The sequence below is a fragment of the Bufo gargarizans genome, chromosome 11 (assembly GCF_014858855.1).
Source record: "Bufo gargarizans isolate SCDJY-AF-19 chromosome 11, ASM1485885v1, whole genome shotgun sequence".
NCBI classification, from domain to species: domain Eukaryota; kingdom Metazoa; phylum Chordata; class Amphibia; order Anura; family Bufonidae; genus Bufo; species Bufo gargarizans.
In genome coordinates, this window is record NC_058090.1 from 96,787,478 (window position 1) to 96,848,425 (window position 60,948).

At 44.5% G+C, this 60,948-nt stretch overlaps 1 protein-coding gene across 1 annotated transcript; it reads right to left on the reverse strand.

The window, feature by feature from the left end:
• Positions 1 to 18,946: 18,946 nt before the first annotated feature.
• On the reverse strand, positions 18,947 to 44,068 carry LOC122922234. The gene is made up of 5 exons (XM_044272795.1): positions 43,956 to 44,068; positions 36,769 to 37,101; positions 21,224 to 21,472; positions 20,101 to 20,174; positions 18,947 to 19,324 (listed from the first exon to the last, which is right to left on the reverse strand). Exons 1-5 carry the CDS (start codon positions 44,005 to 44,007, stop codon positions 19,280 to 19,282), a joined length of 753 nt encoding a protein of 250 aa, XP_044128730.1. The 5' UTR covers positions 44,008 to 44,068; the 3' UTR covers positions 18,947 to 19,279.
• Between the last annotated feature and the right edge of the window lie 16,880 nt (positions 44,069 to 60,948).

The following is a 60,948-nucleotide window of genomic DNA, read 5'->3' on the forward strand; positions in this document are numbered from 1 at the left end:
TCATACAGTGCCAAGATACAGAGTGCATGTAGAGCTCAGGTAGTGTCAGACAGTATCAAGATAAATAGTGCACGTAGAGCTCAGGTAGTGTCAGACAGTGCCAAGATAAATAGTGCATGTAGATCTCAGGTAGTGTCAGACAGTGCCAAGATACAGAGTGCATGTAGAGCTCAGGTAGTGTCAGACATTGCCAAGATACAGAGTGCTTGTAGAGCTCAGGTAGTGTCAGACAGTGCCAAGATACAGAGTGCATGTAGAGCTCAGGTAGTGTCAGACAGTGCCAAGATACAGAGTGCATGTAGAGCTCAGAGTGTCAGACAGTGCCAAGAGAAAGAGTGCATGTAGAGCTCAGGTAGTGTCAGACAGTGCCAAGATAAATAATGAATATAGGGCTCAGGTAGTGTCAGACAGTGCCAAGATAAATAATGAATATAGGGCTCAGGTAGTGTCAGACAGTGCCAAGATAAAGAATGAATATAGGGCTCAGGTATTGTCAGACAGTGCCAAGATAACGAGTGAATATAGGGCTCAGGTAGCGTCAGACAGTGCCAAGATACAGAGTGCATGTAGAGCTCAGGTAGTGTCAGACAGTGCCAAGATACAGAATGCACGTAGAGCTCAGGTATTGTCAGACAGTGCCAAGATAAAGAGTGAATATAGGGCTCAGGTAGCGTCAGACAGTGCCAAGATACAGAGTGCATGTAGAGCTCAGGTAGTGTCAGACAGTGCCAAGATACAGAATGCACGTAGAGCTCATGTAGTGTCATACAGTGCCAAGATACATAGTGCATGTAGAGCTCAGGTAGTGTCAGATAGTGCCAAGATAGATAGTGCATGTAGAGCTCAGGTAGTGTCAGACAGTGCCAAGATAAATAGTGCATGTAGAGCTCAGGTAGTGTCAGACAGGGCCAAGATAAAGAGTGCATGTAGAGCTCAGGTAGTGTCAGACAGTGCCAAGATAAAGAATGCATGTAGAGCTCAGAGAGTGTCAGACAGTGCAAAGATAAATAATGAATATAGGGCTCAGGTAGTGTCAGACAGTGCCAAGATAAAGAATGAATATAGGGCTCAGGTAGTGTCAGACAGTGCTAAGATAAAGAGTGAATATAGGGCTCAGGTAGCGTCAGACAGTGCCAAGATACAGAGTGCATGTAGAGCTTAGGTAGTGTCAGACAGTGCCAAGATACAGAGTACATGTAGAGCTTAGGTAGTGTCAAACAGTGCCAAGATACAGAGTGCATGTAGAGCTTAGGTAGTGTCAGACAGTGCCAAGATACAGAGTGCTTATAGAGCTCAGGTAGTGTCAGACAGTGCCAAGATAAATAGTGCATGTAGAGCTCAGGTAGTGTCAGACAGTGCCAAGATACAGAGTGCTTGTAGAGCTCAGGTAGTGTCAGACAGTGCCAAGATACAGAGGGCATGTAGAGCTCAGGTAGTGTCAGACAGTGCCAAGATAATGAGTGCATGTAGAGCTCAGGTAGTGTCAGACAGTGCCAAGATACAGAGTGCATGTAGAGCTCAGATAGTGTCAGACAGTGCCAAGATACAGAATGCATGTAAAGCTCAGGTAGTGTCAGACAGTGCCAAGATAAATAGTGCATGTAGAGCTCAGGTAGTGTCAGACAGTGCCAAGATAAAGAATGAATATATGGCTCAGGTAGTGTCAGACAGTGCCAAGATAAATAGTGCATGTAGAGCTCAGGTAGTGTCAGATAGTGCCAAGATAAAGAATGCATGTAGAGCTAAGGCAGTGTCAGACAGTGCCAACATACAGAGTGCATGTAGAGCTCAGGTAGTGTCAGACAGTGCCAAGAAACAGAATGCATGTAGAGCTCAGGTAGTGTCAGACAGTGCCAAGATAAAGAATGAATATAGGGCTCAGGTAGTGTCAGACAGTGCCAAGATAATGAATGAATATAGGGCTCAGGTAGTGTCAGACAGTGCCAAGATACAGAGTGCATGTAGAGCTCAGGTAGTGTCAGACAGTGCCAAGATACAGAATGCATGTAGAGCTCAGGTAGTGTCATACAGTGCCAAGATAAATAGTGCATGTAGAGCTCAGGTAGTGTCAGACAGTGCAAAGATAATAGGTGCATGTAGAGCTCCGAGAGTGTCAGACAGTGCCAAGATAAAGAATGAATATAGGGCTCAGGTAGTGTCAGACAGTGCCAAGATAAAGAATGAATATAGGGCTCATATAGTGTCAGACAGTGCCAAGATAAATAGTGCATGTAGAGCTCAGGTAGTGTCATACAGTGCCAAGATAAAGAGTGCATGTATAGCTCAGAGAGTGTCAGACAGTGCAAAGATAAAGAGTGCATGTAGAGCTCAGGTAGTGTCAGACAGTGCCAAGATAGATAGTGCATGTAGAGCTCAGGTAGTGTCAGACAGTGCCAAGATAAATAATGAATATAGGGCTCAGGTAGTGTCAGACAGTGCCAAGATACATAGTGCATGTAGAGCTCAGGTAGTGTCAGACAGTGCCAAGATAAAGAATGCATGTAGAGCTCAGGTAGTGTCATACAGTGCCAAGATACAGAATGCACGTAGAGCTCAGGTAGTGTCAGACAGTGCCAAGATACAGAATGCACGTAGAGCTCAGGTAGTGTCATACAGTGCCAAGATACAGAGTGCATGTAGAGCTCAGGTAGTGTCAGACAGTATCAAGATAAATAGTGCACGTAGAGCTCAGGTAGTGTCAGACAGTGCCAAGATAAATAGTGCATGTAGATCTCAGGTAGTGTCAGACAGTGCCAAGATACAGAGTGCATGTAGAGCTCAGGTAGTGTCAGACATTGCCAAGATACAGAGTGCTTGTAGAGCTCAGGTAGTGTCAGACAGTGCCAAGATACAGAGTGCATGTAGAGCTCAGGTAGTGTCAGACAGTGCCAAGATACAGAGTGCATGTAGAGCTCAGAGTGTCAGACAGTGCCAAGAGAAAGAGTGCATGTAGAGCTCAGGTAGTGTCAGACAGTGCCAAGATAAATAATGAATATAGGGCTCAGGTAGTGTCAGACAGTGCCAAGATAAATAATGAATATAGGGCTCAGGTAGTGTCAGACAGTGCCAAGATAAAGAATGAATATAGGGCTCAGGTATTGTCAGACAGTGCCAAGATAACGAGTGAATATAGGGCTCAGGTAGCGTCAGACAGTGCCAAGATACAGAGTGCATGTAGAGCTCAGGTAGTGTCAGACAGTGCCAAGATACAGAATGCACGTAGAGCTCAGGTATTGTCAGACAGTGCCAAGATAAAGAGTGAATATAGGGCTCAGGTAGCGTCAGACAGTGCCAAGATACAGAGTGCATGTAGAGCTCAGGTAGTGTCAGACAGTGCCAAGATACAGAATGCACGTAGAGCTCATGTAGTGTCATACAGTGCCAAGATACATAGTGCATGTAGAGCTCAGGTAGTGTCAGATAGTGCCAAGATAGATAGTGCATGTAGAGCTCAGGTAGTGTCAGACAGTGCCAAGATAAAGAATGCATGTAGAGCTCAGAGAGTGTCAGACAGTGCAAAGATAAATAATGAATATAGGGCTCAGGTAGTGTCAGACAGTGCCAAGATAAAGAATGAATATAGGGCTCAGGTAGTGTCATACAGTGCCAAGATACAGAATGCACGTAGAGCTCAGGTAGTGTCAGACAGTGCCAAGATACAGAATGCACGTAGAGCTCAGGTAGTGTCATACAGTGCCAAGATACAGAATGCATGTAGAGCTCAGGTAGTGTCAGACAGTATCAAGATAAATAGTGCACGTAGAGCTCAGGTAGTGTCAGACAGTGCCAAGATAAATAGTGCATGTAGATCTCAGGTAGTGTCAGACAGTGCCAAGATACAGAGTGCATGTAGAGCTCAGGTAGTGTCAGACATTGCCAAGATACAGAGTGCTTGTAGAGCTCAGGTAGTGTCAGACAGTGCCAAGATACAGAGTGCATGTAGAGCTCAGGTAGTGTCAGACAGTGCCAAGATACAGAGTGCATGTAGAGCTCAGAGTGTCAGACAGTGCCAAGAGAAAGAGTGCATGTAGAGCTCAGGTAGTGTCAGACAGTGCCAAGATACAGAGTGCATGTAGAGCTCAGAGTGTCAGACAGTGCCAAGAGAAAGAGTGCATGTAGAGCTCAGGTAGTGTCAGACAGTGCCAAGATACAGAGTGCATGTAGAGCTCAGAGTGTCAGACAGTGCCAAGAGAAAGAGTGCATGTAGAGCTCAGGTAGTGTCAGACAGTGCCAAGATAAATAATGAATATAGGGCTCAGGTAGTGTCAGACAGTGCCAAGATAAATAATGAATATAGGGCTCAGGTAGTGTCAGACAGTGCCAAGATAAAGAATGAATATAGGGCTCAGGTATTGTCAGACAGTGCCAAGATAACGAGTGAATATAGGGCTCAGGTAGCGTCAGACAGTGCCAAGATACAGAGTGCATGTAGAGCTCAGGTAGTGTCAGACAGTGCCAAGATACAGAATGCACGTAGAGCTCAGGTATTGTCAGACAGTGCCAAGATAAAGAGTGAATATAGGGCTCAGGTAGCGTCAGACAGTGCCAAGATACAGAGTGCATGTAGAGCTCAGGTAGTGTCAGACAGTGCCAAGATACAGAATGCACGTAGAGCTCATGTAGTGTCATACAGTGCCAAGATACATAGTGCATGTAGAGCTCAGGTAGTGTCAGATAGTGCCAAGATAGATAGTGCATGTAGAGCTCAGGTAGTGTCAGACAGTGCCAAGATAAATAGTGCATGTAGAGCTCAGGTAGTGTCAGACAGGGCCAAGATAAAGAGTGCATGTAGAGCTCAGGTAGTGTCAGACAGTGCCAAGATAAAGAATGCATGTAGAGCTCAGAGAGTGTCAGACAGTGCAAAGATAAATAATGAATATAGGGCTCAGGTAGTGTCAGACAGTGCCAAGATAAAGAATGAATATAGGGCTCAGGTAGTGTCAGACAGTGCCAAGATAAAGAGTGAATATAGGGCTCAGGTAGCGTCAGACAGTGCCAAGATACAGAGTGCATGTAGAGCTTAGGTAGTGTCAGACAGTGCCAAGATACAGAATGCATGTAGAGCTCAGGTAGTGTGATACAGTGCCAAGATACAGAATGCACGTAGAGCTCAGGTAGTGTCAGACAGTGTCAAGATAAAGAGTGCACGTAGAGCTCAGGTAGTGTCATACAGTGCCAAGATACATAGTGCATGTAGAGCTCAGGTAGTGTCAGATAGTGCCAAGATAGATAGTGCATGTAGAGCTCAGGTAGTGTCAGACAGTGCCAAGATACAGAGTGCATGTAGAGCTCAGGTAGTGTCAGACAGTGCCAAGATCAAGAGTGAATATAGAGCTCAGGTAGTGTCAGACAGTGCCAAGATACAGAGTGCTTGTAGAGCTCAGGTAGTGTCAGACAGTGCAAAGAAAATAGGTGCATGTAGAGCTCCGAGAGTGTCAGACAGTGCCAAGATAAAGAATGAATATAGGGCTCAGGTAGTGTCAGACAGTGCCAAGATAAAGAGTGCATGTAGAGCTCAGGTAGTGTCAGACAGTGCCAAGATAAAGAATGAATATAGGGCTCATATAGTGTCAGACAGTGCCAAGATAAATAGTGCATGTAGAGCTCAGGTAGTGTCATACAGTGGCAAGATAAAGAGTGCATGTATAGCTCAGGTACTGTCAGACAGTGCCAAGATAAAGAATGCATGTAGAGCTCAGAGAGTGTCAGACAGTGCCAAGATAAAGAGTGAATGTAGAGTTCAGGTAGTGTCAGACAGTGCCAAGATACAGAATGCATGTAGAGCTCAGGTAGTGTCAGACAGTGCCAAGATAAAGAATGAATATAGGGCTCATATAGTGTCAGACAGTGCCAAGATAAATAGTGCACGTAGAGCTCAGGTAGTGTCATACAGTGCCAAGATAAAGAGTGCATGTAGAGCTCAGGTAGTGTCAGACAGTGTCAAGATAGATAGTGCATGTAGAGCTCAGGTAGTGTCAGACAGTGCCAAGATACAGAGTGCATGTAGAGCTCAGGTAGTGTCAGACAGTGTCAAGATAAATAGTGCACGTAGAGCTCAGGTAGTGTCAGACAGTGCCAAGATAAATAGTGCATGTAGAGCTCAGGTAGTGTCAGACAGTGCCAAGATAAATAGTGCATGTAGAGCTCAGGTAGTGTCAGACAGTGCCAAGATACATAGTGCATGTAGAGCTCCGAGAGTGTCAGACAGTGCCAAGATAAAGAATGAATATAGGGCTCAGGTAGTGTCAGACAGTGCCAAGATACAGAGTGCATGTAGAGCTCAGGTAGTGTCAGACAGTATCAAGATAAATAGTGCACGTAGAGCTCAGGTAGTGTCAGACAGTGCCAAGATAAATAGTGCATGTAGATCTCAGGTAGTGTCAGACAGTGCCAAGATACAGAGTGCATGTAGAGCTCAGGTAGTGTCAGACATTGCCAAGATACAGAGTGCTTGTAGAGCTCAGGTAGTGTCAGACAGTGCCAAGATACAGAGTGCATGTAGAGCTCAGGTAGTGTCAGACAGTGCCAAGATACAGAGTGCATGTAGAGCTCAGAGTGTCAGACAGTGCCAAGAGAAAGAGTGCATGTAGAGCTCAGGTAGTGTCAGACAGTGCCAAGATAAATAATGAATATAGGGCTCAGGTAGTGTCAGACAGTGCCAAGATAAATAATGAATATAGGGCTCAGGTAGTGTCAGACAGTGCCAAGATAAAGAATGAATATAGGGCTCAGGTATTGTCAGACAGTGCCAAGATAACGAGTGAATATAGGGCTCAGGTAGCGTCAGACAGTGCCAAGATACAGAGTGCATGTAGAGCTCAGGTAGTGTCAGACAGTGCCAAGATACAGAATGCACGTAGAGCTCAGGTATTGTCAGACAGTGCCAAGATAAAGAGTGAATATAGGGCTCAGGTAGCGTCAGACAGTGCCAAGATACAGAGTGCATGTAGAGCTCAGGTAGTGTCAGACAGTGCCAAGATACAGAATGCACGTAGAGCTCATGTAGTGTCATACAGTGCCAAGATACATAGTGCATGTAGAGCTCAGGTAGTGTCAGATAGTGCCAAGATAGATAGTGCATGTAGAGCTCAGGTAGTGTCAGACAGTGCCAAGATAAATAGTGCATGTAGAGCTCAGGTAGTGTCAGACAGGGCCAAGATAAGAGTGCATGTAGAGCTCAGGTAGTGTCAGACAGTGCCAAGATAAAGAATGCATGTAGAGCTCAGAGAGTGTCAGACAGTGCAAAGATAAATAATGAATATAGGGCTCAGGTAGTGTCAGACAGTGCCAAGATAAAGAATGAATATATGGGCTCAGGTAGTGTCATACAGTGCCAAGATACAGAATGCACGTAGAGCTCAGGTAGTGTCAGACAGTGCCAAGATACAGAATGCACGTAGAGCTCAGGTAGTGTCATACAGTGCCAAGATACAGAGTGCATGTAGAGTCAGTAGTGTCAGCAGATCAAGCTAATAGTGCAGTAGAGCTCAGGTAGTGTCAGACAGTGCCAAGATAAATAGTGCATGTAGATCTCAGGTAGTGTCAGACAGTGCCAAGATACATAGTGCATGTAGAGCTCAGGTAGTGTCAGACATTGCCAAGATACAGAGTGCTTGTAGAGCTCAGGTAGTGTCAGACAGTGCCAAGATCCAGAGTGCATGTAGAGCTCAGGTAGTGTCAGACAGTGCCAAGATACAGAGTGCATGTAGAGCTCAGAGTGTCAGACAGTGCCAAGAGAAAGAGTGCATGTAGAGCTCAGGTAGTGTCAGACAGTGCCAAGATAAATAATGAATATAGGGCTCAGGTAGTGTCAGGACAGTGCCAAGATAAATAATGAATATAGGGCTCAGGTAGTGTCAGACAGTGCCAAGATAAGAATGAATATAGGGCTCAGGTATTGTCAGACAGTGCCAAGATAACGAGTGAATATAGGGCTCAGGTAGCGTCCAGACAGTGCCAAGATACAGAGTGCATGTAGAGCTCAGGTAGTGTCAGACAAGTGCCAAGATACAGAATGCACGTAGAGCTCAGGTATTGTCAGACAGTGCCAAGATAAAGAGTGAATATAGGGCTCAGGTAGCGTCAGACAGTGCCAAGATACAGAGTGCATGTAGAGCTCAGGTAGTGTCAGACAGTGCCAAGATACAGAATGCACGTAGAGCTCATGTAGTGTCATACAGTGCCAAGATACATAGTGCATGTAGAGCTCAGGTAGTGTCAGATAGTGCCAAGATAGATAGTGCATGTAGAGCTCAGGTAGTGTCAGACAGTGCCAAGATAAATAGTGCATGTAGAGCTCAGGTAGTGTCAGACAGGGCCAAGATAAAGAGTGCATGTAGAGCTCAGGTAGTGTCAGACAGTGCCAAGATAAAGAATGCATGTAGAGCTCAGAGAGTGTCAGACAGTGCAAAGATAAATAATGAATATAGGGCTCAGGTAGTGTCAGACAGTGCCAAGATAAAGAATGAATATAGGGCTCAGGTAGTGTCAGACAGTGCTAAGATAAAGAGTGAATATAGGGCTCAGGTAGCGTCAGACAGTGCCAAGATACAGAGTGCATGTAGAGCTTAGGTAGTGTCAGACAGTGCCAAGATACAGAGTACATGTAGAGCTTAGGTAGTGTCAAACAGTGCCAAGATACAGAGTGCATGTAGAGCTTAGGTAGTGTCAGACAGTGCCAAGATACAGAGTGCTTATAGAGCTCAGGTAGTGTCAGACAGTGCCAAGATAAATAGTGCATGTAGAGCTCAGGTAGTGTCAGACAGTGCCAAGATACAGAGTGCTTGTAGAGCTCAGGTAGTGTCAGACAGTGCCAAGATACAGAGGGCATGTAGAGCTCAGGTAGTGTCAGACAGTGCCAAGATAATGAGTGCATGTAGAGCTCAGGTAGTGTCAGACAGTGCCAAGATACAGAGTGCATGTAGAGCTCAGATAGTGTCAGACAGTGCCAAGATACAGAATGCATGTAAAGCTCAGGTAGTGTCAGACAGTGCCAAGATAAATAGTGCATGTAGAGCTCAGGTAGTGTCAGACAGTGCCAAGATAAAGAATGAATATATGGCTCAGGTAGTGTCAGACAGTGCCAAGATAAATAGTGCATGTAGAGCTCAGGTAGTGTCAGATAGTGCCAAGATAAAGAATGCATGTAGAGCTAAGGCAGTGTCAGACAGTGCCAACATACAGAGTGCATGTAGAGCTCAGGTAGTGTCAGACAGTGCCAAGAAACAGAATGCATGTAGAGCTCAGGTAGTGTCAGACAGTGCCAAGATAAAGAATGAATATAGGGCTCAGGTAGTGTCAGACAGTGCCAAGATAATGAATGAATATAGGGCTCAGGTAGTGTCAGACAGTGCCAAGATACAGAGTGCATGTAGAGCTCAGGTAGTGTCAGACAGTGCCAAGATACAGAATGCATGTAGAGCTCAGGTAGTGTCATACAGTGCCAAGATAAATAGTGCATGTAGAGCTCAGGTAGTGTCAGACAGTGCAAAGATAATAGGTGCATGTAGAGCTCCGAGAGTGTCAGACAGTGCCAAGATAAAGAATGAATATAGGGCTCAGGTAGTGTCAGACAGTGCCAAGATAAAGAATGAATATAGGGCTCATATAGTGTCAGACAGTGCCAAGATAAATAGTGCATGTAGAGCTCAGGTAGTGTCATACAGTGCCAAGATAAAGAGTGCATGTATAGCTCAGAGAGTGTCAGACAGTGCAAAGATAAAGAGTGCATGTAGAGCTCAGGTAGTGTCAGACAGTGCCAAGATAGATAGTGCATGTAGAGCTCAGGTAGTGTCAGACAGTGCCAAGATAAATAATGAATATAGGGCTCAGGTAGTGTCAGACAGTGCCAAGATACATAGTGCATGTAGAGCTCAGGTAGTGTCAGACAGTGCCAAGATAAAGAATGCATGTAGAGCTCAGGTAGTGTCATACAGTGCCAAGATACAGAATGCACGTAGAGCTCAGGTAGTGTCAGACAGTGCCAAGATACAGAATGCACGTAGAGCTCAGGTAGTGTCATACAGTGCCAAGATACAGAGTGCATGTAGAGCTCAGGTAGTGTCAGACAGTATCAAGATAAATAGTGCACGTAGAGCTCAGGTAGTGTCAGACAGTGCCAAGATAAATAGTGCATGTAGATCTCAGGTAGTGTCAGACAGTGCCAAGATACAGAGTGCATGTAGAGCTCAGGTAGTGTCAGACATTGCCAAGATACAGAGTGCTTGTAGAGCTCAGGTAGTGTCAGACAGTGCCAAGATACAGAGTGCATGTAGAGCTCAGGTAGTGTCAGACAGTGCCAAGATACAGAGTGCATGTAGAGCTCAGAGTGTCAGACAGTGCCAAGAGAAAGAGTGCATGTAGAGCTCAGGTAGTGTCAGACAGTGCCAAGATAAATAATGAATATAGGGCTCAGGTAGTGTCAGACAGTGCCAAGATAAATAATGAATATAGGGCTCAGGTAGTGTCAGACAGTGCCAAGATAAAGAATGAATATAGGGCTCAGGTATTGTCAGACAGTGCCAAGATAACGAGTGAATATAGGGCTCAGGTAGCGTCAGACAGTGCCAAGATACAGAGTGCATGTAGAGCTCAGGTAGTGTCAGACAGTGCCAAGATACAGAATGCACGTAGAGCTCAGGTATTGTCAGACAGTGCCAAGATAAAGAGTGAATATAGGGCTCAGGTAGCGTCAGACAGTGCCAAGATACAGAGTGCATGTAGAGCTCAGGTAGTGTCAGACAGTGCCAAGATACAGAATGCACGTAGAGCTCATGTAGTGTCATACAGTGCCAAGATACATAGTGCATGTAGAGCTCAGGTAGTGTCAGATAGTGCCAAGATAGATAGTGCATGTAGAGCTCAGGTAGTGTCAGACAGTGCCAAGATAAAGAATGCATGTAGAGCTCAGAGAGTGTCAGACAGTGCAAAGATAAATAATGAATATAGGGCTCAGGTAGTGTCAGACAGTGCCAAGATAAAGAATGAATATAGGGCTCAGGTAGTGTCATACAGTGCCAAGATACAGAATGCACGTAGAGCTCAGGTAGTGTCAGACAGTGCCAAGATACAGAATGCACGTAGAGCTCAGGTAGTGTCATACAGTGCCAAGATACAGAATGCATGTAGAGCTCAGGTAGTGTCAGACAGTATCAAGATAAATAGTGCACGTAGAGCTCAGGTAGTGTCAGACAGTGCCAAGATAAATAGTGCATGTAGATCTCAGGTAGTGTCAGACAGTGCCAAGATACAGAGTGCATGTAGAGCTCAGGTAGTGTCAGACATTGCCAAGATACAGAGTGCTTGTAGAGCTCAGGTAGTGTCAGACAGTGCCAAGATACAGAGTGCATGTAGAGCTCAGGTAGTGTCAGACAGTGCCAAGATACAGAGTGCATGTAGAGCTCAGAGTGTCAGACAGTGCCAAGAGAAAGAGTGCATGTAGAGCTCAGGTAGTGTCAGACAGTGCCAAGATACAGAGTGCATGTAGAGCTCAGAGTGTCAGACAGTGCCAAGAGAAAGAGTGCATGTAGAGCTCAGGTAGTGTCAGACAGTGCCAAGATACAGAGTGCATGTAGAGCTCAGAGTGTCAGACAGTGCCAAGAGAAAGAGTGCATGTAGAGCTCAGGTAGTGTCAGACAGTGCCAAGATAAATAATGAATATAGGGCTCAGGTAGTGTCAGACAGTGCCAAGATAAATAATGAATATAGGGCTCAGGTAGTGTCAGACAGTGCCAAGATAAAGAATGAATATAGGGCTCAGGTATTGTCAGACAGTGCCAAGATAACGAGTGAATATAGGGCTCAGGTAGCGTCAGACAGTGCCAAGATACAGAGTGCATGTAGAGCTCAGGTAGTGTCAGACAGTGCCAAGATACAGAATGCACGTAGAGCTCAGGTATTGTCAGACAGTGCCAAGATAAAGAGTGAATATAGGGCTCAGGTAGCGTCAGACAGTGCCAAGATACAGAGTGCATGTAGAGCTCAGGTAGTGTCAGACAGTGCCAAGATACAGAATGCACGTAGAGCTCATGTAGTGTCATACAGTGCCAAGATACATAGTGCATGTAGAGCTCAGGTAGTGTCAGATAGTGCCAAGATAGATAGTGCATGTAGAGCTCAGGTAGTGTCAGACAGTGCCAAGATAAATAGTGCATGTAGAGCTCAGGTAGTGTCAGACAGGGCCAAGATAAAGAGTGCATGTAGAGCTCAGGTAGTGTCAGACAGTGCCAAGATAAAGAATGCATGTAGAGCTCAGAGAGTGTCAGACAGTGCAAAGATAAATAATGAATATAGGGCTCAGGTAGTGTCAGACAGTGCCAAGATAAAGAATGAATATAGGGCTCAGGTAGTGTCAGACAGTGCCAAGATAAAGAGTGAATATAGGGCTCAGGTAGCGTCAGACAGTGCCAAGATACAGAGTGCATGTAGAGCTTAGGTAGTGTCAGACAGTGCCAAGATACAGAATGCATGTAGAGCTCAGGTAGTGTGATACAGTGCCAAGATACAGAATGCACGTAGAGCTCAGGTAGTGTCAGACAGTGTCAAGATAAAGAGTGCACGTAGAGCTCAGGTAGTGTCATACAGTGCCAAGATACATAGTGCATGTAGAGCTCAGGTAGTGTCAGATAGTGCCAAGATAGATAGTGCATGTAGAGCTCAGGTAGTGTCAGACAGTGCCAAGATACAGAGTGCATGTAGAGCTCAGGTAGTGTCAGACAGTGCCAAGATCAAGAGTGAATATAGAGCTCAGGTAGTGTCAGACAGTGCCAAGATACAGAGTGCTTGTAGAGCTCAGGTAGTGTCAGACAGTGCAAAGAAAATAGGTGCATGTAGAGCTCCGAGAGTGTCAGACAGTGCCAAGATAAAGAATGAATATAGGGCTCAGGTAGTGTCAGACAGTGCCAAGATAAAGAGTGCATGTAGAGCTCAGGTAGTGTCAGACAGTGCCAAGATAAAGAATGAATATAGGGCTCATATAGTGTCAGACAGTGCCAAGATAAATAGTGCATGTAGAGCTCAGGTAGTGTCATACAGTGGCAAGATAAAGAGTGCATGTATAGCTCAGGTACTGTCAGACAGTGCCAAGATAAAGAATGCATGTAGAGCTCAGAGAGTGTCAGACAGTGCCAAGATAAAGAGTGAATGTAGAGTTCAGGTAGTGTCAGACAGTGCCAAGATACAGAATGCATGTAGAGCTCAGGTAGTGTCAGACAGTGCCAAGATAAAGAATGAATATAGGGCTCATATAGTGTCAGACAGTGCCAAGATAAATAGTGCACGTAGAGCTCAGGTAGTGTCATACAGTGCCAAGATAAAGAGTGCATGTAGAGCTCAGGTAGTGTCAGACAGTGTCAAGATAGATAGTGCATGTAGAGCTCAGGTAGTGTCAGACAGTGCCAAGATACAGAGTGCATGTAGAGCTCAGGTAGTGTCAGACAGTGTCAAGATAAATAGTGCACGTAGAGCTCAGGTAGTGTCAGACAGTGCCAAGATAAATAGTGCATGTAGAGCTCAGGTAGTGTCAGACAGTGCCAAGATAAATAGTGCATGTAGAGCTCAGGTAGTGTCAGACAGTGCCAAGATACATAGTGCATGTAGAGCTCCGAGAGTGTCAGACAGTGCCAAGATAAAGAATGAATATAGGGCTCAGGTAGTGTCAGACAGTGCCAAGATACAGAGTGCATGTAGAGCTCAGGTAGTGTCAGACAGTGCCAAGATAAAGAATGCATGTAGAGCTCAGAGAGTGTCAGACATTGCCATGATAAATAATGAATATAGGGCTCAGGTAGTGTCAGACAGGGCCAAGATACAGAATGCATGTAGAGCTCAGGTAGTGTCATACAGTGCCAAGATACATAGTGCATGTAGAGCTCAGGTAGTGTCAGATAGTGCCAAGATAGATAGTGCATGTAGAGCTCAGGTAGTGTCAGACAGTGCCAAGATACAGAATGCATGTAGAGCTCAGGTAGTGTCAGACAGGGCCAAGATACAGAGTGCATGTAGAGCTCAGGTACTGTCAGACAGTGCCAAGATAAAGAATGCATGTAGAGCTCAGAGAGTGTCAGACAGTGCCAAGATAAAGAGTGAATGTAGAGTTCAGGTAGTGTCAGACAGTGCCAAGATAAAGAGTGCATGTAGAACTCAGAGAGTGTCAGACAGCGCCAAGATAAAGAATGAATATAGGGCTCAGGTAGTGTCAGACAGTGCCAAGATAAAGAATGAATATAGGGCTCAGGTAGTGTCAGACAGTGCCACGATACAGGGTGCATGTAGAACTCAGGTAGTGTCAGACAGTGCCAAGATACAGAGTGCATGTAGAGCTCAGGTAGTGTCAGACAGTGCCAAGATACAGAGTGCATGTAGAACTCAGAGAGTGTCAGACAGTGCCAAGATAAAGAATGAATATAGGGCTCAGGTAGTGTCAGACAGCGCCAAGATAAAGAGTGCATGTAGAGCTCAGGTAGTGTCAGACAGTGCCAAGATAAAGAATGAATATAGGGCTCAGGTAGTGTCAGACAGTGCCAAGATACAGGGTGCATGTAGAACTCAGGTAGTGTCAGACAGTGCCAAGATACAGAGTGCATGTAGAGCTCAGGTAGTGTCAGACAGTGCCAAGATACAGAGTGCATGTAGAGCTCAGGTAGTGTCAGACAGTGCCAAGATACAGAGTGCATGTAGAGCTCAGGTAGTGTCAGACAGTGCCAATATACAGAGTGCATGTAGAGCTCAGGTAGTGTCAGACAGGGCCAAGAGAAAGGATTGCAAATAGAGCTCAGGTAATTCTTGACCTATTTCTTGGCAGGGATTTTTTTTTAGTTTTTTTTTTTAAAGTTGTATGTATATATTAATCATTTGTTGGTAGATCACGGTCAATTGGGTTTTTTATGTAGTATTTCCTGAGGCATAGCTTCCTGACAAATTTCTCTATACCTATAAAGGTATCAAATTTATTAAGTTTGTAGGGGCAAATTTCAGTCCTTTATTCAATAAATTATTTTGGGCTGGTGTAAGGATCACTGAAAATAAGTTAGCTATTGCATCATTATTAGCTGTTTCACTGTTTAATTTTTGTAGTAATATCTTCCTTCCTCCTCTTCGAATTTTCTTCTTTTTCCTTCGTATTCCTTGATTGTGTATCTGTGATAGTGAGTGTACCTCTTTTGATGTGTCCTTTCCATCTGTGATTGTGTTTGGTGTGGATAATATGGTCCGTGATTGTCCTCCTGTGGTTGATACCTGTGTCTCAGATGGTATTGTTGATTTTGTGGAGTCTTTTGTATGTGTGTTGGTGATGGTGACCTTCTCTGTCGAGTGCGAGGTTTGTGGTGTGGTGTGTGTGTGTGTGTGTGTGTGTGTGGGGGGGGGGGGGGTTCCATCTAAAAAAGGTTGATCTTGTAATACTTCAAATCTATTATTTGTTGGGATTGAGTATTTAGTTTGTGTATTCGCGTTTGTCACCACAGTGTCTGTTTCTGTTCACCTTATTATATTGTTTTTTGATGATTTATTTGTGTCCTCTATCTCCTCAATGTGATAGGTGTTTATATTATGTTTCAACTTTTAAATTTTCTTCTCCATAATTTCTTGCTCAGATCTATCTAAAATTTTTACATAATCTCTGTTGATAGGTATCATACTCTTCATTTTTTGTAAATTTCTCCATAGTTACTTTTAATTGGTTGGTTTGTGATGTATTTTGATAGAAATCAAACAACCAAGAATTGCCGCATTCTACCACAATCCAAAGATACATAAAAGCATAACAGACCCCCCGGGAAGACCAATAGTATCAGGAGTGGAATGCCTGACGAGCAACTTGTCCGAATACATAGATTGCTTCTTACAACCATGTGTAAACCTGCTACCAACACACCTGAAAGACACCCAACATATTCTGAACATCCTAAATCAGGTGAAATGGGAACCAAGCTACATTCTAGGGACCCTGGATGTAGAATCCATATACACCATCAATGAAAATGATAAACGATGCGATGCAGTAAAAACATGCCTAAAAAAACTGGGAATTCTTGCAGAAAAACTAATTGATTTTATTGGAGAATGCTTCATTTTAAAAAAGAAATTATTTTTTATTTGAGGATAAGTTTTACATACAGCAGTGGGGTACCGCGATGGGGACGAGATTCGCATCGGGGTTCGCAAATATACAGTACAGACCAAAAGTTTGGACACACCTTCTCATTCAAAGAGTTTTCTTTATTTTCATGACTATGAAAATTGTAGATTCACACTGAAGGCATCAAAACTATGAATTAACACATGTGGAATTATATACATAACAGAAAAGTGTGAAACAACTGAAAATATGTCATATTCTAGGTTCTTCAAAGTAGCCACCTTTTGCTTTGATTACTGCTTTGCACACTCTTGGCATTCTCTTGATGAGCTTCAAGAGGTAGTCACCTGAAATGTTCTTCCAACAGTCTTGAAGGAGTTCCCAGAGATGCTTAGCACTTGTTGGCCCTTTTGCCTTCACTCTGCGGTCCAGCTCACCCCAAACCATCTCGATTGGGTTCAGGTCCGGTGACTGTGGCGGCCAGGTCATCTGGCGCAGCACCCCATCACTCTCCTTCATGGTCAAATAGCCCTTACACAGCCTGGAGGTGTGTTTGGGGTCATTGTCCTGTTGAAAAATAAATGATGGTCCAACTAAACGCAAACCGGATGGAATAGCATGCCGCTGCAAGATGCTGTGGTAGCCATGCTGGTTCAGTATGTCTTCAATTTTGAATAAATCCCCAACAGTGTCACCAGCAAAGCACCCCCACACCATCACACCTCCTCCTCCATGCTTCACGGGGGGAACCAGGCATGTAGAGTCCATCCGTTCACCTTTTCTGTGTCGCACAAAGACACGGTGGTTGGAACCAAAGATCTCAAATTTGGACTCATCAGACCAAAGCACAGATTTCCACTGGTCTAATGTCCATTCCTTGTGTTCTTTAGCCCAAACAAGTCTCTTCTGCTTGTTGCCTGTCCTTAGCAGTGGTTTCCTAGCAGATATTCTACCATGAAGGCCTGATTCACACAGTCTCCTCTTAACAGTTGTTCTAGAGATGTGTCTGCTGCTAGAACTCTGTGTGGCATTGACCTGGTCTCTAATCTGAGCTGCTGTTAACCTGCGATTTCTGAGGCTGGTGACTCGGATGAACTTATCCTCCGCAGCAGAGGTGACTCTTGGTCTTCCTTTCCTGGGGAGGTCCGCATGTGAGCCAGTTTCTTTGTAGCGCTTGATGGTTTTTGTGACTGCACTTGGGGACACTTTCAAAGTTTTCCCAATTTTTCGGACTGACTGACCTTCATTTCTTAAAGTAATGATGGCCACTCGTTTTTCTTTACTTAGCTGCTTTTTTCTTGCCATAATACAAATTCTAACAGTCTATTCAGTAGGACTATCGGCTGTGTATCCACCTGACTTCTCCACAACGCAACTGATGGTCCCAACCCCATTTATAAGGCAAGAAATCCCACTTATTAAACCTGACAGGGCACACCTGTGAAGTGAAGACCATTTCAGGTGACTAACTCTTGAAGCTCATCAAGAGAATGCCAAGAGTGTGCAAAGCAGTAATCAAAGCAAAAGGTGGCTACTTTGAAGAACCTAGAATATGACATATTTTCAGTTGTTTCACACTTTTTTGTTATGTATATAATTCCACATGTGTTAATTCATAGTTTTGATGCCTTCAGTGTGAATCTACAATTTTCATAGTCATGAAAATAAAGAAAACTTTTTGAATGAGAAGGTGTGTCCAAACTTTTGGTCTGTACTGTATATGTAGGCCAGTGGGAACATCAGGTCATTTACTTCCACGGCCAGCTCCGGTCGAATCTCGTCCTATGGAAACGTTTTATAGATGATATTATATTTATATATAAAAATGAATTTTATCTGGAATTTACACCAACATTCAGTGCCAGCACAATCAACTTTTTGGATCTCACAATCTACATAGAGGATGGAAGACCAACGGATGTAAACAGCTTCATCTCCCGTGAGAGCTGCCACCTCCCACAGTGGCTGGAAAACATCCCAAAAAGTCAATTCATGAGAATAAAACGCAATTGCACAAAGGAGGGTGAATATCCAACAGAGGCAGACAAAATGCAGAAGAAATTTGAGCAGAGAGGTTACAACAAAGAGAAATTATTAATACAGAAAGAGCTGGTAGGAAAACTGGACAGACAGGAGTTAATCAACAAAAAGAAGAAAAAACAAGAAGAGAACAACGGCCAAGCGGGAATACTGAGAAGGATTATTAAAAAACACTGGGAAACCCTGAAGGAGGACAAAATAATAGGAGGCCAGATCCCCCAAAAACCTAAATTCATCTATAGAAAAGCAAAAAATGTGGGGAGCCTCATTGCCCCAACAAACAAATGCGTGAGCAAGAAAAACGAAAGCCAAATAACAAGTGTGAACATAGGACAAAAACCGCAGGGAGGCTTCTTCCCGTGCGGTTGCTGCGGGGTCTGCAGAAAATTAAAAACAAACAGAAAACAAATATGCTAATAAAAAATGAATGGACAGGGGACACAGCAACATACAAAATAAAGGCAAAAACACAAATGCAATCGCACTCTGCAACCAGCGCTCTGCCCTGCCTTTATGCTGGATGCTGAATAAGGCATTGGTGTACATTTTGGCCAAAGCGTAATAAGCCACTCACCACGTCAAGGTCGCCTCCATGAGTGGTCCCTAACACTAGTTCCTACCTGTTATGTGCCACGACAGCCACACAAAGTCCAGGGAGCGCAGGTACAGCATGCACGCCAAGCACACTCTGCTTTTAACTCCGTCCGGGGCCATTACAGCTTTCATCGGATCCAGGGATGCAAGTACCAACATGCATGCTGAGCCCACTATATACTTCTCCTGGAGCCAAATGGCCACCGTCCGGGGCAAGCTCCATATCTAATTAGAACCAATTGGTCCCGTCCGGGATACAGGGAAGTGCAGGAGGCTGGACCCTAAGAAAAAGAAAACCAAGGAAGTAGCGACAGGTAGGGGAAGTATACAGGGAGCAGTGGCGCAGTACCTAATAGACATATTGTGCAAAAAAAATTGTCCTTCATGGCCTAGCATTAGGAGAAAGGAAAGGGCACACGAGAGGCTGCGCTCAGTACAGCAGCACGCAGCATTTCGCAAGCATTACTGCATGCAGGGACAGATGCGATTGCCTGACGACCATCATAAAAAACGTACAGAAATGTAAACCGCGATGAATCACTGCCCGACAACGGGAGCAGAATACTTTATTTATGGTCTTCCTTCTTTCTTGTTCTTGCATTTTTTGTATATTACCTGTAATTATATTAATAAAGAAAACCTTATTCATTTCTATCATATACAGTAAAAGCATAATAATCACATCGCCAGAAATAGTGTCCCTAAAAATAGTCAAAAGCAATAGAAACAATAAAACATACCAGTAAGTTAATGACCCCACTGCCCGCTATCAGAGGTTCTCTAAAGAGGACCTGTCACCAAATACTAGCATTTCCTATGGAATCGCAACTCTTTTCTTGGAACTTGTTGTTGTGCAGTTCCTCTATTATTCCTCTTGGAAAAGTGTGACTACTAGGAATTATTGTTCACCTTGTCAAAGAGACATGTCTCTACACTAAGGATCAGCAATCTCAGGAACGCCGTCTTTTCTGAAACTACAACTCCCAAGATTTAAAAGAAATATCTTCTCCTGCCAGGGGCAGGGTTGTTACACCCTCTTAGAGGGATAGTGTGGTTTCTTAAGACCCTTTTTCAGTTGCCTCTTTAAGGGATACTTAAACACAGCAGTCTATACAATATACTGTACTGTATATGATGGACCATATACGGTACAGCAAGGAGTTTTGCTTTGCACTTAAAGGGGTCCTCCAGAACTTAAACATAGGCCTTGACTTGGGGTTGGACACTATGAGTACCAGGGATCAATGCTTGAACAGTCAGACACCATGAAGGGGGATGGATATTTGCAGGTGGTCTGTGGATGAATTTAAGCAAGCTCTTCAGAAGACACAGATCTGTGGGGTCCCTGTATGGTCTGTTGGTAAAACAATACAACCTTATATAACACTTACCAAAGCCATTACTATTACAAATAGACCAGGGATGATGATGCCAAGGATTATTCCGACTTTAGTGTGATGAGGCCCTAGAAAACAGATAATAAAGTTCATACAGAAGACCTCCTTCTAGATTGACAAATCCTGGTTCCTGTGTAGTCATCTTACCTGACCTGTCAACGAAGACGGAGCTGGAAGAGAACACAGGAGCAAAGGTGCACAGAGTGGCTCGGGTCTTGTTTTAAAGCTTAGCTGATAATCTAACCTTTAAAACAAGACTAGGATTGTGGCGCATAACTGCCATAAAATTGGACATACAGCTTTTAGAATGCAGGTCATGAACGAGAGCTGCAGTTTTATGAAGACCTCACTGGGACATGGTTCCACTGGATAGAGGATAAGTATTAGTTCAGGTAAAATAGGACCACTGGCACCCCCACTGATCACAAAAACAAGGCCTTGTACCCTGAAATGAATGGAGCAGCTGGATGAGCATGTGCCGTGTAGCTGCATTCATCCTTAGGGACTGCTGGAGATAGGTAAGCTCTCTACTCTGATATCTCCAACAGTCCTGAGTGGAGCTGCAGAGTGCTTGCTTGACTTACTGCTCCACTCATTTTGGAGAATCAAGACCCTGTTTTTGGTGATCAATGATTGTCCCAGAGGTCAGATCCCCAACGATCTAATAGTTATTCACTTTCCAGTGGATAGGAGGCTATATACCTTAAAGCCTAGTATCTCTGTGGTGTAGGTCCTCAGGGTTGGAGCATGACACAGGTATTGTCTCTGTGGTGTAGGTCCTCAGGTGAGGAGGATGACACAGGTATTGTATCTGTGGTGCAGGTCCTCAGGTGAGGAGGATGACACAGGTACTGTATCTGTGGTGCAGGTCCTCAGGTGAGGAGGATGACAGGTATTGTCTCTGTGGTGTAGGACCTCAGGGGAGGAGGATGACACAGATATTGTCTCAATGGTGTAGATCGTGAAAGGGTGCAGCATGACACAGATATTGTCTCTGCGGTGTTCTCTGATTCCCTGTCATGCTCTGCCGTCTCTGGCTGTGCACTAGGCAGTTTTGTCTGGAGTGCCCCTTTAATGTGTTTCTTACTAGACACAGGATCTAAAACTATCCACGTACCTCTTGATGGCATGGTATACTCCTGGACGTCTTTACTGGCTCTATTAGAGACAACCACCCTGTATACTCCAGTAGCAGTGCTCGGAACGATCAGGGTCTTGTTGTGGTTGGTCAGTAGGTGGTCCTCGGGGAGTTCTCCTCCAATCCTGCTCCAGATCACTATGGCCGGTTCATCCCCAGTATAGAAGACTGTCAGGGACGAGTTCTCCCCCAGAATAGTCTTGGATATGTTATTGATGCTGATGGGAGCTGGTGAGAGGAAAATGGAGTAGGGTTAAAATTCTCGTATAATGTAATGAGCAGTAATGGAGGTGGCCTGTGCTGAGGGTGGCGCCATAGTCCATGAGTGTAGGGTCAGGAGAAGAGTCACCAAAGGGAAGAACTGCAGAAGATGGTGCTGGCATGCAGTGTTGGACTGGGATACCTAGGGCCCACCAGTATAATTCATTCTGGGGGCCCACTGTACAGTGACATGAAAATATTAGGCTACTTTCACACTCGCGTTTTTGCTGGATCCGGCAGGGCTCAGCAAAAACGCTTCCGTTACTGATAATACAACCGTCTGCATCCGTTATGAACGGATCCGGTTGCATTATGTTTAACATTGCCAAAACGGATCAGTCATTAACTCCATTGAAAGTCAATGGGGGATGGATCCGTTTTCTATTGTGGAAGATTGTGTCAGAGAAAACTGATCCGTCCCCATTGACTTGCATTGTGGCTCATGACAGATCCGTCTTGCTCCGCATCCCAGGACAGAAAGCAAACCCCAGTATGCTGCGGTTTGCTCTCCGGTATGAGAACGGAATGGAATGCATTTTATAGCCCTTTCTGTTCAGTTACGTTTTGTCCCCATTGACAATGAATGGGGACAAAACGGAAGCGTTTTTTCCGGTATTGACACCCTATGATGGATCTCAATACTGGAAAACTAAAACACTAGTGTAAAAATAGTGTTACCTGACCTGTCAATGAAGACGGAACTGGAAGAGAACACAGAAGGAGCAAGGGTGGACAGAGCGGCTTTTAGTCTTGTTTTAAAGCTGACAATCTAAGCTGTAAAACAAGACTAGGATTGTGGCCCTAGCTGACATATAAAATTGGACATACGGCTTTTAGAATGCAGGTCATGAACGAGAGCTGCAGGTTTATGAAGACCTCACTGGGACATGGTTCCACTGGATAGAGAGTAAGTCTTAAATCGGTTAAAATAGGACCACTGGCACCCCCACTGATCGCAAAAACAAGGCCTTGTACCCTGAAATGAATGGAGCAGCTGGATGAGCATGTGCCGTGTAGCTGCATTCATCCTTAGGGACTGCTGGAGATAGGTAAGCTCTCTACTCTGATATCTCCAACAGTCCTGAGTGGAGCTGCAGAGTGCTTGCTTGACTTACTGCTCCACTCATTTTGGAGCATCAAGGCCCTGTTCTCGTGATCAATGATTGTTCCAGAGGTCAGAACCCCAACGATCTAATAGTTATTCCCTTTCCAGTGGATAGGGGGATTATACCCCTTAGAGCTTATTGTCTCTGTGGTGTAGGTCATCAGGGTTTGGGCATGACACAGGTATTGTCTCTGTGGTGTAGGTCCTCAGGGGAGGAGGATGACACAGGTATTGTCTCTGTGGTGTAGGTCCTCAGGGTTTGGGCATGACACAGGTATTGTCTCTGTGGTGTAGGTCCTCAGGGGAGGAGGATGACACAGATATTGTCTCTGTGGTATAGGTCCTCAGGTGAGGAGGATGACACAGGTATTGTCTCTGTGGTGTAGGTCATCAGGGGAGGAGGATGACAGGTATTGTCTCTGTGGTGTAGGTCCTCAGGGGAGGAGGATGATACAGGTATTGTCTCTGTGATGTAGGTCCTCAGGTGAGGAGGATGACACAGGTATTGTCTCTGTGATGTAGATCGTAAAAGGGTGCAGCATGACAGATATTGTCTCTGCGGTGTTCTCAGATTCCCTGTCATGCTCTGCCCCCTCAGGCGGTACACTAGGCAGTTTTGTCCGGAGTGCCCCTTTAATGTTGTGTTTCTTACTAGACAAAGGACTTAAAACTATCCACGTACCTCTTGATGGCATGGTATACTCGTGGATGTCTTTACTGGCTCTATTAGAGACACCCACCCTGTATACTCCAGTAGCAGTGCTCGGAACGGTCAGGGTCTTGGTGTGGTTGGTCAGTAGGTGGCCCTCAGGGAGTTCTCCTCCAATCCTCCTTCAGATGACTATGGCCGGTTTATCCCCAGTATAGATGACTGTCAGGGACGAGTTCTCTCCCAGACTAGTCTCAGATATGTAAAACTTTCACACTAGCGGCAGGACGGATCCGACAGGCTATTCACCCTGTCGCATCCGTCCTGCCACTATTTCGCCGTGCCGCCACTCCGTCCCCATTGACTATAATGGGGATGGGGGCGGAGCTGCGGCGCAGCACCGCAGTAAATGGCGAGAGGCCGCCGGACTAAAAGTACTGCATGTCCGACTTTTTAGTCCTGCGGCCTCTCGCTGTGCACTGTAGTGCTGCGCCGGAGCTCATTATAGTCAATGGGGACGGAGCAGCGGCACGGCGAAATAGTGGCAGGTCGGATGCGACATGGGATTATAGATCATACAACCTCCCCCTTAAATAACATAAACTAATAACTGTAAAATAATAATAAGACACGTGGACACATTAGTGCATGGATAAAATTAGGCCACGGCCAACTTTATTAAAGAATAGCTTATACAAATGGATAATAACCAATTAACTTCAAAACCACAGATTAGACCAGCCATAAGCTCGGCCTGAATATCATAATCAACTCATCCACTCGCCACTATACGGCGAGCGACTTTACCCATCGGACCATGCCAACTAAACAGGCGGCATGGGCCCCACCCAAAGCTATTTCAACCATAGCCTGCAAGTCTAGATTGAAAATATCTAACCCAACATCAGATAAACAAACTTTATCAGAAAAATACAGGCTGGGCACACCACCTTCCAGGTCCACATGTCTAAAAGGAAAATCCCCAAACGAGCAGCATAAAGCACGCCATAATCCTGTTCACCCGAATTCTAATTTTATCCGAGTATTTCATATTCGCATATGACAACCACAGCAACCGAGGAACCATTTCAGAGAAAACGAAACGGGAGTTAGGAAACAACCGCCTCGTTCTAACCATGGTTCGCTTCATGCCGTATGCCAATTCCATAGTTCCTACCTTACCCACATCATTACCACCTGCGTGTAAGATAATGACATCCGGGTACAAGGAACACATTTCAAAAATGACGTCCATCAAACCCTCCCAACGAAGTCCTCTAACTCTGTTCCAGTAAACGTGAACTGCATTCATGGACCACGACAGGTTATCACCGTATGATCTTTCCGTTCTTCCGTTTATGCTCTTTGATTGGCCCAGTGCACAAACGAATGGCCGACGATCCATACAGTGATACCTGAAAAATTTATCAAAAAACAACATTAGATAACATTCAAAGAAGGACGAATATAAAGCTTAAAACGACTAGACGACCACCTCCCAATTTTTTTAATCACTGACTTGTTTAAGCCAGACCAAGCAATCGTAGTTGCAGCCCCTAATCTGAAGGAATGTGGCGTAAGGTGAAAACCATCCAAACCCAAAACCAGTAAACATTTAGACAATACTGAACGAAGTTGATATTGAGTTAAAGGAGTAAAATCATGATGAACCAAAAATAATCCACCACCGACTGGCCTACAGTGCCAGTAACGTGATACCATACTTACCGGATTAATGTCACCAGACCCGATTCTACCCACACGTACCCAGGAACATTTACCTGGTCGATCCATCTTAGAGTGCGGAAGAAAGAACAAAACATAATTAGCATGAACATGCACATTCTCCAACATACCTGAACTAGATCCTTTACTCCTTGGCAAAAGCTCGCTAATCCAAAAAACATGCACGTAAAAGTGGTCGAAAAATGCAAGGCCTCAAAATCATTATCGCAGACCAAAGACGTAGCATAACACAACGATGACAACAAACCAGGGGAAATCGGGCACCTACTATCCAGAACACACCTACCCTTCTTATAACCCTTGAAAACTTGCTTAACCATAAACTAATCCAAAACTGCGGGAACACCTAAAACTCTAAGAAAAAAGGAAACACCTGAAAGCATCCTCACAACTGTTGCGTGGGCTAAATTCTCTTCAAAAAGCGATAAGCAAAAGGCCAAAGCAGAAACATCATTGCTACTAAACTTGGACCCACCTCTACTCTCCATAAAACAACACCACTTGTTCCAGGAACACACATAATCCAACCAAGTGGCCGGGTCAACAGAAGACTGCAGCTAAGACATGCCTACTACCAAATTAAATTCCTAAAGATATGGAGGGCACATCTCCCCTTCTAGGTAGGCCTCCTTTTTTAGCCTGCGAAATCTCAGAAACTGGAAACGAGAAAGCGAGTCAGCAATAGAATTATCCACTCCAGGAATATACTGTGCCTTCAACCAAATATTTAATTTTAGAAAGAGGAGAACTAAATGCCGTAACAATTTATTCACTAATGGACACTTGGTGTCACGGGTAGAGTCAGACTTATAGTAACGGGCCTGTAGTCGTGACAGGACTTAAACACGCCTGTAGTGGTGACAGACTTCGTAACCTCGCGCCTGTAGTCGTGACGGACTTCGTAACCTCGTGCCTGTAGTCGTTACAGACTTCGTAACCTTGCGCCTGTAGTCGTTACAGACTTCGTAACCTCGCACCTGTAGTCGTGACGGACTTCGTAACCTCGCGCCTGTAGTCGTGACAGGACTTAAACATCGTGCCTGTAGTCGTGACAGGACTTAAGCACCGTGCCTGTAGTCGTGACAGACTTCGTAATCATGCACCTGTAGTCGTGGCGGACACCGTAATACCGTGCCTATGGCCGTGATAGATTAGAGTAACCCTAGCGCATCTGGGTGCCCCCAATTGACCTGAACCCTCTGGACCATACCAACCGGCTGACCATCCGTATCCTAAGATGACACTGGACTGCCCGAGCCCGGCGTCCACGGGCCTAACCGAACTATGGACAAACAACCAGGAAGACCCTGCCGCACTCTGTGCCATCAAACGAGCAGCTGTATTGCCTGCTTCAACCGACTCTAATCTAGTTTGAAAGTCCGACATAGATGATGCCATAGAGTTGATGGCCGCGTGCAGTTGAGTGAGCGAGGTCTGAATGGTAGCCATGGACACCGTCTCCTGACTCTGGTCCGCCGGATCTGAAGACAGCAGACGGAAGAGTTCTGCCTTCCATGCAGATGCTGGGAATGGGATGCCTCTTTTGGTCAGCTCTGCCATCAACTTGGGCACTGTCCACGATCTTAACGACTGCCTGGAGTCTCTTGCCGCAACTGATGCCATGCTTCCACGGGAAGATGATGTGTCGCCCACCATCGATCCTTGAGACATCTTAACTAAAACATGACATGATTAATGTAGAACAGAAAAACACCCACCACCTGATTTTCCTCCACTCACCTAAGCCTAGACGTGCTAATAACCACCGTATCTGCATACGTGACTCGTACCCAGCACACAAACCACCCTAAAGCCCTCGCCCAGTGGCAGAGAACCGGAAGATGTGGACACCATAGAACTTACTGTGAAGCACCCGGCGAGTACCGGGCTGACCCATGACAAGGCATGCAAGTTGTCGCCTGTAGTTATGACAGGACTTGAACATGTCAGTCATGACAGACGTATCGAATCGTTGCCTGTAGTCGTGACAGGACTTAATTAGTCTGTAGTCGTGACAGACGCATCGAATCGTTGCCTGTAGTCGTGACAGGACTTAACGTATCTGTGGACGTGACACACATGTGGACAGCTATCTGTATGCGTGACAGAACTAGCGTGTCCTTAGACGTAACATGCGTATTGAAGCGTGTGGCCTGTAGTCGGGACAGGCTTGAGCGCAGTTGCGGACCTATCAGACATATTCGAGTCCTATATGAAGCTGTGTGTTGCAATTTTTTTTACCACATGTGAGTCGTGAATAAATTACCACAATAGTACTATACCTTGGAAATGTTTGCTTGCGGATGCAGTAACAGCTATATGGCTAAATATGTAGAGTGTTCGCTACTACTGGCTGTAACCCAAAACTACCCTACTCGGAGATAAGTCGTAGCTTACATGACCCGGATGCCTCCGTGCCAGCTAAATACGCAGCCGCTTGTAATCGCAGAGATCCTTATATGCCGGAGATGGAAAACCCGTAGATCTAGGAAAAGCATAGTAGTGCTATAACTAAGTACCTATATAATATATCTATATGATCAATTTATGCACTGTAGCACTTTATCTGAATACACAATGAAATATGTGATTTTTAACTATTTGCAATCACGGCCTTATAAGTTGCATAGAAGGCTTCTTGATCACTGGTTTGATTATGTATTTTATATGATATGTTTTTTCTACTTGATTGCATAATTATCACAAGGTATTGTGGGTATAAATGTGGATGTTTTGGCACCATTTTGTATGCTTGATAAAGACTGCAATGAGCAGTTGAAACGTTGCAGAGGGGAATAAAGCGGGTCTTTCACCTTCAATATACTGGAGTGCTGCCTCTTTTTTGGAGAATTATATATATATATATATATTTTTTTTTTTTATATATGCCCTCCTGCTTGTAACGAATCCCTTTCAATGCCTGATTTCATGTGAGTGACTAATAGTTATACACATACAGTACAGACCAAAAGTTTGGACACACCTTCTCATTCAAAGAGTTTTCTTTATTTTCATGACTATGAAAATTGTAGATTCACACTGAAGGCATCAAAACTATGAATTATCACATGTGGAATTCTATACATAACAAAAAAGTGTGAAAGAACTGAAAATATGTCATATTCTAGGTTCTTCAAAGTAGCCACCTTTTGCTTTGATTACTGCTTTGCACACTCTTGGCATTCTCTTGATGAGCTTCAAGAGGTAGTCACCTGAAATGGTCTTTCACTTCACAGGTGTGCCCTGTCAGGTTTAATAAGTGGGATTTCTTGCCTTATAAATGGGGTTGGGACCATCAGTTGCGTTGTGGAGAAGTCAGGTGGATACACAGCTGCTAGTCCTACTGAATAGACTGTTAGAATTTGTATTATGGCAAGAAAAAAGCAGCTAAGTAAAGAAAAACGAGTGGCCATCATTACTTTAAGAAATGAAGGTCAGTCAGTCCGAAAATTGGGAAAACTTTGAAAGTGTCCCCAAGTGCAGTCACAAAAACCATCAAGCGCTACAAAGAAACTGGCTCACATGCGGACCCGCCCCAGGAAAGGAAGACCAAGAGTCACCTCTGCTGCGGAGGATAAGTTCATCCGAGTCACCAGCCTCAGAAATCGCAGGTTAACAGCAGCTCAGATTAGAGACCAGGTCAATGCCACACAGAGTTCTAGCAGCAGACACATCTCTAGAACAACTGTTAAGAGGAGACTGTGTGAATCAGGCCTTCATGGTAGAATATCTGCTAGGAAACCACCTGCTAAGGACAGGCAACAAGCAGAAGAGACTGTTTGGGCTAAAGAACACAAGGAATGGACATTAGACCAGTGGAAATCTGTGCTTTGGTCTGATGAGTCAAATTTGAGATCTTTGGTTCCAACCACCGTGTCTTTGGTGCGACGCAAGAGAAAAGGTGAACGGATGGACTCTACATGCCTGGTTCCCACCTTGAAGCATGGAGGAGGAGAGTGTGATGGTGTGTGGGGTGCTTTGCTGGTGACACTGTTGGGGATTTATTCAAAATTGAAGGCATACTGAACCAGCATGGCTACCACAGCATCTTGCAGCGGCATGCTATTCCATCCGGTTTGCGTTTAGTTGGACCATCATTTATTTTTCAACAGGACAATGACCCCAAACACACCTCCAGGCTGTGTAAGGGCTATTTGACCATGAAGGAGAGTGATGGGGTGCTGCGCCAGATGACCTGGCCTCCACAGTCACCGGACCTGAACCCAATCGAGATGGTTTGGGGTGAGCTGGACCGCAGAGTGAAGGCAAAAGGGCCAACAAGTGCTAAGCATCTCTGGGAACTCCTTCAAGACTGTTGGAAGACCATTTCAGGTGACTACCTCTTGAAGCTCATCGAGAGAATGCCAAGAGTGTGCAAAGCAGTAATCAAAGCAAAAGGCGGCTACTTTGAAGAACCTAGAATATGACATATTGTCAGTTGTTTCACACTTTTTGTTATGTATATAATTCCACATGTGTTAATTCATAGTTTTGATGCCTTCAGTGTGAATCTACAATTGTCATAGTCATGAAAATAAAGAAAACTCTTTGAATGAGAAGGTGTGTCCAAACTTTTGGTCTGTACTGTATATGCCCTCCTGCTTGTATTGAATCCCTTTCAATGCCTGACTTCATGTGAGTGACTAATAGTTATACACGTATATATCATCCTCCCTCCTGAGAAAGAAAACCTATAACAAGGAGTCCACAAATTAATATATACGGTTCTACTATATCTCGATATATATATATATATATATATATATATATACATACCTACATATACATATATACAAAAACCAGGTGTGGGGGGGCACACTTCAAATGATAACACTCAGACGGATGATATTGATAATCATACAGTTTAATAAAATTTAAATTAAGATTACACCCCTAAAACATACATAAAATATGGTACATCATTGAATATGTTCCAATTATTTAAAATGCACACTCAATTCGCTGGATGGCTCTGAAAAGCAAAATAGCTCTATAAAGCAATATGAACTGTTGTCCACAATCAGCAAACAATTGATAGTTAGAGTCCGGCACCTTCAGACTCAAGGTGATAGTGTCCTACAAGTAAGTGGGGCAGATGTATATATTCACATCCACTGTTTGTAACAGTGCCCCTCTCAGTCTCATGCCCCACACTTGGCGCTGACAGTCAAGTACTTGAAATCCTGTTGTAAGGTAAAACTGCTCCAAACCGAGCCCGGTCTTACCCCTTCACCGCTGTTGTAGCGTTGTTCCAGGAGGCCCTGCCACACCCGCAGCGTCCAACGTGGTGTGCTGCCTGCGCCTGTAGCCGGTGTCCCAGTGACCTGGTTTCCAAGGGGACCGGAGCAAGCTCGTGTGACGTATAACTTGTGCGTCAGCGTCCATTCTGTACTTTTAGATACGTGACTATTTCTTATTCTTTGCCGGCTTTCTCGCTTTTTCCTTAGTTGTGTGTAGATCAACGCTTACTCTAGACACCGCCAGACGCGTTTCGGTGGTCTCAAGCCCCATTCCTCAGTGGCATACTGGTGTAAGCGGATCTCTTGCTCTTTATAACGGGCTAGCTCCCCCTCCCTTAATCCATATTGTTTCTGCTTCCACTACTCTATGGGGTGGATTTGCTTTGCAGGAATCCGAACAGTCACCATGATGTGTCTTTTTAACACTATATCTTATATTAAAATACTTTAAAACAATAAATACAATTGCCCCATATCATTAAAATTGATATCAGAGAAGACTACAAGGTCTCACATGAAAAACGCATGTAAAACGCATCAAAACCGCATCGCGTTTTACATGCGTTTTTTTCTTATAAATTCACTTTTCCTTGTCTATAACCTCAATTTTGCCATCATATGTTGGGATGACCAGCACCTTCATAGCTGGAACCATACATTTGCCTTTCCTTCAGAGATTTAGAATTTCTTTAATTTTGTGTAGGCGAATGTTACTGATCTCTATGTAGTTAAGAGAAGCCTGTCCTGCGGGGAGGGGAAATCACAGTGTCGGTAAAACGGCCAGACCTACGATCTCCCATCTCCACAGGACAACCCTCACAGAAACCCAAAGACCTCAAGCTCTGCATTGAGGCCTCTAGGAATGATGGTGTCATACTCGAAGCTCCTTCTGGATTCTTGTCGTGACATGTGTTGCAATATGGTTTCCCCCTCTCCAGGCTTTTTTAACTTTTTCAATTGCCACAAATTTTAAACCTGTGGGATCACAGTTATGTATTAATTTAAAATGTTTAGATAGAGAGTGCGTCTCCAGGCCTTTTTTGATATTTGCCACATGCTCTGCCACTCTCTTTTTCAGCGTTCTTTTGGTTCTGCCTATATACTGCTTCCTGCATCCACATTGTAGCAGATAAATAACATCTGTGGAATCGCAGGTTAGGCATTCCTGTATCTCCAAACTGAACGTATTAACTGTGGATACCACTTTCGTGGTCTTTTTTGGGAAACTGGTGATTTTACAGTTGGAACACCTGCCGCATTTAAAGAATCCATTTACTGCTAGCCAATTGTCTTGTGAAACATGTGAAACAAGTACCATCTTACATACGTGATACTACTGACATAGTCGGAACCCTGGAGGCGATCAGGTGGGTGGATGGCTGGATGGCTGGATCTTGGGGACCCTGGATGTGGGGTCTTTGTATACCATTATTGACCACACCCAGGGCATACAAGCCCTACAAGAACAAATGTCAGGAGATGTAGGTATCCCTAGTGAGCAGTTGGAGTTCCTATTGGGAGGGGTTAGATATATATTGGCCCACAATTATTTCTCCTTTGATAGGGAGTTCTATGTACAGCGAACTGGCACCGCCATGGGCACCAGGTTCGCCCCCAGCTATGCTAACTTGTTTTTGGCTCAATGGGAAAAAGAGGTCATCATGCCAAGGCTGGGGTCGGATCTGGTGCTATGGCGGCGCTACATAGACGATGTCCTGTTCATATGGCAAAATACAGCAGAATCCTTGGCTTTATTTCTTCAAGATATCAATAAGAACGATAAAAATCTGGTATTCACCCCTAGCATCAGTAAATCAAGAGTAGAATTTTTAGATCTTGAGATATGGGTGAAGGGGGACCAGCTACAATGCAATACTTTTTTCAAACCAGTCGCTAAAAACAGCTTTATTAGATACGCTAGCTGTCATTTACCCCGCTGGTTAATCAATGTGCCAACCAGTCAGTTCCGCAGGCTACGGCGGAACTGTACTGAAGATGCCAGGTTTGAGGAGGAAGCGACTGTTTTGAAAGAACAATTGCTAGAAAAAGATTACCCAGTACATGTGATCGAAAGGTCACTTGTAAAAGTGAAAAAAATGGAAAGAAAAGATTTCTTTCGGGTAAAGGATCCCCAAGGTTGTGATGAGGTACTGAGAATTATTTTACCTTTTAATTCTCAGTACAAGACTATTGAGAGGAGCATTCGCAAACATTGGGGACACCTATTAAATGATAAGTGGGTTGGCCCCCTTTTAAGTGAAGTTCCCAAAATCACCTACACTAGGGCAAATAACCTGGCCGGGAAGATAGCCCCGACAGTGCAATTGAGGAAGGAAAGCCATAAAAAAGTAAAAGACAATTGGCTAGCAGTAAATGGATTCTTTAAATGCGGCAGGTGTTCCAACTGTAAAATCACCAGTTTCCCAAAAAAGACCACGAAAGTGGTATCCACAGTTAATACGTTCAGTTTGGAGATACAGGAATGCCTAACCTGCGATTCCACAGATGTTATTTATCTGCTACAATGTGGATGCAGGAAGCAGTATATAGGCAGAACCAAAAGAACGCTGAAAAAGAGAGTGGCAGAGCATGTGGCAAATATCAAAAAAGGCCTGGAGACGCACTCTCTATCTAAACATTTTTAAATTAATACATAACTGTGATCCCACAGGTTTAAAATTGTGGCAATTGAAAAAGTTAAAAAGCCTGGAGAGGGGGAAACCATATTGCACACATGTCACGACAAGAATCCAGAAGGATCTTCGAGTATGACACCATCATTCCTAGAGGCCTCAATGCAGAGCTTGAGGTCTTTGGGTTTCTGTGAGGGTTGTCCTGTGGAGATGGGAGATCGTAGTCTGGCCGTTTTACCGACACTGTGATTTCCCCTCCCCGCAGGACGGCTTCTCTTAACTACATAGAGATCAGTAACATTCGCCTACACAAAATTAAAGAAATTCTAAATCTCTGAAGGAAAGGCAAATGTATGGTTCCAGCTATGAAGGTGCTGGTCATCCCAACATATGATGGCAAAATTGAGGTTATAGACAAGGAAAAGTGAATTTTAAGAAAAAACGCATGTAAAACGCGATGCGGTTTTGATGCGTTTTACATGCGTTTTTCATGTGAGACCTTGTAGTCTTCTCTGATATCAATTTTAATGATATGGGGCAATTGTATTTATTGTTTTAAAGTATTTTATATAAGATATATGTTAAAAAGACACATCATGGTGACTGTTCGGTTCCTGCAAAGCAAATCCACCCCATAGAGTAGTGGAAGCAGAAACAATATGGATGAAGGAGGGTGGAGCTAGCCCGTTATAAAGAGCAAAGATCCGCTTACCCAGTAGGCCACTGAGGAAGGGGCTTGAGACCCCGAAACGCGTCTGGCGGTGTCTAGAGTAAGCGTTGATCTACACACAACTAAGGAAAAAGCGAGAAAGCCGGCAAAGAAAAGAAAGAGTCACGTATCTAAAAGTACAGAATGGACGCTGACGCACAAGTTATACGTCACACGAGCTTGCATCCGGTCCCCTTGGAAACCAGGTCACGTGGGACGCCGCGTACAGGCAGCAGCACACCACGTGGGACGCTGCGGGTGTGCGGCCTCCTGGAACAACGCTACAACAGCGGTGAAGGGTAAGACCGGGCTCGGTTTGGAGCAGTTTACCTTACAACAGTATTTTCAAGTACTTGACTGTCAGCGCACAAGTGTGGGCATGGGACTGAGAGGGCACTGTTACAAACAGTGGATGTGAATATATACATCTGCCCCACTTACTTGTAGGACACTATCACCTTGAGTCTGAAGGTGCCGGACTCTAACTATCAATTGTTTGCTGATTGTGGACAACAGTTCATATTGCTTTATAGAGCTATTTTGCTTTTCAGAGCCATCCAGCGAATTGAGTGTGCATTTTAAATAATTGGAACATATTCAATGATGTACCATATTTTATGTATGTTTTAGGGGTGTAATCTTAATTTAAATTTTATTAAACTGTATGATTATCATCCCTCTGAGTGTTATCATTTGAAGTGTGCCCCCCCACACCTGGTTTTTTAGACAATTCTTTACATTTGGTCCTGAGGGTGGGACCAGGGGGTGTGCACCTTACCCATATAGGAAGAGGGTGAGCCACCGCTGTCGTTTGATATACATATATACCCATTTTATTTTTTTCTATTATTGCATCTAACTAATCATTTTAAAAAAAGGCTCCGTTCCAACTGACAACCCAAATACACATTGAAGTTAGGCATAGAACCGTGAAAACTTATGCTTGTAATGAATTTGTATAGAAGTAACAATACCGACTTTGACCAGTAGACGGCGTGCAAGTACAGTTCAGACAGCAGAGCGTGGTTCAGCAGAGGAAACCAGTTCCGCCGACAATGAAACAGCAGAAGGTTCATAAGAAATGATCGCATGCCGAACACCCCCCTTCTCTCTCCCCTGTGTGCTGGCCATACAGCCCCGATCTTACCGTTATCTTGCCGAAGTATTAGGGTAGAAAATGCAGACGCCGAACTTTGCGGCTGCTTGAGAAAACGAAAGTACCGATGCCAGGAAGTGACGCAGACGTGCACAACCAGACGCAAACGAGCCGACGCTGGTGAGGAGAGGGGGGAGTCTTATAAACGCTAGTCCCCGCCTTCGCATCCTACAAATACAGCAAATATACATTTGCTTATAACTTATTACCAGTATGTATAACAATTCGCTTATACGAGAAAAACCTGCCCCATAAGACTAAAGATACCACAACTGGAAATAATTCCAATAACACAATCTTCTTCGTCACTCCATTTTCTACCCAAGAAGGATGCCACTCTGATGCACACCAATGCCCACTCCAATATGCTCCAAACCCACTGGCGCCTGCTGCGTCCGTGAACAAATCAAGGGAAGGAGCCAAAACAAATTCGTCCTGCCAATAACGACGACCGTTGAACTGCTGAAAAAATTCTAACCAAATAGACAAATCCTCTTTAACTTCCTTAAGTAGCCGCACGTGAAAAGCTGGATTACGCACACCTGAAATTTTTGCCGACAACTGTCTACAGAACACACGCCCCATCGGCATAATCCGTGATGCAAATGCTAAAAGACCCAATACTGACCGAATTTCCCTCACCGTCCGCTGTCCGTTTAAATAGTAAATCAGATATGGCAGCCCGTATCTTCTCAACCTTCAACAACGGCAGACGAAATTCTCCTTCCACAGAATCGATAACAATACCCAAATACTCGAAACAACTAACCGGATAAACAGTCTCATCTACAGCTAAAGGAACATCAAACTCTGGATAAACATCCATAAAAGAATTCAAAAGATCTAAACAAACTGAAGAACCAACCGGTCCTATAAACAAAAAATCATCTAAATAATGAGTTACATGCCCCCGCATGTTCCTCATGGCAACCACCCATGCTAAAAAGGAAGAAAAAAACTCAAAATAGAAACAAGACACATAGATCATCAGCTTCTGATCGGCGGGGGTCCGACACCGGGACCCCCGCCGATCAGCTGTTTGAGAAGGCAGCGGCGCTCCAGCAGCTCCGCGGCCTTCTCACTGTTTACTGCAGGCCCAGTGACGTCACGACTAGTATCACGCTAGTTGATACTAGACGTGATGTCACTGGGCCAGCGGTAAACAGTGAGAAGGCCGCATGATTCTCCGGGTCAGCTAGGCAGGCTTCCAACCAGGCAGACGTCCCCCCAGCTCCGGCTCGTCTCCTGAGTTCCGCGATCAGATCATCCATGGTTAGCGGACGTCAAACAGCAGGGCGACACACAGGGCGGCAGGCGGGCCGCAGCTCCTCAGATTACGATCCAGCAGACAGCACAATGCTGTCGGCCACCGCAATTATATACACCTTTGGCCATAAACACTCCTGACCATCAGCCAATGCCCTACTGTTGCTGGGGTTCCTAATCTTCCTGACCCCAGCAACAATTCTGGGATAGGACATATAACCGTCCAATCCGGCCTTACCTTTCCTACCCTGGATACAATGGCTATTTTTAGCCATCCACCATCCACTTTCGGCGGGAAAAATTCCCGCCAAAACGAATAGCCATCTAACCTGGGATGCTCATAATACCATAAGGATCCTGACATATTGTCATATACGGGATCCTGACAGGGTGAACAGCCTGTCGGATCCGTCCTGCCGCTAGTGTGAAAGTACCTAAGTGATGCTAATGGGAGCTGGTGAGAGGAAAATGGGGTCAGGTTAGAATTCTCATATAGTATAATGAGCAGTAATGGAGGTGGCCTGTGCTGAGGGTGGAGCCATAGTCCCTGAGTGTAGGGTCAGGAGAAGTGTCACCAAGGTGAAGAACAGCAGAAGATGGTGCTGTCATGTCTGATGGAGAAGTTCAGGAGGAGTGTGTGCTCCAGTATGAACCGAACACATCAACAACACAGATCTCTGCTTGGTCTTTGTCCTGGTTTGTTACAATGTATCAGCCAGATTAGATAAGAAGCCATGGCCTGTGAGACTGAAGACTTACCCATGACATGGCAGTCCTGTGTGTTGTACGGTGTCTTCCTTTGGTTTTTATCAATGTAGTATATAAAGTATGTCCCGGCATCCTCGCACTTGGCTTTGCTGACCGTGACACACCCGCAGGTTTTATCCAAGGTGGTCCTGATCTTGTATCGACCATAGACATGAAGAGACTGGTTTTGGCAAAAATAGGTAAATACCATCGAGCTTCTATGATCCACGTTGTAATCCCCCTCGGCCTTGCAGGGTAAATCACAGAAGGTGAGGTTTCCTGAGGTGGTCACATAGATGTCTGTTGTGGTGGACTCGTTTGGACAAAGAGGAATCCCCTGAAGAGCTAGAAAATATAAAAACATTGTAGTCATTGCCTCCATCATCTGCTGCTATCCTGCACCAGGCCAGCCACCTAACATAAAGGGCACCCCGCCTGATACCAGGCAGGAGACCCCCAAAAGTCCAGAGTGTGCCCTGGGAAGAAAGGGCGTGCACCACCTTCCATATGCACAGCCCAGGGAGTGTCTGAGGAACGATTGCATTGTGAACTGCGAGTGCCAAAACCATCACTCCCATCCTCTCTGCAGTCCTCCTGCACTAGTTGTTCTTCTAGGCTCGCTACACACGAGGTGGCGCATGCGCAGTACATGACTGGTACAGCTGATAACAGAAGGAAGAGTACAGTACATGGCCCGGCCAGGGAGATTCCGGTGGTTCACACACATTGGTCTGCTAAAGGGCGAAGCCAGTCCCCCCCCTCAATCGGCACAAACAAAAACTCCAGTGTGTTTCTTTAGTGCTACGTTTGTGCTGTTTTGTGCTGCAAAAATTAACATTTGTGCAGCTTTTATTTTAAAGATAATAGCAATTGTTTGTTTCAAGATGATGACATCACCAGCCCCCTACAACAGTCAAAATACATGAAACTTGCTGGATGGTTAGCGCTACTGTCACCGCCAGACATCTGAGAAGCTCTGACAGACGTTCTTCAGAACCTCCTGCTTGAGGTTCTTTTGTTTTGCTTTCGTTTTGTCATCTCGTTTCCCTCTCTCAGCTGTCATCTAGTTGCACTGATTGCATCCCTTTAAATCCCCTCCCATACTGCATCACTTTGCGGTTTATACGACTTCCTGGAGTGTGTACATGCTGGATGCTACAACTTATGCTTCTACAGATAAGTCTGTTCATTGATTTGCGTTTTCCTGTTTGTTTGATCCTAGGTGACCCTGACTCCCTCCGTATTAAGTGTAGGGAGCCGGTGGTCGTGTCCCCTCACTATTATAGGGTCTTCAGGTGTCATACAGTTGAGGCACGAGGGCATGCAATTATCTATCATAGAGATCTTTGCATGGGCTGAGCAGTCAGGGAGAGCTTGAGGGCTTAAATAGGGGTCACCCCTTTTGTTCCTTAGTTTCGGATCAAGCCAGTCGGATCCTTATTTGTAACTTCTTGTTTTCTGTTACACCATCCGTGACAGCTACGTTTGTGCTGGTTTGTGTCAATTAAATCTCCATTCTATCTCCTTTAGTTGTCAAGTTATTAACCATTTATTAAAAGGTCACCCAAGTTATTAACCATTTATACTAAAGGTCACCCAGCTCCCCCACCACAGCCAAAAGACACGAAACCGGCTGGTTGGTTAGTGCTACGCATGTGCTGGTTTGTGCTGTAAAAAATAACATTTGTGCTGCTTTTATTTGTAAGATAAAAATAAATAAATAAACAATTGCTATTAAGATGACATCACCAGTTCCCCCGCAAGAGCCAAAAGACACAAAACCAGGCTGGTTGGTTAGTGCTTCGTTTGTGCTGTAAAAATGATATTTTGTGCTGCCTAATTTTATGGACTCCATTACCAGGTCTGAAGCATACTCACTTTACACAGGTAGTAAGACAAGTTACTATAACTTGATATCACTTGAGGTAAGAATGATTATAGCTACAGCCAAAAAACTAAATACTAACTATCAAGAAGTAGAAGAGTAAAATGTGTCTTAAACATTTTTATTCTACAAATTGTTTTACAAACTGTAGATCATAAAGTTTTCATGAAAATCAATGACAAATGAAGAACAAATAAACAAAAACCTAGAGATATCTGTCACAGAGGGTGTTACAGAAAACTAGAAGACACAAATGAAGATCCGACTGACTTGATCCAAAACTAAGGAACAGGAGGGTAAGCCCTGTAACAGCCCTAGCACTCTCCCTTACTGCTCAGCCTATGCAAAAATCTCAATGGTAGAAAATTGCATACCCTCGTTCCACGACTGTATGACACCTGAACACCCTATAATAGTGAGGGGACACGACCACCGGCTCCCTACACTTAAAACGGAGGGAGTCAGGGTCACCTAGGATCAAGCCCACAGGAAAACAGAAATAAAGAAACAGACTTATCTTGTGGATGCAGCAGTAACAGCTTCTAGCATCAGCACACTCCAGGAAGTTGTATAAACCGCAAGGTGAGGCAGTATGGGGAGGAGAAATATAGAAAGGTAATCACTGCCAATAGATGACAGCTGGGAGAGGGAGGAGAGATGTCAAAACGAAAGCAAAACAAAAGAAGATCATGCAGGAGGTACTGAAGAACATCTAACAGAACTTCTCAAAGATCTGGTGGTGACAATATCATAGTGACCATCACTATGTTGGCCAGAAGAAGGGACCCTGTGTGGCCCCCGAAACGTTGGCTGTTTGACGCATGTGACGATTGAATAAAAAGTGCTTTACTTCTTGCAAATATCATTGAGTGCTGGTGACTTCTATTGTGGACTGTATCTGACACGGCGCCATCCATGTTGTCACTTCAAGCACCGACCTCTTACTCAAGGTCTGTACGCTGTACGGAGCGCAGGTGATTTCGAATTATTAGCTGCTTGTAGTTCCCAATTACCATTTGTTAAGCGTAGGTGGCAAAGGTTTTAGCTTGAGATAATCTTTTTTATGCACTTCTCATGGACACGTGCAGTTACCGTTTAATGAAGACTGTGAAAATGTCAGAACTTAATATGGATATCGCTATGTTTTGGTTGATATTGTCTGTGAAGGTTCTCATTTATCCAGGTCATGGTATATCTGTAAAGAATAAATCAAGGCAACTGGACGTACTGTAGATTTCTTGAAAACGTTTCCCTCGCTCTTCCAACGAGCTTTCTCAATTCTGAGTGACTGTACAAGAATTTTGGTTTATTTGTTCTTCATTTATTCTAAATTTATTTTTTGGGCTGTAGCTATAATCATTCTTACCTCAAGTCATGTCAGTCCATATTAACTTGTCTTACTACCTGTTGTGGTAAGGTGCAGGGTACCGTAATGGATGGCAGATACGTGTCACCGAGGTTCCTGGCCTTGGTGAGGTAAGAGCTGGATTTTGTGTGTTAACAGCAGTAGCTGTTGACACCTTTAATACTTAGTATGGCCGCAAAGCCAAATCCGGGCCGGCTTTTACTGGCAGTAGGTAAAGAGTTGGGCGGGTGCCTACTCCCCACGTTCCAGAACCAGGTTTTGGAGCTGGGATTTAAATTCCCAGGCAGCAACCTCAGCTGAGAGGAGAAGGAAGGAAAATCACTGTAAGTCTGGGTGATTTTTTCAGTGTGTGGAGCTGAGGCCTGGACCCCAACACAGGCGTAAAGAGCGCCCAGCATTCTGTGAGAAAGCTTTATGTGGCTGTGCGATCGGCCAGGAAAGGACTCATTCCAGTAAAGGAGCCAGGTGAAGCTCTGTTATTTTGTGTGTGAACTAACACCAAGTGACTGTTCTGTTTTATTGTTTGAGCGAATGTAAAATAAACTCTCTTTTGCTTCATTACCTGGACTCCATTTGCCTCTATACTGCACCCGCACCCCTGTCTACTGGAGTAATTCCCCACATTTGGTGGATGATGCGGGCGGGTGCAGTGAGGCTTGCCTGAGGGCCGGGAAAGTTTTTTTTTGCCTTAAACACCGGTGGATGTCATACATTAAGCCGGCAAATCTGCGCCCTGAGTTCCCTGACAAGATGGAGGCTGTTGTGAAAGCCCTCGTGGAGGCTAACCTGCAGCAGCGGGAGGCGAACAAACAGCAGCAAGAAACTAACCAGCTGCTGTTACAACATGTGATGGCGTTGCAAGCAGCAGGAACAACCCCGAGTACTTTTGATGCCAGGAAAGCGGTTCAGGCCGCCATTCCAAAGATGGGTTCCTCTGATGATGTTGAGATGTTTGAGAAAGTTGCCCCAAAACCAATGGGCTGAGATTCTCGCTCCATTCCTGTCATCTGGACCCCAGCAGGTTTTCTTCGATCTGCCCGAGGACCAAGTGGCTGATTACCAGGTTGTCAAGGGTGAGATATTGGCCAGACTGGGGGTGAACGTTTTGGTATGGGCTCAGCGGGTGCATCAGTGGGAGTTTAACCCGGCTGAACCTGCCAGACCCCAGTACTATGACTTGTTGCATCGTTTACAAAAATGGCTGCAGCCAGAGACAATGAGCCCCGCTGCTATGCTGGACCGGTTGTTGGCTGACATCTTCTGGAGGGCTTTGCCATACACTCTCCAATACTGGGTAGGCCAGGTATCGCCGGGTAACGCCCTAGAGATGGTCGACCTCGTGGAGTGTTTTGAGGCCACTAAAAATATACAAGGGGGTTCTTTTGGGAGGGGGCCAGTTAAAGCCAGGAAAGCCCCGCCTTCGACCCGACGGCCGGTTCCAGCAAAGCCTGCTCGAGACGTGCCCCCCGCAGACCCGGCTCCCATTATCTGCTGGCGGTGCCAGGAACCGGGTCACATAAGAGCTGACTTTCACCATCAAGATAAACCCATGGACACCTACTATAGCTATCGGCAGTCGTTGTATGCCCTTGAGACCTTAGACACAAGCCACCTGTGCCAAGTGAAGGTGGGAGATACTTTGGCGGTGGCGCTGCTGGACTCAGGGAGCCTGGTGACCCTGGTTAGCGCTGCCCTGGTGCTGCCCATCGAGTACACGGGCCGAAAGGTGAGGGTGGCATGTATTCACGGGGGACTTGAAAGATTATCCCACCGCCCAGGTGACCTTGTCCACGGTGGCCTGCAAGTGGACTCACGAGGTGGTCGTAGCCAACACCCTCCCACACAAACTAGTAATAGGGAGAGACTTCCCCGGTTTCCCGTCCCTGTGGCCAGAGGTTAAATGTGATGATACACACAGGTCAGGGGTAGCCCCACCAGAGTGGCCCTGCTCAGGGGGGAATCCAGAGCCCTGGGAACCTGAGGCCGAAGGGCCCGCAGTGGGGGTATCCACCTCTAAGGAGGAGGAGACAACCCCACTAAATGTGATGGTGGGAGACGTGGAGGAGTTGCCACCAGGACCAGAGTTGGCAGACCTCAACGTCTCTGGTGAAAATTTTGGTACTGCACAGCACCGGGATCCCACCCTGACTCTGGCCTGGGAAAATGTGGTGACAACGAAAGGAGATAGAATGGAGATTTTATCGGCACAAACGTAGCACTAACCATCCAGCAAGTTTCATGTCTTTTGGCTGTTGTAGGGGGGCCGGTGATGTCATCATCTTGAAACAAACAATTGTATTATCTTAAAAATAAAAGCAGCACAAATGGTAATTGGAGTTTTTGTTTGTGCCGATTGAAGGGTCAATCGATGGGCTTGGGAACGCCCTAGGGCAGTGATGGCTAAACTCCAGCACTCCATCTGTGGTGAAACTACAACTCCCAGCATGCTCCATTCATTTCTACGGAGTTCTGAGAACAGCCTAGCAAGTGTGCATCTTGGGAGTTGTAGTTTTACCACAACTGGACTGCCGGAGGTTAAGCCATCACAGCCCTAGGGGCACTTGATATGAGATCAACTTCATTTTCTCTGCAATGCTAAGGCTATGTCCACCAAAATAAGGTACGGTATATAATCATATGGCGGCATCATTATCTATACACTATGAGATACACACAAATACTACCGTCATATTGCGCCTTATACTGTACACACAAGGTTCTATAGGAGGTACATAACATGTGATCTGTAGTCCAGACCCCCTGATACTCCCAGACCGGGGGTCACCACTCCTGTACAATACACCTGACATGGTTGATTATTTTATAACCCCCACCACCCGCATTCCGACCAGCAAACCTTTTCCTCTTTACGTTGTAGAGGTTGTTCCTTGGGATTACATACAAGTTATGGTTATTCACAGAGTATTCTAAGCTCCATGTGAACAGTGTCCCAAGTTCTCACTAAGACATGGATGGGGGAAAGTGTCTGAGATGTGAACCTCAGCCGTGTTAGCCCCCCATATCAAAATTTTTGAACAAAACATATGCAGTTGGTTAGATCTTTGTTAGATCAATTGTTGTCTGCGTTAGATCTCTGAGATATTAACAGTTATTTGCAGGGGGGGCTAACCCGTCATCAGCTTCCCCTTATCAAAAAATTGACCAAACAATTAGCTATTCTGGAAGATATTTGTTAGATCCGGTGTGATCAACTAGTTGTTTTGTTAGATCTCACATAATTACAGACTTATTAAGTGATTAATGAGGGGGGCTAGCCCCCCCCCCCCCCAAACACATGCAATTTTCTGATAAAATTTGATGCAGACAAATAGGCCTTCGTTAGATCTGGTAAGATCAAGTGGTTTCAACGTTAGATCTCATATAATTACAGAGATATTATGGATTTTTGGTATTACATAAGGGGGGCTAGCCCCCCCACATGCAATTTTCTGGTAAAATTTCATTCAGGCTAATAGGCCAAATATCTCTGTATTTATATGAGATCTAACGTTGAAACCACTTGATCTTACCGGATCTAACAAAGGCCTATTAGTCCGAATCAAATTTTACCAGAAAATTTCATGTGGGGGGGGCTAGCCCCCCCTCATTAATCACTTAATAAGTCTGTAATTATGTGAGATCTAACAAAACAACTAGTTGATCATACCTGATCTAACAAATATCTTCCAAAATAGCTAATTGTCTGGTACATTTTTTGATAAGGGGGGGCTGATGACTGGTTAGCCCCCCTGCAAATAACTGTTAATATCGCTACTTCTGTGTGAGATCTAACGCAAACAACAAAGATCTTTTGATATGGGGGGGCTAACACGGCTGAGGTGAGGTGTGATGAAGCCTCAGACACAAAATGACACATCTCACATCTCGGCTCTCTTATCCATCTCTTATGTTATATTCCCTCGTTTCTAGTGATATTTAGTACATTACCTGAGCTCAGCAGTGTGAGGAGCATGGAGAGAACGTCTGCTGCGGCCACCATGGCCTACCGCTGCCGATGTGAGCAGAGAGGGGGGAGGGCATGAGCAGTGCTTACAGGGCGGCTCTCCTGACACAAGTTCTGAAAATGTTTGCATCGTTCATTCACTTGTGCCATGCGACCACAGAGTGCGATTGAAGAGCTTCCTATTACTGACACTCCGTGGTCACCAGCCTACCTGCACATCGCTGCACTGGATCCTAATGTACACACATCGTCAGATTATGGAGGGATTTTAGTGTGGTCAATTCTGCTAATTGGATATTAATGGGAAGAGCTTGAGATTTTGTGTTGTTGATCTTATAGTAGGAAAGAGATCCATAATGGGAAATCACATCAAGGGCACTATCAAGCGCGTTGAGAGGGTCAGTTAATGTGAGAATGATATCATCTGCGTAGAGTGTGATTTTATGGGACCTGTCCCCTACTTCTACACCAGAGATAGTGGTTAAGTTCCTGACATTTTGTGCTAGGGGTTCTAATGCAATAATGAATAATTAGGGTGAAAGGGGGCATCCTTGTCTGGATCCATTGGTTACTTAAGAGGGATCTGAAACTACCCCGTTAACCCAGACTTTCGCGGAAGGAGAGGAATACAGGCTGCGGATAGCCTGTAGTATTTGTTCCGAGAAGCCCATTTGACGAAGGGTAGAGAATGCGTAATCCCAGTGTAAGCGATCAAATGCTTTTTCTGCGTCTAATGTCACTGCAAGCACATTTCGGCATAATTGAACAGATTGACAAACCGTCTGGTGTTATCGGATGCTTGTCGCCCAGCCACAAAACCAGTTTGGTCTGGGTGGATCGGAGAAGGGAGTAATGGGGATAGCCTGTTTGCAACGAGTTTGGCAAAAAATGTATTATCAGAGTTAAGCAACAAAATAGGCCTAAAATTCTGGGGCATGTCTGGCATTTACCAGGTTTTGGAATAGTGACTATTAGTGCTTCCAGCATGTCTGGGGGGAAGGGATTTCCCTCTAGTACCCCATTGAACATGTCCAGTAGGTAGGGTGTAAGAAGGGGTTGGAGTTGGTGAAAGTACTCATTAGAGAGTCCATCAGGCCCCGGGGATTTGCCCAAAGGGAGCAATGAAATAGTTTTGTTGATTTCTGGGATTGAGAATGGGGCATTAAGAGATTGTATTTGTGAGTGGGTAAGAGCAGGAAGAGATGCTTGGGAGAGGAACTCTGCAACCAGAATAGAGTAATTTCTGGTAATAGGGTACTTTCTTTGAGGTTATAAAGTGTCTGATAGTATAATCTAAATTGGTTAGCGAAGTCTTTGCCTTAGTTGTGGGATGTAATAAGTGTGTTATTTTGGATTTAGATTGTTGGGTTTTGAGTTGTTGCCCCAAAAGTCCACCCGCTTTGTTCCCTTGGGAGTAATATTTAGATTTAAGTCTGAAAAGAAATGTATGGTAGTTTTGGAGCAGTAAGCTTGTTTCGTGTTAATCTGAGTTCATTGGAGCATTGGGATGTGGGGGCGGTCTTGTTTATGCTTTCTAGACTAGCTATTTTCTCTAAAGTTTCTGTAATGTCTTTCTCTCGAAGTTTCCTTAATGTAACACCCAGTTTAATCAGAGATCCTTTCATATATGCTTTATGTGCTTGCCACAAAACAAATTTGTTTGAGACTGACCCATCATTAAAGTGAAAGTACTCTTTTAGGTGCGCTGAAAGCTCCGCTATGTGTTTCGGATTACTGAAAAGAAATGTATTATTCCTCCAGATCGGAGCTCTATGTGTTTGGAATTGCTCATCGAGGGTGATGGTAATCGGGGCGTGATCAGACCACTTAATGAGGCCAATGTCAGTGGAAAGGGTATGAAGCAGGGAGGTATGATCTATCATAAACATGTCTATGCGTGAGTATGCTGGGGAGAAAAAGGTAAAATCCTTTTCTAGACTGTGTTGGGCTCTCCACGCATTCGTAAGACCTTCTGAGTGTAGGAAAGTGGCCACTCCCGTATCTGTTCTTCGTGTGAAGGATGTAGAGTCTAGGGATGGTTGTAAGACAGAGTTGAAGTCACCAGAGAGGATCACTTTCCCTTGTTGAAGTTTGTTCACACTGCGCATAAATTTATGTAAGAAAGCTAACTGGTGAGAGTTGGGTGCATATACCGGTAGATTAACCAGCGTGTATGTAAAGTTATTGATGGAGCATACTAGAATAATGTAACGTAATTTTGGCAGTAATGGGGGTGTAGGCAACAGTGTTCTTGACAGCAATTAGGGTACCTCTCTTTTTCTTGCTGAAATGTGAATGCAAGATATTGGGGAATAGGCGGTGATGCACTCTAGTAGCGTCTGCTTGTAGTCGGTGGGTTTCCTGTATGCACAAGATATCAACATTTAGCGCTTCTTTCCACACAAGATCTTTTCTGGGGACAATTGAGACTTTTAACATTGAGGGACATGATATTAAGACCCATGATGCTGAAGAGGAGGAAGACATCTAGATGCTAGAGAGACAAATGGAAATACAATGCTATCATGCAATACCAAGATAATGTCACTGCGTTCAAATAAGGCCATAGGGCAGGTGGGTGAGAGGAGGAAAGAGTTGAGGAGAAGGGGAAGAGTAAGGGAAGAGACAGGTAACAACAACAAATGGTACGGTAACGACCGTCTAAAATCTGGTAGGGCGAAAGTCCAGTGCTAGGGCTGGAGGAAACGGGGGAAGTAGGTAGTTGGTGTCAGAGGGCCTGCACCGTGTTTGGAGTAGGGTACTTTGAAACTGCCCAAATGAGGCAGGGTAACAGGCACCAACACAGGTAATGGTAAGCAGTACAACTGCAGGAATGATGTTCTCTTTGGAATATCGACGGTAGGAGATCATTCTAGGGCATCAGTCCTCTGATGTTAACGGAATTGAAGGAGCCGATGAGGTGGGATTATCCTCTATGTTGCCCGGCGACAATGGGATCTGCCACGACTGGAGGAGTTGTCTTCCTTCATCAAGTGTCTTGATGGCATGGGTTTGTCGGTCCCTGAGGATGAGTACTTTCAAGGGGTAACCCCACTTATAGGGGACATCATGATCATGGAGAACTGTCGTGATTGGTAGCAGCGCTCTGCGTTGGCGGAGGGTGACCATAGATAGGTCTGTAAAATGCTTAACTTTTTGGTAAGGCGTTGGGAGTGGGTTCTTTTTCCGTGCCGCAGCCATGAGTGCCTCCTTGGTGTGGAAGAAATGAATGCGTTCAAGGGTGTCACGCGGGATATTAGGGCCTAGGTGCGGAGGCTTAGGGATCCTGTGGGCCCTATAAATAATTATGTCAGGGGCTGGGATCTGTGGTAGAAGCACTTTCATTAGTCCTTTTAGGTTGCAGTTCCTGGGGAGCAACATCTTCAGGAATGCCCCTAAATTTCACGTTATTTCGCCTGGAGCGATCTTCTAAGTCCGCCTTCTTTAGTTTAATGGCTTTAAGCTCGTCAGCCATGTCATTGTGGGCATCTATAACTGTGTTTTGGGAGGATGCAAATTCGCCCATTTTTGTTTCCATATGGTAGATTTTATCCTCAGTTGTCTGCAATCTAGCAGAAAGTGGATTAATCATTTCCGCAATGTCCGCATGCAGAGAGGACTTTAAAGCTAGTAGCATGGCTTTAAGTCTATCCTCTGTGACAGGTTTGTCTGAGGTAGGTAATAGTTGAAAGGGGTCAGAAGACGCCGTGGTGTGAGATGCATATGTGCACTCACAGAGCTGCGGTTGGCCCAGGGCGTCCGATGCAGTCATCTGAGGATGAGAGCTTCCAAACAGGTGGTCTCGCCATTTTGGATCTCAGGAGCTGTGCGCACCGGAGCTCTGGTATCCTTTGGAGTCAGTGGGAACGACGGAGGTGATGTGTTCAGCAGGTTAGTGCCGGCAGATCCGGTGGAGACGGTGAGCGAGCTGTTGGAGCAGATGACATGGTGCTAATAGGGGATTCTAACAGTCGGCGCCATCTTTAGATCTTCCCCTGTCGAAATAGCTCTCCAGGTTGCCGTCTTGTAGCTTCGGCAGCTGCTTCTTTGACTTCCCCATTGTGATGGGGGAAGGATTGGGCATCTGTGGGTACAGAGCGGTACCGCTCGGACGCAATCTGAGAGGGGCAAGCGAGATTGCAGTCGCTGGGGTGCAGGAGCTCTTCTCTCAAGCGGCCATCACGCTCAGCAGGCTAGCCACGCCCCCCTCACATGAGATAATTTTAGCCTCATTTGATGTAACATCATTATATACCTATGTAGATCACAATTTGGGTATTTCAGCAGTGAAACATATGCTAGACATGTCCACGCTATCTACAGCTGCCAGTGATCTTATCATCCGACTGCTTGACATTGTCCAGAGACAGAATTATTTTTTGTTTCAGGACACATATTACAAGCAGATACGAGGTGTGGCGATGGGGTCACATATGGCACCCACATATGCCAATATTTTCATGACAATGTTTGACGAGGATGGTGTCTATCTGTCCCGCCACTTCAGACATGTTCTGAGGTGGTGGCGATATATAGACTACATCTTCCTCATATGGACAGGTGAACTATCTCAATTGATGGACTTTTATACTACACTTAACGATGTGAACAACGATTTACAATTCACTTTGGTACACTCTAATTCAGAAATACAATTTCTGGACACGACGGTTAGATACCTGTATGGGAGACTACACACTCAATTATACACTAAACCTACAGACAAAAACACGACTTTACGTTTTGACAACAACCATCCCAGGAGTATGATGAAGCATCTTCCATACTCACAGTTTTTAAGGGCAAAGCGCAAAGTTTCAGAACCTAATACACTTGATAACACATTGGATGTTATGGCTGATAGGTTTAGGAAAAGAGTATATCCATGTGATCTATTGAGAACACAAATGGTAAAGGTACGAACAATTGAAAGGAAGGACACTGTAACGGGGTGCCGAAGGCGCACTTGGTCTCCCATCAGCCGCAGACCTGCTGCTTAGCTTTGGGAGCGAGGATCTGTGTTTGACCTCGTTCCCAGGGTGGCTTTGCTAGCTGGGAGGCTCCCTGCTCCTAGGTCTGCCTTAAGCGCCGAGCTAATCACTCGGTGCTCGACTGGTCGGTCCGTCGGTCATGTGACGCTGGTCACAGGTTGCCTGTTAATTCTAGGTTCCTGGCATTTTGTTGGACTACTGAATACTACCTGATCCTGTTCCCTGACGATCCTTTGCCTGCTCCTCCTGTACTGCACATCTCTCCTGGTATCCTGACCCCGGCTTCTACCTGACAATTCTTTGCGGACTCCTGTTGTACTTCGTTTCTATCCTGGTATTTGACCTCGGCTTTTCCTGACTATTCTCTGCTCATTTCTTAGTACCGCGTAGCTCTCTAGGTATTGACCCGGTCTGTTCACGTTCCGTTATTTGTCTTGTCTGTCTTCCCCGCACGTATCCTAAGTTAGGGACTGTCGTCTAGTTATCCCCTGTCATTAGGACTTGTGAGGCAAGTAGGCAGGGCCAGGGGTGAGGGTGGAGCGCAGTGGTCACTATCCTCCCCCATGTGTGTAGTGTACGTGACCGTCACAGACACATTGTTTATTGGTCAATCTAGACAAATGCATACTAGAATTCTATTTATTTCTACGTATACGGACTGTATTAATTGCATCATCAGACGCCACTGGGGGCATTGTTCTCATTTCGTCGTTCAAGAAATCTGCGTGACCAACTCACAAGGGCAGATATTGGCCCCAAGAAGGGAATTACACAAACCACATTGACACGGCCGTGCTTAGGAAGTTTTCCGTGCCTGTGCTGTGTCAATTGTCGTTATATTTGCAAGGGCAGTAGATTTATACATCCAGATACAGGAGTGATGTACCCAATTCGCTTCCATCTTACATGCAATTCGAATTTTTGTTATTTATATACTAACATGTCCCTGCAAGCTACTATATGTGGGCGAGACCTCCACAGACTTGAAGACACGGCTAAACAATCACCGACTGTCCATACGCAAAAAACGACGTGACTTACCTGTCCCTAAACACTTCACAGACCGGAATCATTCAGAAAAAGACTTGCAATGTTGGATAATTGATCACAGACAGTTACCGGAATACAACCAGACAAAGAAATACCATACAATGGCCGCACATCAAAAAAATAAGCAATTTATTGAAATATCAAAGTTAAAAACAACATTTACATGGGGCAGACCCCAAGGATGGTACAATAAAAGTATAGCAATGATTATGTCAATGTGTGGTGGTGTCCCACAGGGAGAGCAATGCACCAACGGGTGAACCGTCAAATCCCTGCAAAAAATATATATCCCTCAGTCCTGTAATGGAGACACAAACATGGTGGTAACACACAGAGCATACAAAACCCATCCAGGAGGAATGCACTCAAGCCTAACACGTATCGCTAGTTCCTGGACTAGCTTCCTCAGAGGTCCATGTACATTGTAATCCTAGGAACTCGTCCTATATAGTCAGTATCATCAAATTATTTAATTAGGTAAATATAGATCAGCTGTGGTCATACCTGTTAAAAAACTATCAGTGGGTAGAGGGGCCGATGAGTGTCACCTAGATGTGTCCCGGTGGCACCGGTGCAAGGTCCACGCGCACCCGCAGACAGTTACCTAGGAGAGGTGGCAATACAACGCTGTTACTAAAGAAAAAAGGAGATGCACTGGATATATACACTTAATTGTCTCAGACCCTTTGATTTGAATGTGGAATATAAGCTTGATGAAGGGTTGGTTTGCCTTCTCAGCTTTGAATGATGTCGGGGGCAGGGCCAGAATGGGTTTTGCCCCTCATGGTGTATGTTTCTGTGGTAATTTCTCCTCAGATTTTCAGTAAGACTGTGACAAGTCAGACAGCTTCAGGATTGGTTAATTTGGTTGCTGGATGGTTGCTGGGCAAGTTTGCCCAGTGTTGCTATTGGTTAAATCTGTTGCTGCCTGGTTGCTGGGCATATTTTCTATTTTTAAATTGAACTTTGATTGGTCATGGGTAGTGTTGAGCGAACTTCTGTTTTAAGTTCGGCGTCTAAAGTTCGGCTTCCGGTTAGCGGAGAATCCCGATATGGATTCCGAATCCCGATATGAATTCCGAACCACAACGGTATTCGGAATCCATATCGGGATTCTCCGCTAACCGGAAGCCAAACTTTAGACGCCGAACTTAAAACAGAAGTTCGCTCAACACTATAATGGGCCGTTTGTGGCGGGAATTTTATATGGGCTATTTATGGAGCAGTACTTACATTGAGGATTCAGTCAGCGTGTCCCGCCCGTCCTCCCGAAGATATGTTGCGGTCTTTGGAATTTTTTTTGGGGGGGGGGGGGGGGGAGAATGTCTCCCAGCTTTCTGGGTGGACAAATGATAAGTGGTAATGGACTTTATTATTATGGCCATTTCAAATTTATAATGGCTTATTTGCTTTTGGTTTATGTTACCCCCAAAATTTAATAAAGACCACGGCCATTGCATCCACAATGATTTTTGTCATTATTTGCTAGGTTATTTATGATATTGTTTGTTTAATGTTGAATATGACACCATGTGTTTACGTAGCCTCATGAGTATAAAGTGATTTCTAAAGAACACACTTTATTGAATATATATATATTTCTTTGTAGACACTGTGATGATCTTGGACATTAATTGGGAGGATGTCTGGACATGTATCCACTGTAGGTATACTGTGACTTACCTGTACACTGTTATTGACATTATGAATTTTTTCATGACACCATGGTCGCGCCAATGTCATATCTGTAGTTTGCATAGCCCTAACAATATGAGGAGAACCCTCTTGTTCATGAGTGCAGGTACTGGTTTGTGGACCTGATAGGATATGTGCTTGAACGTATTGTGCGCGTATACACCGTCGGTGCCCCAGGAATGAGGCTTGTCTTCTTTGACAAGAGGTCACCTCCCCTATTCCAGGATGCACCTTAATATACACCTTTGCCTCTATAACAGAGGAGCATTGGGCGATTTACCTATTCCAAGATGGCGCTTTATGAGTCAAACTACTAGTACCATTTCAAAGATGGCCACCGGGAATGTGATATGGAAGAGCGCACACTCCTGCGACGGCTGGAGTGACTGGTTCCTGGGTGGATGTTTGACGCAACCACTGAAGCGTTTAGTACGCCGAGTTTTCGGCTTTGGAGTACACGTTGTCCACGTCACACCTGGTCGGTAGGAACATACCCTTGATTTGTCCCCGATCATCATGCTGTCGCCCTGATTGGTATCACTTGTGATTAATGAACACACACAGATGTGTACACTAATGATGTAGTATGAATATGGTGCAATGTAATATATTTGTACACTGTCACTTATGCTATGTCTATAATAGTATGTAAAATTGTATATTCACTAGTTTTTATGTCATAATGTCACTTTTTAACATGATTTTATCTATGAATTTCCACTATTATCACTTATGCATTTATATTTGATTGATTGATTAATTTGTTTGGCTATATATATATGCTACAAGTCACTTGTGTTTTTTGCTTGAGAAAGGCTCTATGGATGGGCCGAAACGTCGCTGTATTGTACCATATGGTAAATAAAATTTTCACGTTTTTATATTTTTGGAAGTGCTGTCCATTTTTCCATTTTATATATATATATGTGTGTTGCCTTTCCCTGTTGTTTGTCATTAGGCCGGAGGGAGACTCCTGTTTGTCCTTCCCTTTGGAGGAACAGGTTGACTCAGTCCTGACATTAGTTACAGGGTCCTATAGGGTGAGAAAGGGTTCTAGGTATCCGGTGTATGAGCCTGCCTACCTTTGGGGCCTGTTCATACTGGTAGTCTGTCAGGACTGGAGTTAAGGTTTTCTCTAGGAGGTGACCATAGAAACATAGAATGTGTCGGCAGATAAGAACCATTTGGCCCATCTAGTCTGTCCAATATACTAAATACTATGGATAGCCCCTGGCCCTATCTTATATGAAGGATGGCCTTATGCCTATCCCATGCATGCTTAAACTCCTCCACTGTATTTGCAGCTACCACATCTTCCTTCCCTAGTTTCCAGGCCTTATTCCGGTATCTCCTTTCCCTCCTATGCTCGGTGTGGTGTTTTTCTCCCACACATGAGCATGACACTAATTCTGATAATTGTGTGTTGTGGTCCACAAAAGAAAAAAAATATTAAGTTCTTAAAAAATAAAATCTATATATTAAAATTCAAATCACACCCCTTAAGCGAAAATCTAAATACTTAAATCAACATTATGGGCATCGCCGCGTGTGAGAACTCCCATACTATTAAAATATAAAAAATAAATTTTTAGCACTTTACCTCCCCCAAAAAAGTGTTCAAAAAGTCAAAGACACCCCAAAATGGTATTAACAAAAACTGCGGATCGTATGACAAAAATGATCCAACCCAAGAGAGAGTCAAAAGATCCACCCCATAAATGCACATCCAACCATTATAGAATAAAATATATGTATAAAGTTTATTAGACACAACAACACACAAGCATTAAAAAAATTGTATACAATCTAGAACAAAGTGCGGTATGCAATGAATAAATGTAACCGACACATACAGGTCCACTGAATTATCACAAGAAAATATATGCGTTTGTAAACCAGCATATAAAGCAATACAATAAATCACATATAGCAAATGTAAGGTAAGGTAAGACCACTAGAATTAAATGTGCAAAAAGACCGACATGGGGTCAAATATCAAGAGCCAAACCTACATAGCCAGCTGGTACAGTGGACCTGGAAACATAGCAAGCGCCCAACGCGTGTCGCCGGAGCAATCCGGCTTCCTCAGGGGTAAAGGACTGTGTGTTCGGGCGTCAGTTAATATAGAGTCTTAAATCAATTAATTACGTTCACCTGTGTGGCAGGAAACTGTGTTCAGTGCATAAGCATATCCCATTCCAATCAGAACACGAAACCGGAAGTGTGGATCACATGATCGGCTGGTGGAACGCATGCTGGAACGCATATGCGATCCACCAGCCAAAACACCGCCACACAACCAGAGGACATGGAGAGCAGATGGGTCTATATTAAACAATAATAAAGAGTAATATGGCAAATGCAACAATTCATAGCAGAATCAGCAGTGCTAGACAAGCTGGCACATAATCCGGACGGCACCCACAAACCGGAAGTGGATACTAGAACCGGAAGTGTGGATCACATGGTCGGCTGGTGGAACGCATAGTGGAACGCATATGCGATCCACCAGCCAAAGCACAGCCACACAACCTGGGGGACAAGGGAGGCAAAAGAATCTGTGCTGAACAATAAAGAATGATATGATTCTTTTGCCTCCCTTGTCCCCCAGGTTGTGTGGCTGTGCTTTGGCTGGTGGATCGCATATGCGTTCCACTATGCGTTCCACCAGCCGACCATGTGATCCACACTTCCGGTTCTAGTATCCACTTCCGGTTTGTGGGTGCCGTCCGGATTATGTGCCAGCTTGTCTAGCACTGCTGATTCTGCTATGAATTGTTGCATTTGCCATATTACTCTTTATTATTGTTTAATATAGACCCATCTGCTCTCCATGTCCTCTGGTTGTGTGGCGGTGTTTTGGCTGGTGGATCGCATATGCGTTCCAGCATGCGTTCCACCAGCCGATCATGTGATCCACACTTCCGGTTTCGTGTTCTGATTGGAATGGGATATGCTTATGCACTGAACACAGTTTCCTGCCACACAGGTGAACGTAATTAATTGATTTAAGACTCTATATTAACTGACGCCCGAACACACAGTCCTTTACCCCTGAGGAAGCCGGATTGCTCCGGCGACACGCGTTGGGCGCTTGCTATGTTTCCAGGTCCACTGTACCAGCTGGCTATGTAGGTTTGGCTCTTGATATTTGACCCCATGTCGGTCTTTTTGCACATTTAATTCTAGTGGTCTTACCTTACCTTACATTTGCTATATGTGATTTATTGTATTGCTTTATATGCTGGTTTACAAACGCATATATTTTCTTGTGATAATTCAGTGGACCTGTATGTGTCGGTTACATTTATTCATTGCATACCGCACTTTGTTCTAGATTGTATACAATTTTTTTAATGCTTGTGTGTTGTTGTGTCTAATAAACTTTATACATATATTTTATTCTATAATGGTTGGATGTGCATTTATGGGGTGGATCTTTTGACTCTCTCTTGGGTTGGATCATTTTTGTCATATGTAGTTTCACCACCCCTTGCACTCCTGTAAGTATTTGGTGTGCCCCCTGTCTCTTTAAAACAAAAACTGCGGATCGTCCCGCAAAAAAATTAGCAGTCACACATTTCTGTTGACAGAGGCTGAGATACCACTGAGGAAGAGGTCAGTTATAATTTAGACCTCGAAACGCGTTCGGCAATATATACTCAGCCCTCAAGTACCCGTGAGGAGTGACTTTTTATCTGCTAGCAGAATTCATCAGAGAATTGTTTTATTTGATAACTACTCCGGACTGCTGCACCTGGGACCTGGGCGATTACCTGGATTGGATTGTGACGGATAACGGTCTGTTGATTATTGTTTATCTTGCAACAAAGGGAAGTCCTTAAGAGCGAAAGTCTCCTTCAAACCCCTGGAACTTTTATATATTTTAATGCTGGGACTGCGTTAAAATTCTATATGCTGGGGCAGAGCCTGGACGCCGAGGTGGATGGCAGCGTGAAGTTTCAGCTCCTCCACACTTAGGCACAAGAAGGCTAGTACAGAGGAAGAACCTGAACAAAAATGGTGAAATATGGTAGAGACAGAGGCGCTGAACCGACTGACACACCGAAATCCGATAAAGGGCAGCAGGAGATGCGAAGATTCTTTAGCAAGAAAGCGGCACACTCACCAGGCTTGAGCGCTAAGATGGCGGCGGCTGCAGCGCGGGCTGAGGAAGAGGAAGAGTCAGAAGTAGAAAGCACCAGAGAAGAAGACACTGAGACACAGGACAGCTCTCCGGTGTCTAAAACCTTCTTAACTAAGGTACTGGGGCAAGCACTTGAGAGAGCTATAAAACCTGTCCTCAACGAATTGTCGGACATTAAATCAGATCTAAAGCAAATCGGCCACAGGGTGGAATTTCTAGAAACAACAGCCCATGATGTAGTGGCGCACTCAGAGGGCTTGGCGGAACATATAGAGCTACACACAGCTGAGCTGAATAGAGCCATGACTTTACTTGAGGATCAGGAGAACCGCAGCAGGAGGCGGAATGTCCGCATAAAGGGCCTGCCAGAGTCCTGGGCGAACGAGGCACTGAGCAAGGTAACAATGGAGATCTTCTCCGACTTAGTCGGACAGGAGGCAGAAATAGCTCTGTTTCAGGATATTGCACCCTCCACCTTAGCAAAACGCCGCATCATGAAACCGTTGCTGGAAGTTTTGAGAAACCAAAAGATACCCTATTCCTGGCTGTACCCATTTGGAATTTCCATCCTCAAAAATGGTAAAAGGATAGCAAACCATACACCGGAGGACTTAAATAAAGCGTGGTCGGCCCTGGGAATTCAACCTATAGAGGTCCCTACCTGGATGCCTATAGTCCATCCAACCTCGCTTCCACATCTACCGAAAATGGAGTCCTGGAAGAGGATCCCTATCACCAGAACAAGCAAGGCACTGAGAAACGCGAGTCGTCCATCTTCACCTCCGCCGTGACTAACCAGAGTATCAGGCGAATCTACAGATCACTAGTTAGGAAGGTCCATCCAGCCACATTTAACCTTCCTGTCTAGCATAGGTTAGGGGTGTGGTAAAGGGCCCTAAGTTTTATATAAGCAAATGGCAATTAGCCATGAAGCATTGGAGTATAAAAATAAAAAAAATAAAAAAACACAACAAAAGGGAGAATTATTAGGCAGACACGTGTCTGCAGCTTAAGAAAAATTGAAGATCCATCTGCACTCCCCCCCCCCCCTTTTTACCTCCCATACCCCCCCCTGTCCCCCCCTTTTTCCATAAACTTCCTGCCTCTCTATCCCCTATCCCTGTTCCCCTTCCCTTTAGAAACCCTCTGGTCTATAGCACACTAGCTTTGCAGGGATCCTGAGTGTCTTACAGGATAGCAATGCTTCAATGTATTACGATATAATTGCCGAGTTTTGTGGAGATGTTCATTTTATGCTAACATGTTCTCTACGGTTCAGGTTATTTCATAATGTTTAATAATTGCACTGGCCTTCAGCCTGAGGTAGGCTGGTAGGCTAGAAGGTAAATACAAATACCCCTACTTACCGCCCTGTGTCGGGTAACAACACGACATAGTATCTGTCAATATCTGGGACTCAGGCAACAGGCCTTTGTCCTCTCTTGAGTCACAGATATTTGGGAGAGTCCGCAGGAATCGACGGACTCTATCCTAATACTCAGTATACTACGTCCATAGGGGTTTAGTGTATTTAGATAGACATAGTTGAGTCTATCGAAGCTGGCTGTGTAACTACGCTAAAATAATCTACGCTAAAAGCTACTTAAGCCAGCATCTACTTACCAATAGTTTATTTACTTTTACAGTTACTGGTAATAATTTGTGATAGTCTTATTATTTATCCGTGCCTTTCCTCCCTATCATACCTAACCACCTCTCCCCATTAGCCAGCTTCTCATCCTCTACAGGACGGTTTAGCATCTACAAGAGAGTTCTACTCGAATAGGAATAAGAACCATATTACCAGCTTCTGAGTGGGACCATATCATGAGTGTTTTAAAGGTCACAACGTTTAATGTAAAGGGTCTGAACACCCCTGCCAAACGTAGCAAACTGATGCTGACCTATTTCTTCAGTAAACACATTTCCGTCAGAGTAAAATACCAAAAATACATACCCATCCGTACAAACAATGGTTCCATAGCACACACCCATCCTCTGCTTCTAAAGGAGTTTCGATTGCTATACATCATACTGTCCCATTCATATTGAAACCACAACTAACAGATGCAGAGGGTAGGTTCCCACAGATTCACTCTTGCCAACCTATACGCTCCTAACACGGTCACAGTCCCGTGGATAATAAAGAGTCTTGACACAATCAAAACATTCGCAGAAGGACAGATAATCATAGGGACAGATCTCATCTTAACCCTCAATCCTGCAATAGACTCATCCACTACTAAAACACATATCTCGCAAAAACATATTAGTAAACTATATAAGAAATTGCAAGAGCTACATCTGGTGGACGTATGGAGATCTCTCAATCCCACAGTAAGAGACTTCTCCTTTTACTCTAACCCACACAAATCCTACCAGAGACTTGACTATATTTTAACCTCTGCCTCTCTTTAGCACTTCTGGGATAGGAAACATCACGATTTCCGACCATGCTCCATGTACGGCGAGTCTCACCCTGGCCTCCCTGCCTAGGAGGAATTGGAATTGGAGACTGAACGAGTCGCTGTTGAACAGCAAGCAGAACTCGGACCAGGTTAGGTCACATTTGGAGTTAACTCTCCTGCTCACAGCAAAAACACAGTTATCTGGGAGACGCACAAAGCTTACATAAGAGGAATCTTCATAGCCCTAGGATCCAAGGTCAAAAAAGAACAACAAAAAGAGATTGACTCAATTCTAGCTCAAATAGCGACCCTAGAGAGGCTGAATAAACAGTCTACCAGTAGAGCCTTCCAAGAAGACTTGAAGAGCCTTAGACTAAATTTACACAACTTGCTTTCCAGAAAGGCCGCAAAGCAGATGCTATATTTCCAACATAAAATTTATGCACATGGCAATAAAGGAGGGAAAATGATGACTTCATTACTAAAAAAAACTAAGCAAGTAACACACATACCCAAAATCAAAGATGAAACGGGGAAAATTCTTTCAGACACTCCTTCTATAGCAAAAGCCTTTCAAAAGTTTTATGAGGGACTATATAATCTTAATAAAAATAAGGATAGCGAAAGTGTAAGCATTAGGGATGAAAGTATCACAAAATTCCTCAGCTCCCTGAATTTACCCTCTCTTGCAACTGAGGAAGCATCCTTCTTGATAAACCCGATTTCAGCAGAAGAGATTAGTAGCATAATAAACAGCTTTCCGCCCGGTAAAAGCCCAGGTCCGGATGGACCCCCCCTAGCTTACTACAAAACGTTTGAGGATCTCCTTATACCTAAACTCACAGAAGTTTGCAACTCCCTTCTGCAGGGAGAGTCGCTGACAAGACAAACACAAGAATCCTTTGTAACGCTGATACATAAAGAGGGTAAGGACCCACCACATTGTGGCAGCTATAGACCCAGTGGCGTAACTATAGGGGTCGCAGCGGTCGCAGTTGCGACCGGGCCCCTAAGCCAGGGGGGCCCAGAGGGCCCCCCTTGCAAGTCCTAATGATCGCGGTCTCCACAGCCCCGCACGCAAGTGATTAACATTTTTTAATCTTACTTTAACCCCTTAAGGACACAGCCCTATTTCACCTTAAGGACCAGGCCATTTTTTGCAAATCTGACCAGAGTCACTTTAAGTGCTGATAACTTTAAAACGCTTTGACTTATCCAGGCCATTCTGAGATTGTTTTTTCGTCACATATTGTACTTCATGACACTGGTAAAATGAAGTCAAAAAAATTATTTTTTTTGCACCAAAAAATACCAAATTTAACAAAAATTTGGAAAAATTAGCAAATTTCAAAGTTCCAGTTTCTCTACTTCTGTAATACATAGTAATACCCCCAAAAATTTGGATGACTTTACATTCCCCATATGTCTACTTCATGTTTGAATTATTTTGGGAATGATATTTTATTTTTTGGGGATGTTATAAGGCTTAGAAGTTTAGAAGCAAATCTTGAAATTTTTCAGAAATTTACAAAAACTCAATTTTTAGGGACCAGTTCAGGTCTCAAGTCACTTTGCGAGGCTTACATAATAGAAACCACCCAAAAATGACCCCATCTAAGAAACTACACCCCTCAAGGTATTCAAAACTGATTTTGAATACGTTGTTAACCCTTTAGGTGTTGCACAAGAGTTATTGGCAAATGGGGAGGAAATTTGAGAATTTTATTTTTTTGTCTAATTTTTCATTTTAACCCATTTTTTCCACTAACAAAGCAAGGGTTAACAGCCAAACAAGACGGTATCTTTATTGCCCTGACTCTGCCGTTTACAGAAACACCCAATATGTGGCCGTAAACTACTGTACGGCCACACAGCGGGGCGTAGAGTGAAAGGTGCGCCGTTTGGTTTTTGGAAGGCTGATTTTTATGGACTGGTTTATTTACACCATGTCCCATTTGAAGCCCCCTGATGCACCCCTAGAGGAGAAACTCCCTAAAAGTGACCCCATCTAAGAAACTACACCCCTCAAGGTATTCAAAACTGATTTTACATACGTCGTTAACCCTTTAGGTGTTGCACAAGAGTTATTGGCAAATGGCGATGAAATTTGAGAATTTCATTTTTTTGCCTAATTTTCCATTTTAACCCATTTTTTCCACTAACAAAGCAAGGGTTAACAGCCAAACAAGACTGTATCTTTATTGCCCTGACTCTGCTGTTTACAGAAACACCCCATATGTGGCCGTAAACTACTGTACGGCCACACAGCGGGGCGTAGAGGGAAAGGTGCGCCGTTTGTTTTTTGGAGGGCTGATTTTTATGGACCGGTTTTTTGACACCAAGTCCCATTTGAAGCCCCCCTGATGCACCCCCAGATTATAAACTCCATAAAAGTGACCCCATCTAAGAAACTACACCCCTCAAGGTATTCAAAACGGATTTTACAAACTTTGTTAACCCTTTAGGTGTTGCACAAGATTTAATGGAAAATAGAGATACAATTTCAAAATTTCACTTTTTTGGCAGATTTTCCATTTTAATTTTTTTTTTCCAGTTACAAAGCAAGGGTTAACAGCCAAACAAAACTCATTATTTATGGCCCTGATTCTGTAGTTTACAGAAACACCCCATATGTGGTCGTAAACCGCTGTACGGGCACACGGCAGGGCGCAGAAGGAAAGGAATG

Excerpts from the sequence above, each read along its gene's own strand:
- LOC122922234 (XM_044272795.1), bottom strand. The coding sequence starts at position 44,007 with ATGGTGGCCGCAGCAGACGTTCTCTCCATGCTCCTCACACTGCTGAGC. Across the intron at positions 21,473-36,768 it reads ACAGGACTGCCATGTCATGG|CTCCCATCAGCATCAATAAC; the intron begins GTAAGTCTTCAG and ends TCCTCTCACCAG. Across the intron at positions 20,175-21,223 it reads GTATACCATGCCATCAAGAG|GGCCTCATCACACTAAAGTC; the intron begins GTACGTGGATAG and ends TCTGTTTTCTAG.